The sequence below is a fragment of the Elaeis guineensis genome, chromosome 1 (genome assembly GCF_000442705.2).
Source record: "Elaeis guineensis isolate ETL-2024a chromosome 1, EG11, whole genome shotgun sequence".
NCBI classification, from domain to species: Eukaryota; Viridiplantae; Streptophyta; class Magnoliopsida; order Arecales; family Arecaceae; genus Elaeis; species Elaeis guineensis.
In genome coordinates this window covers 73,124,861-73,196,949 of record NC_025993.2, presented here as the reverse complement: position 1 = coordinate 73,196,949, position 72,089 = coordinate 73,124,861, and positions in this window count along the sequence as shown.

Here is a 72,089-nt window from a genome sequence, read left to right as displayed (position 1 = left end):
GTGGCGAGTGGGACACATGGCAAGCATGGGTCGGCTTAGAAAAATCCGCGATCATTATAGCGTCGGATCCCAGGGGCTATTTAAACCCGCCTTTCCGTCTTTAGAGGCCTCATTCTGCCTGAAAGTCCTGTCGGTGTCTGTCTTCTCTTCGAGAGCTCTGACCCTCCTTGGCATCTACCTTGGCCCTAAGCGTCCTTCGAGTCATCCCTGTCCTCGCGCCTTCTGCATCCTTCGGAGCGACTTAGGTTAGTCCCGGAACTTTCGTTCCCTTTCTTGCCATTTGGGTGCCCCTTTTCCTCCATTTTTCTCCTGCCGTATTCCTTTGGTTTGGTTCCCCGCAAACTTTTCGTCTCTTGTTTCGTTTGATTTCTCTGGAGTTTTTAGGATTCTTATTTGAAATATCTTCTGGCACCTCCACCTCTAGTGGTTCCGGGAGTTCGTCCGCCTCAGCCCCCCAGAACCCCCACACTGTACACGAACCCACATCTGGGGCTGGGCCTCGCCCGATTTTTGCGCCGGATGCCATTCCCTGTTCTCTAACTCCAGATGAACTCCTACTGATAAGGGTTCAGTATGGAGTTCCTCCGGAGTACGATCTGGAGCTTCCTGATCCCGCCAACCGGGCTAGCACCCCCCCACCTGGCCGCTTCTGCCTGTATCAGGAGGCCTTCCGCGTCGGACTCCGGCTTCCGCTTCCGTCCTTCGTCGTCGTCCTTTTCTATTTTTTAGACATTCTTTAGCTTCAGTTGCGCCGAACTCCTTTAGATTTTTGATAGGGTTCCTCTCCCTTTGTTATGTAGTCGAAGTTCAGCCATCTCTTTCTTTGTTTAGGTATTTCTACACCTTCAAACGTCACCCCTCGATAAAGGACTGGTGGTATTTCTCCCCCCAGTTTGGCAAGAAGGGGTTGCTGAAAGGTGCTCCCTCTTCAATCCATAACTGGAAGGGGAAGTACCTCTTTATCCACTGCCCGACCTTGAGGCTGGGATTGCCCCCCTAGGGCTCCCTGAGAGATTCTGTCCATTGAGCTCCTAGTCTGGGGGAGGACGACCTTCAAGCCGCCCGGAAGCTTCTTGATTATTCGGCTCCTTCCCTTCTTAACCTTCTGAAGGAGCAGTTTTGTTCAACATCGGCTTGAGTCCCCAGGATCCTGCGAGTATCCCATCTTTTCTTTCCTCTTCTTTTCTCCTGCTCTTCTTCTTCTTCTCTTTTTTTTTTTTTTGGCATGTCGCTTCTTCCTTTTTCACCCCATCACTGATCTTCTTTTTCTCTCTCTCTCTTTTTTTTTTTTTAGGAATGGACGCCGAAGCAGCACGGATGCTCGTCAGGGGTCTTAAGGCCCACAAAAGAAAAGGCACCGCGGCCTCCGGATCAGCAAAGAAGGCCAGAACAGAGGAGACGAGCTCGACCGCGTCTGTCCAGGCAGCCCCCGCGGTCGACGTTCCTTCAGACGCCGAGCCCCCAGCTCCTCGGGCCTCTTCAAGGAGCTCTCCCGCTGAGGTTCCCGCCTCAGGGGACCGCGTCGAGGTGGTGCCTGGGGCCGAGAGGGGGAGGAGAAGGAAGTCGGTGGCCCACAGGGTGAGTAGCTGCCGGGCCGCCATCGAAGAATCCCACAGTTTTGAAGAAGAGCCGGGGGAGAATCCCTTCAATGACAGGGACTTGATAAAGCGGTTGATTGACGGCTGCATCCTGCCCGAGGTCGTCGAGAGGATTGATCGCGTCGATCCCGAACAGCGGGTTTGGGACTCCTTAGGATCCTTTCTCGAGGTAAACAGATTCACCTTCTCCCTTCCCCCCGCTCCTTCATTCTGACCTCCTGGCCACCCTTGCAGATCGGGCACCAGCTCCTTGCCAATATCGAGGTGACGAACTGGGTGAGGAGGGATGCTATCCAGGCGGAGGAGAGTCACCAGGCCGAAGTTGCTCGCCTCAAAGAAAAGGCTGCCGAGGTAGTCACCCTCCAAGAGGCCCTGGAGAGAGAAAAGCAGGCCCTAGAGAAAGAAAAGCAGACCTCGGAGGAGACGGTGAGGAAGGCGGAGGCCGAGGTCACAAATTTGGCGGAGCAAATCTCGATCCTGGTCTCGGAGGCCGGGTTCTCACGGTGGAGGAGTTCAAGGCCTCTGCGGAGATGAGGGACCTAAACGTCAAGTTCGGCCAAGAAGCATTCATCAAAGGATTCGAGCTCTGCCAGGAGAAGGTGGTCAGAAAATTTCTCGAGCTCGACCTCAACTTCTTGGGTGAGGAGTCTGAAGACGAGGCCGGTCCTTCTCCCACTGCTACTGCCGCCGCAGCGCCCCTTCCAGGGACTCGAGCTCCTTAACTCCCATTTCAGAGGTCTGAGACCTCTGACCTTGTATTTTTTTTTACTACAATTTTTTTTTCCTTCTTGTCTTTAAGAAACATTCGATCAATAAAGTTGAATTTTCCCTTATGAAGGGCTCTTCCACTCTTCCTTCCTCCTCCTTTTTGTTTTTCTTTCTGCAATGGGATGCGCCTTGACGCTTTTGTCTCCCGATGGCAGTGTCCTGTCGAAGTGCTTCTCCTGTCACAGGGGATTCTGCTAAAGTTCACGATCCAACGTCTGAAGAAGGAAGTTCTTCATTTAACAAAAAGGTCGAAGAAGATGGATGGCGAGCTTCGCAGGTTGAGGGAGAGCCACTCTGAAGCCACCGCGGAGGCCACCCGCTTTCGAAACCTCCACGTGAAGAGGATCATGGAGTACAGCCAGAGGAAGGCGAACTTCGAGAAGGAGCTCGAGGAACACAAGAAGCGCGCCAGCGACCGATCTTGGGCTCAAGCTGCCAAAATCAGTTCTCTTAGAGTGGAGCTGTCGGCTGCGCAGGAGAGGATTAGCCAGTTGGAAGGAAACTCATCCCAGCTTTTGACTCGGACCGACAGCGATCGAGAATGGTCGAAGAAGGTCTCCGACCTTCAGCAACAGCTCCAGGATGCCGAGGCGAGCTATGACGCGTACCGAACCGGCTGGCGTAAGCAGGTGGACAAATACAAGGGGAGGCTCAGGATGGCAACCGACGAGGTTGCCCGCCTTCAAAGGTAGCTAGCTGGAGGAGCTCAGTTTGCTCCCGTTCAGGGTCCCGACGAACTCCAATCCCTGAGAAGAACCGTAGAAGAGCTATCTGTCGCCCTTGGAGAAGGAAAGGCCGAGCTGCAGTAATTGAAGATCCAGCTGATGTACGAGCAGCGGGCAGTCAAGGACGCAGAGGCGGAGTCCGAGGTCCTGAGAAAGAGGCGTCGAGAGGCGGAGAACGAAAGCCAGTGACTTCATCGGAGATATATGGAGATGCTAATGAGAGAGAAGGAATTGGAAGGAGAAGTTGAAAGCTTAAGGCACTCCCTGATGAGGGTCGAAGCCGAAAGTCCGAGGTCGGGAGAAGCCGGGCCCTCTTAGGGCTCCTTTTGTCTTTCGTCCTCCTATGTGTCTTTTTTTGCCGCTTGTTTGTTTGTTGGCGTTGTTGCTTTTCTTTTTCTTTTTGATGCCGATGTCGTCTGGAGGTTCTTGGGCGTCGCCGCATCGGCTTGCTTTTCTTGTCATCTTTCTTCTTCAGCCTCAAGGGCTCTGTAATGCATATTTTGCCAATGAAATGAAAAGGTTTTTATTACCTCTTTTACTCATGTGTTGAATTGTCATTTGTCGAGCTTCCTTCAGCTTTTGCATTGTCCGATATCGATGCCGTTTGGAAGTACCCAATCGCCGTCGCATTAACCCGTCCTTCTGTTTATGGCCGCTGATTTGTCCGGGACCACTCGAGTTTGACACCTCTTTTTAGAGTTCAAGCTGGGAGGTCCGAGCTTATCGTCGCCCTGAGGAAGCCGCCTTATCTCTGGCTCATGTTGAGAGCTTTCTTGAAGGTCGAAAATTTTGATAAGAACCCCAATCCTTGCTGAGTCGAGGTTCCTTGCATCTTTGATGTAATTTATTTTTCATTCATCACTGATGCAGTCCGTCGCTTTTTTTTAACTCTCCTCCCCTTTTTCTTTTTCTTTTTTTGAGTGAGGGTTTTTCCTCTGCTCTTGGTTGGGTTGCAGGAGCGCGAAGGGGTCACTGGGAAGGTTCCCTTCTTCCTATCTGGTCTTATATGACCAGATCTTGACTGGCGGGGTTCTTCCCTATTTCTGACATAATCGATTTTAGCTCAGGTCAGGACGAGATCCTCCTCTTGTCGCTAACAGGACTATGGGGGTGCATATGGGCGCTGCGGGACCTCTCCCCCCACCTGGTTCGAGTGTAATCGGGCCTTCGACTTTGCTCATGTCAGGGCGAGGTTCTCCTCCTGTCCCTAACATGGCTGTGGGGGTGCATATGGGCGCTGTTTGGCCTCTCCCCCCATCTGGTCTAAGGGTAACCGGACCTTCGACTTTGCTCATGTTAGGGTGAGGTTCTCCTCCTGTCCCTAACATGGCTGTGGGGGCACATGTGGGCGTTGCGGGGCCTCTCCCCCCATCCGATCTAAGGGTAACCGGGCCTTCGACTTTGCTCATGTTAGGGCGAGGTTCTCCTCCTATCCCTAACATGGCTGTGGGGGTGCATATGGGCACTGTTTGGCCTCTCCCCCCATCCGATCTAAGGGTAACCGGGCCTTCGACTTTGCTCATGTTAGGGCGAGGTTCTCCTCCTGTCCCTAACATGGCTGTGGGGGTGCATATGGGTGCTGTTTGGCCTCTCCCCCCATCCGGTCTAAGGGTAACCGGGCCTTCAACTTTGCCCACATTAGGGTTTGTTTTTGTTGTCCGAAGGGGTCGTCCCCTGTCGATACAAGTCCGTGCCAAAAAGAAAAAATGTGCAGATTTGAAAGGAATCTTGATTTAAAGTAGAGTCGTTCATTATTCATTTACAAGTTCTCAAACCCTAGTGCCATGGAAGGTCTGCTTCCTATCGAGGTCCTCCAGAGATGGAGTTGATGGTCCCGATTGGAGGCCGATCTCCAGGCTACTCTTCCCTCCTTGACGGCTCAGGCTGCGGCAGGGCCCTTGGCCGATCTTCTCTACCCTCAGGCCAGCACCGAATGAACCTATCAAGTCGATCTCGTCGGATGAGCTCATCGATCTCATCTCGGAGCTGGATGCATTCCTCCGTGTCGTGGCCGTGATCATGATGGTAGAGGCAGAACTTGTTAGGATTGCGCTTCCCGGGGTGCGTGCGCATCCTCTCTGGCCTAGGGAGCTGCTCTCTAACCTCCATCAGCACCTGAGTTTTTGATGCGTTGAGAGGGGCATAGTTGCAGAATCTTCCTGGGGGAGAGCTCCGTCGAGCCCGGCGATCCGGGCTTCCCTGCCTGTGTGCTCGAGGAGGAGTCTGGATGCGCTTGTGCCCAGGAGGAGTTCGAGAACGTGGCCGAGCTTCCCTCGGCCCTTTTTCGACTGCGGGCTTACTCGAGTCTCCCGCCTGCCGCTCTCTCGCGGTCTCCTCGTCCTTCATTTTGAAGGCTTCTTCCGCTCGGGCGTCTCCTTCGGCCCGAGCCAACAGGTCAGCAAAATCCTTGGGGTACTTCTTTTTCAGGGAGAATAAAAGGTCATTCTTCTGAAGGCCGCCCTGAATGCTACCGATTGGTCCAAGTTCCGGACCTCCAATGCGGCGACGTTGAAACGGTTGATGTAGGCCCGAATAGACTCCCCCTCCCTCTGCTTGATGTTGATGAGGGACTCCGAACCCTTCCGGGGATGCCGGCTGCTAACAAAATGAGCCACAAACTAGTGGCTCATCTGATCAAAGGAAAAGATGGTACCCAGCTTTAGCGTCGAGTACCTGTTTCTCGTCGCTTCCTTCAAGGTGGATGGGAAGGCTCGGCATAGAATGGCATCGGGCGCGCCATGAAGCAACATCATTGTCCGAAAGGCCTCCAGGTGGTCCACTGGGTCCGAAGTCCCGTCGTAGCTTTCAAATTGAAGGAGTTTGAAGTTCGACAGGATCGGTTCCTGCATGATCATTTGAGAAAAGGGAGGGTCAGTACAAATATCCTCACCATAAGCGGGGGGAGCGTGGCGGAGCTCTTCGATCCGCCTGTTCATCTCCTGGAGCCTCTGGTTTAGGAAATCCTCTCGACTGCGGGTCTCGAAGGTCTTCTGGCAGAATGAAGGTAGAGATCTTCTAGGGGTGGAATCGTGGTCTGATTGAGGGCTCTCCACCCTTGGATTCATCTTTCTGAAAAAGATGAGGCGGCTGGCCCAAGTGGCCCATCCCACCATCGGATTTTGGGGTTCTGGTGACGCTCTTTCCAGTCGCACTGATGCCTGCGGCTGCTGCTGCTGTTGCATGGCCTGCACAGCTTCAGTGAGGCCTCTGACCTGCTGCACCAGCAGGTCGAATTGCTCTGCGCCAACTGTCGTTGCCGGAGGAGGAGGAGGAGGAGGAGGCTGGAAAATCGAAGGTGAGGTCGGAGCCTGAGATCTGGCCACAGAGGCCGTGGATCGCCACGTGGATGCTTTGCGGGGAGGCATCGGGCAAAGACCTAGTGGGGGAAGGAGGAGTGGATGTCGAAAAAGATGACCGGAGGCGGTTCCATCGAGCGCTCCTTTAAGAACAAGGATACTGCAAAGACACAGGCCCCTTCCTCTAGCGTCAATCCTGTTGGTGCAAAAATCCGCCCGCATCGGAGAAGCTGGAGTCGAGGGAGTCGCGGCCGCCGCCGAGACCTACAAAAGAAGTCTAAACCAGAGTTGGGGTTGCTCCGGCAAGACCCTCCGACGCTCAAGTCAGTTCTCTGCCTCAACAAGAATGGAGCGCTCAAACAGAAATTTTAGCAGAGTTTTGGGATGAAAATTAGAGCTTAGAGAATAACGTATCTGGGGTCTCCCTTTTATAGGCGGAGGGGGCAACAGACTGATAGTGATGTTTGTAACCGTCTGGCAGTGGGCTACCCAAAGTCAGGAGGAGTTTGTTGCGAAGAGTAGTGGAGTGGAATCGTGGCCATCGTTGGGACATGCCACGTGGAGTCTGTTGTGGGGAGTGGAGTGGCATCGGTTGTCGCGACTTGCCAGAGGTGGAGGAACCGCACGGTATCTGTCGCAGGAAGTGGAGCAGGATCATGGCCGTTACTGCGGTCTGTCAGGGAGTGATGGAGCCACGCGGAATCCATCGCAGGAAGTGGAGCAGAGTCGTGGCCGTTACTGCGGCCTGCCAGAGAGTGATGGAGCCATGCGGAATCTGTTGCAGGAAGTGGAGCAGAGTCATGGCCGTTACTGCGGCCTGCCAGGGGGTCCAGGTCTCAGTTGGAGCCCGATCTCTGTAGAAGCTCGGACGGGGATCATTTGTTGAGGAGGCTCGGCCAAGGCCTGTCTGCAACAGAAATTCGAAAGGAATTCGTCCATAATGGAAGCTTGAGCGAAGGCTTACGGTGGAAATTCGGCATGGACCGCTCGTGGTAGAAATTTGAAGTAGATCGTTTGCAGCGAAAACTCGGAGTGGGTCGCTTGCGATAGGAGCTCGGAGTTCGGCTCCCATGGGAGTCCGGACGAAATCTTCCTGTGATCGAAGTCAGGGATGAAGTCCGGCTTCCATAGGAGTCCGGGCGAAGTCTACCTACAATTGAAGTCGGGGGCGAAGTCTGGCTCCCGTAGGAGTTCGGACGAAGTTCTCCTGTAGTCGAAGTAGGGAACGAAGTCCGTCTCTCGTAGGAGTCCGGGCGAAGTCTACCTGTAATTAAAGTCAGGGGCAAAGTCCGGCTCCTGTAAGAGTCCGGACGAAGTTTACCATGCAATTGAAGTCGGGGACGAAGTCCGGCTCTCGTAGGAGTCCGGATGAAGTCTTCCAGTAGTTGAAGTCGGGGATGATGTCCGGCTCCCGTAGGAGTCCGGACGGAGTCTTCTTGCAATCAAAGTCGGGGGCGAAGTCTGGCTCCCGTAGGAGTCCAGACGGAGTCTTCTTGTGGTCGAAGTCAGGGATGAAGTTCGGCTCCCGTAGGAGTCCGGATGGAGTCTACCTACGATCAAAGTCGGGGATGAAGTCCAGCTCCCGTAGGAGTCTGGACGGAGTCTACCTACGATCAAAGTTGGGGGCGAAGTCCGGCTCCCGTAGGAGTCCGGACGGAGTCTTCCTGCGATCAAAATTGGGGGCGAAGTCTGGCTCCCGTAAGAGTCTGGACGGAGTCTACCTGCGATCAAAGTCGGGGATGAAGTCTGGCTCCCGTAGGAGTCCGGACGGAGTCTACCTGCGATCAAAGTCGGGGGCGAAGTCTGGCTCCCGTAGGAGTCCGGACGGAGTCTTCTTGCGGTCGAAGTCGGGGACGAAGTCCGGCTCCCGTAGGAGTCCAGACGGAGTCTTCCAGTAGTTGAAGTCGGGGATGAAGTCCGGCTCCCGTAGGAGTTCGGACGAAGTCTACCTGCGGTCAGAGTCGGGGACGAGGTCCGGTTCCCGTGGAAATCTGGATGAAGTCTTCCAGCAGTTGAAGTCGGGGATGAAGTCCGGCTCCCGTACGAGTTCGGATGGAGTCTTCCAGCAGTTGAAGTCGGGGATGAAGTCCGGCTCCCGTAGGAGTCTGGACGAAGTCTACCTGCGGCTGGAGTCGAGGACGGGTCTGGCTCCCGTGGGAATCCGGACGAAGTCTTCCAACAGTTGAAGTCGGGGATGAAGTCTGGCTCCCGTAGGAGTCCGGACAAAGTCTAGCAGGTGGTCGACCACCGCTGAACTTGGGTGGAGTCCGCCCGTCGTGGTGAGTTTGGTCGACGTTGGTGGGGGTTTATCCATCGGTAGAACTTGAGAATGTTGCGGAGGCTCGACCGCCAGAGAGGTTCGACGAGGTGTCGTCGGAGGTCGGACGTCAGTAGAATCCCTGGAGGGTCGCTCCTATCACAAACTTCGGCTGGGGGGTATTTTATACCCAACATAGGGTATTAAGTTCGGATTTGGAGATGGGTAGTACATTATCCGACCCAAACCCTATCCATTGCCGTCTCTAACACCGTCGGCCGTAGCCATCCATATCCTAAGAAAAAAAATGATATGCTGGCGTCATTTTTTTTTTCTTTATGGGATTTAAATTAGCTCACTCCTAAAGCTCCTAGGTATTGAGACTATAAGCTTAGTCTAGATTTCTTTTCTCTGGTTGCACTAGTTCAAACCCATAAATCCCATGAAATTTTGATTTTTTTTTTGTTACATCAAGAGGTGAAAGACCTAACAAAATAATAAAAAGAAATAAAAAGTAAAAACCCAGCAACCAACTAATAACAATAGAATTGCACTCCTGCTTAATCAGTCAAAATAAAAGTTCTTATTTTAAAGAAAAGAGAAGAGATAAAAGAAAAATCAGCATTTTGGAGCAGCCTAGCCAAGCTATCAACCAGCTGATTAGCTTCTCTGAAGACAAGAAAAGTCCAAGAGAAATTCGGAGACCTCATGTAGATATTTATGTTAGTAAGAAGGGGGTGAACTTGCTCCAGGTTAGATTGCAATGGGCTATTATACTAAAGATCAAATATCTATTTGATGATGACCGCCAAATCACCTTCCAACCAGAATGCTCAAAATCTGAATTGGTGATTTGCTGCTATAAGATCTGTTGCAGTGAAAATCCATCTTGGATTAGATTGGCTAGAGTTGGATGGCAATCGTAAATCGATGGCAATAAGACGACTACGGCAGGACCTGCAAGATAAATCTCCGATTAGAGTTGGCTTCGTTGGGAATCCTTCAATGCTCAAGTAAGTTCTTTCGAATAGATAGAAAGGAGTGAGTATTTTGGAAGAAAAGTTTTTCTATAACTTGGAGATCTCCTGTGGGCCTTTATTTATAGGCAGAGGTTAAAGAGCCCTGAGAAGAAAAAAAGTTAGATGGTTCGCCTTGACTTATCAAACGAGATACGCTTGTTATCTTCTTTCTTATCTGACAAGATATGTTGATTATTTTCTTCCTTATCTGCTCATCATCAGTTGTTCCCAATGGCTACAGAATTTGAAGATCTGCGTGCGGATTGAAGATCAATCTTTCTCTTTATGCCAGATAAGATCAGCTTAAGTGCTTCAGGTCAACTAGCATCAAGGTTGGATCGGGCCTAGCTTCCTTGTGTGTCAGCTTTATCAACAAAAGAATTTTCTATCTATAACATAAGCTTTCCGACTCTCGAGTCAGAACTAAAATTAGATCGGATGAAGAGAGTACATGTAGTAGCCAATGCTATTCCTAATTTAGTCATCGATGTGTAGAGATCATAGGATCACTTTAAGTTAGCCATATTTGGATAACCCTTCTTAGGTCGGATTATGTAGGACGAGGTGTTCAGACACTTTAGGTGGTCTCTTGAAGGTGGTGTATTGTTTGGCTCACCCTCAGGGTGGCTCTGTGTAACAATTTCTTTGAGGATTTTGGCTTGATTGGCATTGCTGATGTTTTGAGCCTCCAGAGATTCTTTTGCCATTGCCTTTTGGACTTCCAATTTGAGTATTTGAGCATGAGGGCTTCAAGGATCTCTTGGGTTAGCCCTTGCTACTCAGCTGTTGAGATCCTCTTGTTGGTTATTCTCATCCAAAAATGAAGATCCTTAGAGGAACTCGCTGTAGCTATATTCATCTTGAGATGAAGCGTCCTTCTAGTGGCTATATTCATCTGAAGATAAAACATCGATCTTCGAGGTAGTCATTATAGCTATATTCATCGAGGTGATGAAGTATCATTCTCGTAGCTATATTTGTCAAGATGACAAAGCACCTTCAAGATAGTCATCGTGGCTACATTCATCGAAGTGATGAAGTGCCCTTCTTATAGCTATATTTATCAAGGTGACGAAGTATCTTTGTGTTAGAATTTGAGGTTTGGGGCATACATGTGTGTTTCAAAACTTTATTTTCTAAACACCGCAGTGAAATATAAGATTAAAATACTTTTAATCTGAATCATGCATGCATAAAAATATAAAACCACAAGCATCTAGTTTATGTGCCAAAATTGATATATGCTGAAATTCAGATTGCGATCAATTCACATATCTGTTTCGCAATCTTTTTCTTTGAATTTGGATCTGGAAGAGAAAAAATATTTTTCTAGCCGTACAAGTATTCGACCTCTATGGGTATCCACTTGAGATCAACTTGAAACAACCTTCTAGAAATTAAATTTTCTTCTCCAAGAAAATTCAGCCTATTGAATCTGAACGAAGCCTAAATCGTGATCAACACTTGATCTTCTTTTTCTCTTCTTCTCTAGATTTTCTCCTTTGTTATGTGCTGTTACCAACAGGTGAAAACCAGTAAACAAGAGGGCCCACAACAGTCCTTCGTGTGAAGAAGAGGGGATGCCCAAGGTGGGGCATGTGGGATGCCCAAGGTTGGGTAGAGGAGAAGAGAGGGAGAGGAAGAGAGGACGTGGGGAGATCTCTTAGGTGTAAGGGGCTATTGGTTTGGATACTCTAGGGATCTTAGGGGAGATCCCTTTAAATAGGCATGAGGATTGAATCATATTCAATCTCATAATACAAGTCCTACTTGCATTAGATTTCCTAATAACTTAAGTTATTTAACTTACATTAGGAATCCTATTAGGTGCCAACTCTTGGAGCCCTTGTACCCATTATTTTACATACTTTTTTACACCCAAGAGATGCCCTATATCAGATTAATAAGCCCTCTAATTATAGGACATGCCCAATTTGATCAAATCAAGGTGGCGCCAAAGAATAACTATCAAGAAAATTAATAGGAAACTTACACCCTAATTTAATTGATCCATAACCTTAAACACCCAATAATTAGAGTCTCATAAATCTTATTCATATAGATTATTAGCAGATAATTAAGTTTAAATTATCTTATCAATTAAAAAATCTCAACTGAAAGAGAAATTGGGTCGAACCATGTGCTAGCAAGATTACCATGAATCCAATCGAATTTCTCTAAACCCAATTGACACTTCATAAGCTCAATTGCTAATTTCAGACCTAATTTCTTTATTGTGTAACCTCATAGGTTCAATTTTATCTGATAGTGAGATATACAATGATTTCTATCAAAGTATTATTGAAACTCTTTTCAATGGGTCGGAATAATTCTACTCTAACTCATAAAAGATTGTCGATTCAGAACAACCCTAGTGAGCTCTCACAATCTACCAGTGACACCTAGTAGTATGTAGTGGCAACTTAGTAGAACTGAAATGAACCTCTAGGTGTAGTTAATGTGTGATTGTAGGAACCAGATCTAGGGTTTCAGGGTTAGATCTTGAAACTTTTTCAAGATCATACAGCGGAAGACTAAAATAAATCAAAATTATTTTTTAAAATCAGAGAATCCCTAGATCTAAGATCTTATTACATGATTATTACATAGCATTAAATCAAAAATTAAAATATATAAATATAGCATGAACTACATGTTGATCATATCAACATGTTTCTATATTACATCTAATATATGTATTAAACAATAGATCATATCTATTACCTTGCAAGTTAGACGTTCTAACCTCACTGATCCGGGCTTAAAGATGATGTTGCAAGCTGCACATGCGTCCGGCCTCTAGGAGTCGTCCACACGAGCCCACAAATCTCGATCAGAAGTCCTGCTTCAGAAAATCAGCACAGTATGTTAGTACTACGCTGATCCTTCTTTGATGGTTGATCAGGTGCCTCCTTCTTCTTAATTTGGACTCTTCCAAAGATGAAAAGTAAAAGGAGGAGTTTTAGATCTGAGACGCTCTCAGAAAACTCAAGATGGAGGGAGGAAAGATATGAAAATAAACAACCCTAGAAGAAGACCCTCTTCTTCTTCTCGTTTCTCTCTATAGACATCCTAACTTGTGTCTATTATATCTCCACGACCCAAAGGTTTTTCTCTCTGATTTTTGGATGGCCCAAAGGTCTCTCAAATATCTATCTTCTTTGAAAATTTCTTAAAGAAACTCATCTTATATAGAGAGATATGATAGAGTCCTTGTCTAGGTCAAATACCTAGTCAAGGCTTATCCAAACATGGCAAGTTAAGGGGTGCCCAACTCTTGAGCACCTCCTCCATATTTTTATGCATGGATCACCAGCAAAGGGTACAAAATGTGTACCCTAAAAGCTACAAAAATTTTTAAAAAAAAATTATATAAATTTGGTGCAAAATTGAAAGAGTTTTGGATTTCTAAAACTCTATCTCATAGAATTCGAAATCCAAACTTATTCCTTTTTGATTTGATCCAAACCACCTTCCATATAAGAAACAAGAGAGGAGACCTTTTGTGAACGTGGAAGAGACCTGGGAGAGGACTTTTGTCATACAAAATAAGAGGAGATTGGCGTTGAATGAGAGAGAGGGCGTGGGGAAGGCTTATGTGGTGCAAGGTGGAATCCTAGTCTTACTAGGATTCTATCTTATGACTTGTTTTAATTTGGTTTTCCAAACCAAATCAAACCAAAATTAGATCAACCCAATTAAAATAGGTCTTAACCCAATTAAGAACCTAGTTTAATCAGATTAAATTAGATTTAAATTAGATTTAATTTTCTAATCAAATTAGAAATTAGATTGACCCAAGTCTTAGTTGAACTAGGACTAGTTTTTTCTTGCACTTGGCTTATCCAATAAACCAATTGGACTTGATCCAATCAAGTTCAAACCAAATCTAATTAAATTATATTTAATTAGACTTAATCTCAATCCATTGGCTTAATCAAATTAAGCCAATTAGCAATCGAATTGCTAATCGATCCTCCTGCAACACTTGCACTGGGTTAAATGTCAATCGTATTGATCATTTAACCCTAGAATGATTCTTAATCGTTGATCAACCATCCGATCGGATCATGAACTCTAATGTGTGTGACCTCATAGGTCCAAACCTAAACTGGTAGCACAGGAATAAATTTTTGTACCAATCAAAGTGACCATCTAGCAATGATACCTGACGATCGGATAGGTCGAATGTGTAGAACAACATCCTTAGAACCCATGCGGATATAGTTTTCATATAATTCATCCCCTTGACCAAAATGATCATAGGACACCCCAGAGTTCAACTGTCAACTCTGATCAGGTTGTCCACATTGTATTTCAAAATATCAAATCCATCTGATGGATTATCCTGGCCAAGGTTTTGCTAAATTGAAATACAGCGACTCATTCTTCTCCAACTCTTGGAGTGGTCAATCCCATCTCAATCACACTCTGACTTCACAAGTACTTGACTGTGCCCAGAAGCCTTCCATCCCTGAATTAAAAATTCAGTTAGTCCAGTACCAAAGCACAGTGAGTTGCTTGCAAGTCACTGAGACGATCTCAGGTCTAAGGGACACTTATACCTATATCCCATCAGAGACATTCTCGACAGCAGAATACTCTGGAGTTGGTCATGTTTAATGATGATATACCCTTACATCTTATCTGTATGCCATACCAGTGTCTCCACACTCCTTGGTTAAGAGGACAACAAACCCATATGGCCTACAGCGACCTATACTCGATAGAAGCTGTCGTCCTTATTAACAGCTTATCATTTGGTCGTGAACAGTTTTAAGGACTAATCGATAAATTCTCTCTTTATCGAACTTAAATAGTCCTAAGGACTTCATCATAACAATGGAGTTTATTAGAAAATGAAAGCTTATGATGAAGATGCCAAATATATTTTATTTATTAACAAATCAATTACAATACTTGGTTGCTCAACCGTCAACAGCTTGACGATTGACTTTTGGGACATATTTCCCAACATGATTCAGTCCCTCTATTATAAGTTCCGACTGGATGGCAGTCATGGATAAATCGTCAAACCTCAACATCAGTCATATAATAGATTCGATTGGCTCAAATCCAATTGTGACTTCTATGAATTTTTTTTTCCATCAATCACACTACTATGGTCATAGATTCTTGGATTTAGCTTCTCAAATCTTATAGGACTACTCCTTTCTATCAAGATTGATAGATCTCACTTGATATGCACCATGCTCCTATAGTGGACTAACTGTCGCCAATATCCACTACAAAGGTTCATTGAGATCCATATTTATGTGTCAGTCAAACTCCAGTAGCCTCACTGCGGGCAGTAGTATAATTTCAGATCAAAGGATCATTCACACAACTTCAGCATCGAGATGATCACTGACGATCGAGTAGAAATTTAAGTAATCTCTCGTATGGTCACACTCAGTACTAGTTGTTCTCTAACAACTATCCACACTCATTGTCCAGTATCTTTACACTGTAGATCAGAGACTCATCTATCTTGAAGGAAGTGATCTGTGCGTCAGTCTATCCGGATCAATCACTATTCTCATGATGATCCTATGATCGGGAGTATTTAGGAATTAAATACATATCTCTAATTCTCAACACCTTGAGAATATGTATCGAAACTAATTTCATGGACGATTCAAGGACACATCACACTTGAATGAAAAATAAATTTATCCTTTTATTGATCAAATTAATGTATTAAGTATAAAATTATGTCCTAGAGTTATTACAATGTGTCAGCCATATTGGCTTCTAGAACATACATCTAACAATCTTCCACTTGGACTAATGCTAATTGACCACAAATCTAAGTCCCATCTTCTCAAGATGGACTTTCATTTTTGGTTGGCTTAATTGCTTAGTCAGTGGGTCTGCCACATCGTCTGCAGAGTCTATTCTTCGCACCTCAATAAGTTTCTTTTCAAGGTAGTCGCGTATAATGTGATACCGCCGCTCGATGTGCTTCGATTTCTGATGAGATCTCGGCTCCTTAGCAAGTACTATGGCTCTATTGTTGTCACAGTATAGTGGTATAGCATCCGATATCATAACCCCAAGTTCCATGATGAACTTCTTGAACTAGAAGCCTTCTTTTGCAGCATCTGAAGCAACGACATACTCAGCCTTCATAGTCGAATCCGCTAGGATGGATTGCTTGGAACTCTTCTAGCTGACCGCACCACTATTGCAAACGAACACATATCCTGATGTAGATTTTTTATCATCAGGATCAGATATGAAGTCTGAGTCAGTGTACCCCTCGACTTGCAACTCAAAATCTCCTCCAAAGATCAAGAATAAATCCTTAGTCCTTCTTAAGTACTTAAGGATATTCTTCATAGCATCTAGTACTCTTCGTCTGGATTCGACTGATATCTGCTCGTGACACTCATAGTAAGGACAATATCAGATCGAGTATATAGCATGACGATCATGAGGCTCTCTATTATTGAGGTATAAGGAATCTTACTCATGCACTGTACTTCCTCAGATATAGTCAGACACATCGTCTTGGAGAGACTAATACCATACCTAAGAGGTAAAAATCCTCTTTTGAAGTTTTTTATGCTGAACCTCTTCAGCATTTTCTTTATATATAGCTTTTGTGACAGACCTAACATCCATTTAGGTCTATCCTTATAGACCTTTATTCTGAGAATATAAGATGCTTCTCTTAGGTCTTTCATGGAGAGTTTCTTGGACAACCATCTTTTGACCGTGATCAACATGGGAATATCATTCCTTATAAGGAGAATATCATCCATGTACAATACGAAGAATATTATCGCGCTCCCACTGACCCTTTTATATACACATAGTTCCTCTTTATTTTTGATGAAATCAAATAATTTGATTGCTTCATCAAAATGATGGTTCCAACTCTGAGAGGCTTGCTTTAATCCATATATGGACCTTTGCAACTTGTAGACTCTGTGATCACCATCACCAGATGTGAAACTCATAGGCTGCTCCATATAGATATCTTTCTCAAGATATCCATTCAGGAAGGTAGTTTTCATATCCATCTGTCAGATTTCATAATTATAGTAAGCTGTAACAGCAAGCAGAGTGTGGATGGATTTCAGCATGGCTGCTGACGAGAAAGTTTTCTGATAGTCAATGCCCTCACACTGACCATAACCTTTAGCCATAAGCCTAGCTTTATAGGTCTCTACCTTACGGCACCTATCTTCCTTTTGTAGATCTATTTATACCCAATGGGTATAATATCCTCAAGTGGATCTACTAAGGTCCAGTCTTAGTTCGAGTGCATCGAGTCAATTTCTGACTTCATCGTATCTAACCATTTTTCAGAATCGATGTCAGACATCACCTCGTTAAAGGTATTAGGATCATCACCATGACCTCTAACTCCCATAAGAAATATTTCTTTTACTTCCTCCTTGAGCATACCCATGTACCATTCAGGAGGTCGGAAGATCCTGCTAGATCTACGAGGTGGTTGAGGAACATCTACTACTGGCTCATGGATAATGGATTCCTGAGGATCTATAGCTCTTGGCTCTTTAGAGACCTTCTCTTCGAGCTCAACTAACCTCCCACTGCCACCATCTTGGATAAATTATTTTTCTAAAAATATGATATTTTGACTCACAATCACATTGTGGTCTTGTGGAAAGTAGTAGTATCCTATAGATTCTTTAGAATACCCTATAAAGCGAGCTATAATAGATCTATTCTCTAATTTATCTGCCATCTATCTCTTGACATAGGTCGGACATCCCTAAGTCTTAAGGTAACCTAGACTCGATTTTTTACCGAACCATATCTCATACGGTGTGATAAGAACGGACTTTGATGGAACCTATTCAACAGATGAATTGCAGTTAACAAGGCATGTCTCCAAAGATATAAGGGTAGATCAGTGAAGCTCATCATGGACCTAACCATATCCAATAGGGTCTTGTTTCTTTTTCTGGATATCCCGTTGAGCTGAGATGTTTCAAAAGACATCCATTGAGAGATTATGCCGTTATCCTTAAGATATCTCAAAAATTTTTGATTAAGATATTCACCTCCTCGGTCAGATCGAAGATCCTTAATGGACTTGCTTGTTTTTTTTCTACTCCATGTCTGAATTCCTTGAACTTTTCAAATGTCTCAGACTTGTGTTTCATCAGATACACATATCCGTACCTAGACAGATCATTGATAAAGATAATGAAGTAAGTATAACCACCTCTAGCCTGCACATCAAATGGCCCACACACGTCAGTGTGTACCAGGATAAGTAACTCAGTGACCCTTTCTCCATGTCTTACAAAGAATAACTTGGCTATTTTTTTTTGAAAGCAAGATTTACAAGCTGGATATGACTTTGAGTTAAGAGAGTCAAGGATCCCATCCTCTCCAGTCTATTTATCCTGTCGTCTCCAATATGGCCTAGTTTATGGTGCCACAAGTACTTCTGATCAATTTCATCTTTGGGTCTCTTTTGATCTATGGCACTCACTATTTGTTCGTTTAGATTCACATTCGTATCAACATGCAAGTGATAAAGACTATTAATTAAAAGATGTCGTGCAACCAATTTATTTCATAAATAAATAGAATAAAAGTCTTTATTGAAACTAATTTCAAAACCTTCCTGTGCTAGTACAGACACAGAAATCAAATTTCGACTAGCTATTGGAACATAATAATAGTCTTTTAAATCTAATCTAACACTAGACGATAATCGAAGAGGATAAGTACCAACGACCTCTGTAGTAATTTTTGCTGCATTACTGACTCAAAGAATCATGTCACCTTCCCTCAATCTCTAACTTTCTATCAGACCTTGCATTGAGATACATATATGAGCACTCAAACCAGAGTCTAATACCCAACTAGAAGTAGAAGAAACCATAAGGTTAGATTTAATTACGAATATACTTTCGGAAGGTCTATCATTCTTTTTGGTCTTTAGGCTCTCCAGGTATTTTGGACAATTCCTCCTCTAGTGGCCTTCAGCATGACAATGAAAATATTTTTTCTTTGCTTCGACCTTACTGGGAACTTTCTTCTTTGGCCTATTCTCTTTTTTCTGCTTCTTAGCAGATTTTGCCTTCTTCTTTCCAGTAGACTTTCTTTTAGAAGAAGTCTGCTCCATAGCGAGAACAATGCCCCTTGAACTCTTCAAGATTCCCTCCGTAGTGATCAATATGTTGACCAGTTTGGGTATAGTGCAATCGAGCTTGTTCATATGAAAATTTATAATAAATTGACTATATAAACTTGTAAGGGATTGAAGGATCAGATCCATCTAAAATTTCTTTTGTATTTCTAGTCTGAGCTTCCCAAGCTCCTCAATATCCTTAATCACTATCATATAGTGCTCATGGACTGACTACCCTTCGCGCATCTTCAGATTGAAGAGTCTTTTGGATACCTCAAAGCATGCTGTGTGGCTCTACTTACCATACAACTCTTGCAGGTAAGTGATCATAGCCCGACAGTAGGCATATGCTCATACTGGCTTTGCAACTCATTTGACATAGATGCCAGCATATAACACTTAACCTGACTGTCTTCATCCGTTCACTTCTCAAAAGCAATCCTTTGCTCAGCAATAGGACAGTTTGGTAATATTATGGGTTCCTAATCGAGTACATAACCTAGTGTTTCGGAGGTCAGGACAATCCTGAGGTTTCTGAGTCAATCTTTGTAATTGATACCGGTCAAACGATTGATTTTCAGGATGCGGGCTAGAGGATTTGAGGTTGACATTTTTAACTATAAGAGTAGAGATCTAAGTTAGACTTTTGTACTTAATAATTATATTTACTTCTAGGGACTTTAAGATGCAAACAATGACTCTCACTAATTTATCGGATCCTTCCACTCTTTGAAAAAGAAACGAAAATCCTAACGTGACAAAAGATTCCGATGGATGCTGCGGTCCCACCGATGTCATGCACCTCACCTAACAGTTATTGATAATATGCACACCGATGCATAGGTAATTTTTTGTCCAGATCTTCTCTAAGCATGTTGCAGCGACTTGGTCTCTAAGTCATGTGGACTCACCTAACAGTTATTGCCCACACTTTTTAGTTAAGCCTGACCTATCATTTACAAGCAGATGCAAGGCCGTCATTGGATCCCTCATCTAACAGTTATTGGGCTCAACTCCATCCTTATCTTGGAGCAACTTTTTGCTAATAGAGTGATTGCGTGTTTCTAATGCAACTAAAGCACTGTGATCAGCCAAGAATAATCAATATCGGTAGCACGCATGCACATCTACAACAGTGGAAGATCTATGGACTTAATATTTATGGGAAGATTTAGATTTAGGTCTCATCTAATCAGTCATCATATGACCGATCTAATTGGCATGGGCTAAACCAGACTTTTAAGCAAACCAATTTAAGAACTAATTTTTCAAATTGACCAGATAAGTGGAGATCAGTAGGGGTCCCCCTATTGCTTTTCTTAGACACTAATAAATTGATTAGGTAAGCGAACGGAACCAATTAAATAACCATGTCTCATTAACTTACCTTAGACACCAATAAGTCAATTGGTCCAAATAGGTTGACTCTAGCGAATCGGGCTCAAACCATCGAGCCAAATTAGGTCTTAGGTTAATCGATTCTACATATGGGACTCAAATAATTTGATCAACAATAATTGTATGATCGTTTAACTTAATTGATCTGATCCTAATCAATACTTGACTCGGTTTGATCAATTATTTAATCGAATTAGACCCATATGACTCAAATCAAAAACCTTAGATGCAATCCTATTACATGACCTAATTAATGATTTTCTCATAACCAAAATGCTCATGCATAAATATAAATTTTAGATTCTAAAGTCAAATTTTAGATCTAAATTTTTTGCATGAAAGTAAATTTTAAATCATAAAAATAATTTTCAGATTTAACATACAAACATATATCACATATATGCATGTAAAATTCAGATCTAAATAAAATTCAGATTTACTACATGATATCATATATCTCATATACTAATCATGGATTATATCAAAAGTAAATTTATGATCTAAATATACAATCACATATCACATATATAAATCAAAATTTAGATTATATAAAATTTCAGATTTTATTCATGCATCTATGTATCATATAAATATGAACTAGAACTCTTTCTAGATCAAAATTCAGATCTATGCATGCTTTTACATATCAAATATATATTCTAAAATTAGATCTAAAATTAAATTTTAGATTCTAAAATTTATCTATATATCTCATGTATCAAGAATGTTGGGTATAAAATAACCCCAGTCGAAGTTCGTGAGAGATCAACTCTCTCAGGACTCTTCCGGCTTCCGACCTTGTGTGATGTTCCTGAACTTCTCCGACTGTCTGAACTCCTCCAGCAGTCGACCTTCCACAGTGTCCTCCAGATTCCTCCAACGGATGAACTCCTATCATGCTATTCGGACTTCTCTAATAATGAGCTCCTTCATTCGTCTGTCGGACTGCTCCAAATGCTCTCTAGGCTTCACTATCAGTCGATTTTCTACAGTGATCGACTATTCTCTGAATCTCTTTCAGACTTTCTCCTGTCATGATTGACTTTACTCCGAGCTTCTTTCAGACTTCATCAAATATCCGGACTTCCCCTGCAGTCAGACTTCTATAGTAACCAGACTCCATCCAAGTTTCTACAGTGGTCGATCGCCTTTCGAGTTTCAACTGAGCTTCTACAATAAGCGATCTCCATCCGAGCTTCTACAGTAAGCGGCCTCCTTCCAGATTTCTGCAAGAACCAGACTCCGTTCGAACTTCTACAGCAGATGGATTCCAGATGGACTTCTCTAGCAATCAGACTCCAGTCAGATTCCTTCAACAGAAAGTTTCTGTCCGGACTTCTACAGCAGATGACTTCCGTCTGTAGCATCAACACCTAAGGCACCCAACAACAGTTAACCCGTCAGTAACCTCGAAAACATCCGAGCTTCTCTTAGATTGCTGAGACAGGGAGCTATTCCGCTCTACCAGACATCCCAACCGAGCTTCAGCCGTCCGACCCGAACTCCTCGGCAAGTCGCGACAACGGACACCACTCTACTCTCTGTAACAAACTCCACGTGGCTCCATCACTCTCTGGTAAGTTGCGACAATGGACACCACTCCACTCTCCATAAAAAACTCCATGTGGCTCCGAACGACCCACTACCAGGCAGTTATGGACGTCACTGTCAATCGATTATGCTCTTCCGTCTATAAAAGAGACCCCCCAGAAACGTTCTCCTCTAAGCTCTAAACACTATCTCAAAACTCTGCTAAAATCTCATTTGAGTGCTCCATTTTGTTGGTGCAGAATTTCACCGATATCGGAGAAGCTGGAGTCGAGAGGATCGCGGTCACCGTCGGGACCTGCAAAGAAAGTCTAAACTGGAGGTGGGGGTGCTCCGGCAAGATCCTCCGATGCTCAAGTCAGTACTCTGCCTCAACAGAAATGGAGCACTCAAATGAGATTTTAGCAGAGTTTTGAGATAGTGTTTAGAGCTTAGAGGAGAATGTATATGGGGGATCTCTTTTATAGATGGGAGAGCGTAACCGATTGACAGCGACGTCCGTAACTGCCTGGTAGTGGGTCGTTTGGAGCCACGTGGAGTTTGTTATGGAGAGTAGAGTGGTGTCCGTTGTCGCGACTTGCCAGAGAGTGGTGGGGCCACGTGGAGTTTGTTACAGAGAGTGGAGTGGTGTCTATTGTCACGACTTGCCGGGGAGTTCGAGCCGGATGGCTGAAGCTCGGTTGGAATATCTGGTAGAGCGAAATAGCCCCCTGTCTCAACAATCTAAGAGAAGCTCAGATGTTTTCGAGGTTGTTGATGGGTTAACTATTGTTGGGTGCCTTAGGTGTTGATGCTACAGACGGAAGTCATCTGCTGTAGAAGCCCGAACGGAAATTTTCTGTTGGAGGAATCCGACTGGAGTCCGATTGCTAGAGAAGTCCGTTTGGAATCCATCCACTGTAGAAGTTTAGAAGGAGTCCGGTTCTTGCAGAAGTCCGGAAGGAGGCCGCTTACTGTAGAAGCTCGGATGGAGACCACTTATTGTAGAAGCTCGACTGAAACTCGAAAAGCGGTCGACCATTGTAGAAACTTGGATGGAGTCTAGTTACTGTAGAAGTCCGACTGCTGGGGAAGCCCAGACATTTGACGAAGTTCGGAAGAAGCCCAGAGAGGAAGTTCGTGAGAGATCAACCCTCTCAAGACTCTTCCGGCTTCCGACCTTGTGCGATGTTCCTAAACTTCTCCGGCCGTCCGAACTCCTCCAACAGTCGACCTTCCACAGTGTCCTCTAGATTCCTCCAACAGACGAACTCCTATCGTGCCATCCGGACTTCTCCAATAATGAGCTCCTTCATTCGTCTGTCGGACTACTCCAAATACTCTCTAGGCTTCACTATCAGTCGATTTTCTACAGTGATCGACTATTCTCTGAATCTTTTTTAGACTTCCTCCTGTCACGATCGACTTTACTCCATCCAAGTCTGGGCTTCTTTCGGACTTTGTCAAATGTCTGGGCTTCTTTCGGACTTCGTCAAATATCCGGGCTTCCCCAGCAACCGGACTTCTATAGTAACCAGACTCCATCCAAGTTTCTATAGTGGTCGATCGTCTTCCGAGTTTCAGTCGAGCTTCTATAATAAGTAGTCTCCATTTGAGCTTCTATAGTAAGCGGCCTCCTTTCGGACTTCTGCAAGAACCAGACTCCGTCCGAACTTCTACAGTGGATGGATTCCAGACGAACTTCTCTAGCAAACAGACTCCAGTCAGATTTCTCCAACAGAAAATTTCCGTTCGGGCTTCTACAGCAGATGACTTTCATCTGCAGCATCAACGCCTAAGGCACCCAACAACAGTTAACCTATTAGCAACCTCAAAAATATTCAAGCTTCTCTTAGATTGCTGAGACAGGGAGCTATTTCGCTCTACCAGACGTTCCAACCGAGCTTCAGTCATCCGGCCCGAACTCTCCGGCAAGTCGCGACAACGGACACCACTCCACTCTCTGTAACAAACTCCACGTGGCCCCACCACTCTCTGGCAAGTCGCGACAACGGACACCACTCCACTCTCTACAACAAACTCCACGTGGCTCCGAATGGCCCACTACCAGACAGTTACGGACGTCACTGTCAATCGGTTACGCTCTTCCATCTATAAAAGAGCCCCCCCAGATACGTTCTCCTCTAAGCTCTAAACACTATCTCAAAACTCTGCTAAAATTTTATTTGAGTGCTCCATTTCTGTTGAGGCAGAGTACTGACTTGAGCGTCGGAGGGTCTTGCTGGAGCACCCCCACCTCCGGTTTAGACTTTCTTTGCAGGTCCCGACGGCGACCGCGATCCTCTCAACTCTAGCTTCTCCGGTATCGGCAAAATTCTGCACCAACAAAGAAAAAATTAGATTTTGAAAATTTTTTCAAAATATGTATAACAATTTCAGCAATATGAAACCCATGGCTTTGATATCACTATTGGAATTCGAGGTTTGGGGCATGCATGTGTGTTTTAAAATTTTATTTTTTAAACACTATAGCGGAATATAAGATTAAAATACTTTTAATCTAAATTATACATGCATAAAAGTATAAAATAATAAGGATCTAGTTTATGTGGTGAAATTGATATAGTTTATGTGTTGAAATTGATATATACTGAAATTCAAATTGTGATCAATTCACATATTTATTTCGCAATCTTTTTCTTCAAATCTGGATCTGGAAGAGAAGAGATTTTTTCTAACTGCACAAGTGTCTGACCTCTATGGGTATCCACTTGGGATCAGCTTGGAACAGCTCTCTAGAAATTAAATTTTCTTCTCTAAAAAAAATTAGCCTGCTAAATCTGAATGAAGTCTGGATCGCGAACAATACTTAATCTCTTTCCTTGATCTTCTTCTTCTCTTCTACTTTAGACTTTCTCTTTTGTTATATGTTGCCACTAGCAGGTGGAAACTAGCAAACAAGAGGGCCCACAACAGCCCTTGGTGTGAAGATAAGGGGACGCCCAAGGTGGGGCGTGTGGGATGCCCAAGGGAGGAGAAGAGAGAGAGAGGAAGGGAGGGCATAGGGAGATCTCTTAGCCATGAGGGGCTACTGGTTTAGATGCTCTAGGGATCTTAGAAGAGATCTCTTTAAATAGGCATAAGGATGGAATCCTATTCAATCTCATAATACAAGTCCTACTTGCATTGGGTTTTCTAATAACTTAAGTTATTTAACTTACATTAGGAATCCTATTAGGTGCCAACTTTTGGAGCCCTTGTATCCATTATTTCACACCCTCTTTTGCACCCAAGGGATGCCCCATATCAGATTAATAAGCCTTCTAATCATAGGACATATCTAATTTGATCAAATCAAGATGGCGCTCAAGAATAACTATCAAAAAAATTAATAAGGAACTTGCATCCTAATTTAATTGATCTATAACCTTAGACACCCAATAATTGAAGTCTCATGAATCTTATTCATGTAGGTTATTAGTAGGTAATTAAGTTTAAATTATCTTATCAAATGTAAAATCTCAATTAAAAGAGAAATTAGATCCAACCATGTGCTAGCAAGGTTACCATGAACCCAATCGGATTTTTCTAAATTCGATTGACACTTCATAAACTCAATTGCTAATTTCAGACCTAATCCCTTTGTTGTGTGATCCCATAAGTTTAATTCTATCTGATAGTGAGATATTCAATGATTTTTATCAAAGTATCATTGAAACTCTTTTCAATGGGTCAGAACAATTTTACTCTAACTCATCAAAGATTGTCGATCTAGAATAATCTTAGTGAGCTCTCACAATTCATCAGTGACACCTAACAGCATATATTGGCAATCCAATAGAACTGAAATGAATCTCTAGATATAGTTAACGTATGATTCAGTCCTTCTATCGTGAGTTCCGACTAGATAGCAGGTCATGAATAAATCGTCAAACCTCAACATCAGTCATATGATAGATTCGATTGGCTCAAGTTCAGTTGTGACTTCTATGAAAACTCTTTTCTATCAATCATACTACTGTGGTCACAGATTTTCTGACTTAGCTTCTCAAATCTCATAGAACTCCTCCTTTTTACCAAGGTGGATAGATCTCATCTTGATGTGCACCCTGCCCCTATAGTGGACCAACTATCACCAACATCGACTACAAGGGCTCATTAGAGATTCATGTTTATGTGTCAGTCAAATTTCAGCAGTCTCACTGTGGGTGTAGTATAATCTTTTACAGAAAAATATCTTTTTCCTGTGTAGGATCTTCCAGATTTCATCAAATTTGGGGTGGAATAAATTTTAAATTTTATCCTATGCTATTTTAGATCTGATGTCTATTAGATCTAATTTTATTATCTAATATTTTAATTTCAAAATTAAATTTAAAAGTATAAAAAATATAGACATACCTCAAGGGTAATCTAATTACCTTGTAGATGATCACAGCACTGCCTGAGGTTCTGATGTAGCCATGCAAGAACCTGGCCTCTACCAGTATCCACTTAGGTAGGATCTGGAACGTCTTCTCCTCATGATTCTATGCTCCAAAAATTAGATCAATATCTGATTTGGAAGTACTTCAGAACTCCTTCTGAAGTTGGAGCAGCAGCCTGTCAAAGATATCCTGCAGCCTTCTGTTCCAGGCGTCACCATGCCTTGCACCTATGCCAGATGAACGTCCAACTTCTTGAACGTGAAGAGGGGAGAAAGGAGAGCAGGGAGGATGTGGAGAAGAGAGGAGGGGGTGGCAGCTAATAGGTTTTTTGCATAAAATAAGTTCTACCTCGAAACCCTAGGTGCAGTAGGGTTTATATAATTTCTGTATGTTGCGCAGTGCCACATCATTCGACCAATCAAAAAATTCCAATAAATTCTGAAAAAATTTTGATTGATGGAGTGATATCATCTGATCATATCAAATAAGAACCCCACCTTATCTCCAAAAGGTGGCACCAACATTGGATAAGCACAAATAGAGTGGCGCCAAAGAGTCCAAGTTTATCTAGACTCTTTGGTTCTTATCCATTTGGGGCGCCCACTTAAATCCAATTGGGCTCATGCCATAATCTGATTATGGAACCCAATTTGATTAGGTTTAGGCATGTGGACACTCCACAAAAATCTTCCAATAAGTCCTCTTCAGTTTAAGACCCATGTGTCAACTTTTGACAGATGTCCTAAAATGAAATTGACAGATGCTAGAAATTAGCAGGTGTTGTCTTAAATTCATCTCATGAATTAAGACAAGCCTTTTCTGAGCTGGACAAGCTTCATTTAAACTAAGAGAAACCTTTTCAAGGTTCTCTGGATGAGCCAGATCATATTTGGCTCAGTAGAGACAGAAAAGATTACACGAGGAGAAAGTTAGGCTCAATCGAGTGCTAGCATGATTTTCTTGAACCTAATTGGATCTTATCCAAATCAATTGGGCTAGCCAATTGATGACATCCAGACCCTAACCCTTGTTTGTGTGACCCAGTTAGGTTCAATTCTGTATAGTAATGAGACATGTCGTGATCTCATCATCGACATCATCGAAACTCCTTTCGATGGACCAGAACTCTTCTGATTCAGACAATTAGAATGATCGATCATCAAAATCATTCTAATTGCTCCCAAAATCCACCAGTGACACCTAGCAGTATATGGTGGCAACCCATCAGAACTGAAGACGTTCGTGCAGCTACCTGTGTGATTGAGTTCCTCTATCATGAGTCCCGACTGAATTAGGGTTAAGGTGAACTCGTCAAACCCAACATCAGTCATATGAATCAATCGATCGATCCGAGTCCGATGTGAAACCCCAATGGAAAACTTTTTTCCATTATTTTACTCTACCATGGCCATGGACTTAAGGACTCGATCTTTCGATCATCATAAGACTACTCCTCACATCTATCGAGGTTGATAAATCCCATCTTGGTGCGATCTAGTTCCTACAATGGATATGCTACAGCCAATATACATCTCAGGGTTCTGAATGGCTAGGAGATCGAGTTATGATGTAGTCAAACTATAACACACTCAAGGTGAACCATCGATGCACCTCAGGTCAAAGAACTAGACACACAACTGCAGCATCGAGCTAGTCATCGATGAGAAGGTAGACTTCCTTATGACTGCTGGAGGTGGTCACGCTCAGTACTCTCATTCTCAACGAATATCTGTACTCTCACTTCGGTGTCTTCACACCGTAGACTCAAGACTCATCTACCCTAAGGAAGCGATCGTACACCAACCTTCCGGATCGATCACCATGCTCGTGATGATCCTATGGTCAGGAGTAGTTTATGAGTTAGTTATGTAAATTCATGCCTTAAATTTTAAACTCTTGAAAATATGAATTAACATTCCCACTAACTCAAAGGATGTATCACAGACACAATGTACATAATGTGATAGAAGAATAATCCTTTTATTCATTTATAGTCAAAATTATAATTTTGCCTTTAGATCTGTATAAGAATGTGTCAGTCGATCTGGCATCTAGGGCACACTCTAACATAATCTTAGATCAAAAGATCTTTCATACAACTACAGCATCGAGATGAACACTGACGATCAAGTAAAAATTCAAGTGATCTCTCGTCGTTCAGTGTCTCTACATTGTACATCAGAGACTCATCTATCTCGAAAAAAATGATCTGTGTGCCAGTCTATTTGGATCAATCACCATCCTCATGATGATCCTATGATCGGGTGTATTTAAGAATTAAATATATATCTCTAATTCTCAACACCTTGAAAATATGTATCGAAACTAATTTCATAGATGATTCAAGGATGCATCACATTTGAATGAAAAATAAATTTACTCTTTTATTGATCAAATTAATGTATTAAGTATAAAATTATATCCTAGAGTTATTACAATGTGTCAGCCATATTAGCTTCTAAGATATACATCTAACACTTTGAGGTAGTCATCGTGGCTATATTTATATAGAGATGAAGCACCTTTCTCATGGCTATATCCATCGAGATGATAAAGTACTTTCGAGATAGTCATCGTAGCTATATTCATCAAGATAATAAAGTACCCTTCTCATGACTATATTCATCGAGATGACAAAGTACCTTTAAGAAACTTTTGGCTACATTTATATTCATAAATAAAGCACCCTTCTCGTGGCTAGATTTATCCGAAGATGAAGCACCTTCAAGGAACTCTTGGCTATATTCGTGTTCATAAATGAAGAATCCTTCTTGTGGCTATATTCGTTTGAAGATGAAGCACCTTCGAGGAACTTCCCATGGGTTGGCTGAGGTCTTCTTCATCCTAGGTGGTTACAGTTTGGGGGCTCTGCTTGACGTCTTTTGGCCATTATCATCATGGCATCCACTCGACTTACCTGTGGGCAATGAGTGTTATTGGGTCATTGAGTCGCAAATCTACATAAAGAATGAGAGAACTCACTGGATTGGCTTTGGTCGGGCCTTCCAAATCTTGAGTCAAGTCGAGCTTTAGTAAAAAAAATAACAGATGATTAGAGTCATGTTATCTTATTTTAGTTAGTTTCCCTCTCGTTATCTTTCATTGGTTGGTGTCTTAAGTCAATTTTCTCATTTTGGCTTTTGAGAGCTTGGCTTCGGGAGGTCGATCTTTAGGAGTTTAGCTTTCAGGAGCTCCTTTTTGGGGAGTCGATCTTTGAAGGTCAACTTTTAGGAGGACAGCTTCAAGAGCTTGGCTTTTAGGAGGTCAGCCTTTTCAGATCGATCCTGGACTTCATCTTGGTATCAGGCTTCACTTTAATCTTGATCTTTCTTCTTGGCTCAGCCTTGATCTTGACTTTTAGCTTGATAGCTTGACCTCGATTTTGATCTTTACCTTGATTCAAACTGGATCTTTGCCTCAGTTTGGCCTCGATATTTGCTTCAATCAGTCTTGGGCTTGATAGCTCAACTTCAATTTTGATCTTTGCCTCAGCTTGATCTTGATCTTTCTTCACCTTAGGCTCGATATTGATCTTTGCCTTGGCTCGGTCTTGTTTTTTTTGCCTCGACTCAATTTTGATCTTCACCTCTGCTCGATCTTGATCTTCACCTCTGCTCGACCTTGATCTTCACCTCGGTTCGGACTTGATCTTCACTTGGCCTTGATCTCGGCTTGGTTTGATCTTCACCTTGGCTCGATCATGATCTTTGCCTCGATTTTATCTTGTTGTTTGCCTCGGCTCGACCTTGATTTTTGTCTTGGCTGGGTTTGATTTTCACCTCAACTCGACCTTGATTTTCACCTTAGCTTGGTCTTGATCTTTGCTTCGGCTTGGCCTTGATTTTCACCTTAGTTCAGACTTGATCTTTACCTCGGTTCGGACTTGATCTTTACCTCGACTCAACCTTGATCTTTGCCTCGACTTGGTTTGATCTTCACTTCGGCTTGACCTTGATCTTCATCTCGGCTTAACTTTGATCTTTACCTTAGCTTGGTTTGATCTCCACCTCAGTTCAAACTTGATCTTCACCTCGGCTTGGTCTTGATCTTTACCTCAGCTTGGTTTGATCTTCACCTTGGCTTGGTCTTGATCTTCATCTTGACTCAATCTTGATCTTTGCCTCAATTTTATCTTATTATTTGTCTCGACTCGATTTGATCTTCAACTTGGTTCGGCCTTGATCTTTGCCTTGGATTAGTTTGATCTTCACCTCGGTTCAGTCTTAATCTTTATCTTGGCTTGCTTTGATCTTCACCTCGATTCGAACTTGATCTTCACCTCAACTTGGCCTTTATCTTTTTTGTCTTGGCTCGAACTTGAGTTTTTTTACTTCGGCTTAGACTTGATATTTTTTGCCTCAGCTCGGACTTAAGTTTTTTGCCTCAGCTCAAGTGCTCAAAGACTTATGGTCTTGCAAGAAGAAAAGAAAGTGGAATGATGGATGAGGGTTTGAGAGTCTTTTACCATAAAAGTTTTGCATTGTAGGAGTTTCTTCCTCTTAGAGCTTATTTTCCTGGAATGTCTTTGATTCTGTTCCGATAGATGAGGAAGTATGGATTCGTCACAATTTAAGAGATGAAGTTTGAGGCATTTCTATAATCTTCTTCCTTGTGTGAAGTTTAATCTATCATGATCTCTTTCCTTATTTGGATCTTGTCAGTTTAAATTTTTGACATATGGATGAAGAAGCATGAATTTGTCATCATTCAAAAATTGAGAGGATTTCTGTAACCTCTTATTTGGATGTTGGATCTTCCTTCTTATTTGGATATTGTTATCTCCTTCCTTCTTTGGATCCTTTTAAGAATTTAAATTTTAAAATATGGATGAGAAAGTGTGGATCCATCATGATTTGAAAATTACGGAGATTCCTGTAACCTCCTCCTTTATCTAGATGTTGCGATCTCCTTCTTCATTTGGATCCTGTCAAGAATTCAAATTTTAAAATAAGGAAGCATAGATGATTTGAAAATCAAGGGATTCTCGTGGTCTCCTTTATTCAGACGTTGTGATCTCCTTTCTCATTTTGAACCTCCCAGTTTTGAGCCCAACTAGGATATCTTGAAGGTTGTTAATCGATCTACTTGACTCATGATCATAAAAAATGGAGCACAGATCTTCCAAGGAGGTTTGTAGATCTTATTCTAGATCTAGTCGGCATCTAGCCAATCTAGAGATGGTCGATCTAGATCTACTGATCAATGTTTAGCCGATCTGAAGGTGGTCGGCCTGGATTTGGTCGATATCTGGCCGATCTGATCTTTAGGAACTTGATGGCATTGGAGTAGCACAACGAAGTTCTTTTAATAGGATTCTCACTTCTTCCCATAAATGAGCCTAGACCCTTCCTCTAATGCCAATCTACTATGGCAGAAATCTATCTTAGGTCGGATTGGCTAGAGTTGGACGGTGACTGCAGATCGATGATGGCAGGATGGCTATGGCAGGACCTACAAGATAAGTTCCAAACCAAAGTTGACTCTAACAGAAACCCTTTGACACTCAAGTCAGATCTCTGAAATAGATGGAAAGGAGTGAGAACTTTGGGAGAGAAGTTTTTTCATACCTTTGGGGCCTCCTATGGGTGTCACGCCTCCGACTCGAGATTGTGAGCTGGAGGTTATGGCAATCGTCGCATATTCATAGGAAACTCTTTCCACAAGCATGCAAGGTATCTTATCATGTTATCATAATACAACAGTAGAATAATTAATTAATAATTTAAATTGAAAATATAATAATCTAAATTTTAACTTTAATATCTCAATAAATTCAATAATGTTCAATAGGCCTTACATCAAATTCAATAAGACTTTCAATCTAACATAAAAGTATAAAAGTTCTGCTTCTAATCACTCTTCCATTCATATCTTGTATTATCTTAATTTCTTAATATCTGTAAAAATAATAAAATAAGAGATAATGAGTTAGACAGCTCAGTAAGCAATGATCACTTTAAATAGATTTCATCAGGCACTAAAGTAAATAATTATTTATAAAAAATAAGCATATAGAGTTTATTAATTTGAAATCAATTTCAATTATGCAAGACAATTCATGCTAAATTTATTTCTTTTTTAAAAATTTGAGTTTCTTTTGAAATTTTAATTTTTTCTATTCTTAAGTTTTTTTCATCAATAATGAGTTATGATCATATTTTTTCTGTGGCAGGGTCATAACACCGCATATCATCTTGCGGTGAGCTATGATCATCTGGCAGTAAAGTCCTTCAAAACTGCTGGTCTCGCTGGCAATATAAATTCTCAAGATAAATTAATTACCAACGTATATGTCCCCATTAACGGAATCTTTTATATAGTTACGTTATCAATTCATATCATTCTTATATCAAAATTATTCATAAATCATATCTCTTATTCTAGTTCGATAAGAAAACACATAATTATGTGGTATCGAAATCACTCAATATAATGCATAACGAAATCAATATATTCAATCATGCTTCATCATAACATATCAAAATAAGATATTTTTTATAACAAAATATCATTCATCTAATTCATGCATCATTTCATAAATTATATTAGAAAAATATATTATAATTTATCGATAAATCTAGAAAAAGTAAAGCATTACTTGTCTCATACGTATTTCAATAAATCTATATAATTTTAAATTTTTTTTTTCAAAATCTTTTGTTCATAAATTATATCGCGATATTCCATGATCAAACATCCACAACTCTATACAGGATCATTTTCAATAATTAAAAAAGATATGAATTATTAAGAAAGATAGAATTGATGGATACCTGCATCCTATAGTCCAGATTAGTTCGTCATCTAATTTCATCTGGTCAAAATCCAATTAGGACATAGTGTTGGGAATTGTGTCTCAAAGCCAATCGTCAGTCTTTTGATGGTTGTGCTAATCATTGTAATTATATATGAATTATTAAATTAATAAATATTATTTAATTTTTTCATCATTGTGTACATTTCATTTTGAACTCCTATTATGTGATGAAGTCCTTAAGACTATTTGATTCGATATAGAAGGATATATCGTTTAGTCCTTAAACCTTAAGTTCATGACCAAATGATATACTATTATTAGGACGATAGCTATATCAAGTATAGATTGTTGTGTGCCATATATGTTAGTTGTCCTCTTAACCAAGGAGTATGGAGATACTGGCATGGCATGCAAGTGAGACGTAGGAGTACATCTCACTGAACATGATCAATTACTGAGCACTCTACTATCAAGAGTAGCTCGCGAAGGATATGGATATAAGTGTCCCTCCGACCTGAGATCACCACGGTGACTTGCAAGCAACTCACTATGCTTTGGTGCCAGACTATCTGAATTTTTAATTCAGTGATGAAAGATTTTTGGGTATAATCAAGTACTTGCGAAGTCGGTGTGTGAGTCAAGATAGAATTGATCCCTCTGAATAAATAGGAGTTAATATATCAGTGTGTTTCAATTTAGTAAAATTTTGATCGGGATAATCCATGTGATGGATTCTAAAAATTGAAATACAATATGGATGACCATATCAAGATTGACAGTTAAATTCTAGATCACCTTGAGTATTTGGATCAAAGGGATGAATTATATGGTAATCATATGCCAATAGGTTCTTGAATGATGCTTTGCAATCTTTCGATCTATCCAGACGTCGGGTATCATTGCTAGATGGTTACTTTGATTAGTATAGAAAGATTGTTCTCATACTATCAGCTTAAGTTTGAACCTATGAGATCACACTTAAAAAAAATTTTGACTGATCATATGGCTGATCAATGATTAAAAATCATTCTAGGATAAAACAGTCAATTCGATTGATGATTAACCCTGTGCAAAAATTATAATAAATCAATTCATTAATTATTGATAAATTATGAGAGAATTGATTAGTAATTAGATTGTTAATTAACTCAATTTGATTGAGCATTGAGGTTTGGATCGAATCTAATTGAATTGGATTCAATTTGGTTTGATCCGATTAGGTTATGAGATGACCTAATCGCTAAGGGTGTTCAATTCCTGATATGATTAGGACTTGAGCTCGTTTAATTTTTAATTTGATTAAGATTTGATCAAAGCTATTTACTACCTAATTAGATTAATTTTAATGATCCAATTAGATTTAATCTAATTTGGTTAGATGAAGAATCTAATTGGATGAGAAAAATAATTTAAATTCGAATCCCTTGCACCTCCTTTATCTGCGCCCTCTTATTCTTCACATAAAAAATATTTTATGTGATTTTTTCTCATATCCAGAAGCCTTTTTTACATCCTCATTTGAGTTCTTTTGAATTAGAAATTGGTTGGTTTAAATTTGACTTCAAATTGATTTGAATTTGAATGAAAACCTAGAGTCTAAATTGAGTTGGACTCTCCTCTTTACGCCACCACATTTCTCCACATATAAAGTATTTTTGTGTGAGATTTTTTTGCACCATTCTGATATTGGTCGACCCCTCTCTGAGTTTATAAGATAAGGATAAAGTTTGGTTTAAACTTTAATTCAAATTTAATTTGAATTGGTGATAAGGATCAACCAACACTTGAATTTGAACCGAAACTACCTTATTCTTATCCTTATCTTCCATGGGATGCCAACCTTAAAAGGGGATCAGTTTTGTGCAAGATTAGATGTGATTTTTCATATAAGAAATTTGAGAGAGGGGATGTAAAAAAGTTGAGAGTGGGTTGGGCTTTTGTGCGTGAGAAACAGAGGAAGTGTTCTTCCTCTCGGGCGTGAGCTGTGGGTTCTAAGGTTTCATCTCTAGATTTTGTGAGAAAAAAATATAAGAGTGAGTCTTGTCCAATCTTTCGCACCACCACTTCCTCATAAAGCTTCATCTTCTGATCCGAAGAAGTCCGAAAGATCCAAAGAAAGGAGCTTGGTTAGCCATCCAGAGCCTTCGACGTGAGTTAGCACTCCCACGAAGGAAGATCTGATCAGAGCTTCGAGTGGATGATCTGTAGAGATCGAACAATTTGTGCGACTGCTCGATATCAATGAGAGCTTTGTACTATACTTACTAGCAGTGGAGATCATCGATCCATGAAAAGGTGATGAGTTCTGAACTCTATCGACATAATCTAAAAGTTAGATCAGATTCAGGGTATCAATGTGATCAATGCAGTTTTTTTATTTTTATCAGATTTTATATATAAATTTTTCATGTCATAGATCCTTAATGGTAGTTTAGATCTGATCTAAAGTATGTTTAGAAGATTAAAATATTTAATTTTTTATTATTTTATTATAAAAATTTAAAAATACATGCTTTAAACTACTCATTTTTTCTTCACATAGATGGTCTAGAGTTTAACTACTGGATCAAATCAGATTCAAAGTGATAGGACTGAAAATCTTTCATTGAGTGCATGAATCCAGCAGAGAGATAAATTCAGAGGAGAGAAAAATTATGAAGATAAATTTGGACTAATCAGACGATACGGTTCAACAAATCTGATCGATCAGATCAAGATAATTTAATCAAATCATACTGAAATTACCATATGGATAATTCAATAGAATCATGGGTGATAAAATCTAAAGGTATCTGGTCTGACCAAGGTGGGGCCGGTATACTGTCCGACGATCACAGATCAAAATCCTTCACTAGGATCATTTAAATTCTTCATCAATCTTTTCAAAGATGTAGGAAGTCCTAGGAGAAAAATAATGTAGAGAGAAACAAATTTTTAAAGAGAAAAAATTTTAGAGAGAGAAAGTGGAGAGAGAAATTAGAGAGAGAAAGAGAAGAAAGAGAGAGAACAGAGGAGAGAGAGTCTTTTTATTTTTTTTTTCTTTCTTCCTCTTTTTTTCTTTTCTTCTTTTTTTTTTCTTTTCTTTTCTTTTTTCTCTTTCTTCCTTCTTACTTCGTTTAAATCGAACAGGGGACCATGGTCCCTCCTTTCATTCTTTGGACCGAAAGTCATATCCGATATGGTGGTGGCCGATGGCTGTCAGAGCTGTGATGGCGCAGTCCAAGAAACCCAGATTAGCGATCGACGGTGACCATCGATGTCGGAAAATCAAAAGAAAGAGGGGTAGAAACAATCCGAAACGGGGGACGATTTTTCTCAAAAGAAATATGATGATTGTCGGTTGAAAATTTGGATTTAAAGGCTGAGAAAGATAGCCAGAGGTGTGGCCCATGGCGGCGAGGTCATAGATCTCCGATCCGATGAACAACGGTGACGGACAACGTCGGAATCAAATCAAACACGAAAGGAAAAATTGGGCATGTTTGAAATCTGATTTTCTTTCCAAAATCAACAAATAAACCAGCTTCAATCCATCTTAATAATCAAAGGAACTTGATGAAGGCTTCCTTAAGAGGTTTTTACCTGATTCTTGGCAATGCTCAGCCCATGATTTTGTCGAACATGATGATGATAACCAGAAGCAAAAGAGACGGATAGAGAGAGGAAGATGGCGAGAGAGAGAGGGATCTCGATGTCTTCTTGGCAGTGGATGCTCATGGAAGGGAGGGAATGAGGGTCTCCTCTTATAGAGGAGCCCTAGAGTTTGGCTCAAACTCATCTTCATCGGAGAAGAGGACTCCCATTGGGAGTTTTCTTCCTGATGTTTCTTCTCTTTTTTTTTATGCTTTAAAATCTGTGCACAGTTGGGTTGCTCTTTGAAGTTGGGCTGGATTAGTTCTGATTTGGGATATCATAGTGGGCCTTTATTTATAGACAAAGGCTTGTTAGATTTATGCCCTAGAAGTCAATTATTGGCTGACACATTATATATTTTCAGGACTTGAACTTGTAATCTTTTTATTATCAATAAAAGATTTTTTTATTCAAATCATGTATATGTGTCCATGATTTGTCCTAAAAATTAACAAAGATGATTTTTGTATATTTTTAAAGAGTTAAAAATTTGAGACATACATTAATTAGTGGTTAATTTCTAAATGCTCCCGATCAATGGATCATCACGGAGGACAGTGATCAATCTATTTGAGATCGGTGCACGATTCACCTCCCTCATGGGCAGATGAGTCTTGAGTCTGCGGTGGAGAGACACTGGGATGAAGGTGTGGGTAGTTGTTAGAGAACAACTTACACTGAGTGTGACCAATACGAGAACCATATAGATATCTACTGACTCGTTAGTGATCTTCTCGATGCTGCAGTGGTGTGAGTGGTCTTTTGACTTGCTGTATCATTGGCTATTTGCAGCGAGGCTATTGGGTTTGACTGTACATTCTCTTGGTCCCTAGCCATTCGAATCCTTACTGTGTATGTTAGCTTCAGTAGGTTCAGATTCATTATTTGGAATAGGATGCACCTACATGGAATCTATCGATCTTGATAGAAAAGGAGAAGTCCTATGCGATTTGCGAGACTGAGTTCAGAAAGTCTTTGTCCAAAGCAAGTGTGAATACTGAAAAAGAATTTTCACGGGATTCACAAATGAACTCAAGTCGAGCCAATCTAGCATATGACTAACGATGGGGTCTGACGAGTTCTCCATAACCTCCGTCAAGTCAGAACTCACGATAGAAGGACATACGATAACTGCACCTAGTGGTTCATACTTTTATTCTACTAGATTGTCATTACATACTGCTAGATGTCACTGGTGGATTGTGAGACTCATCGGACGTCATCTTGATAATCGATGGCCCTCGAAGGATAGAATTGAAAATATTTCAATCCATCAAAAAGAGTTTCAATGATGTTATGATGGAGATCATAATATAGCTCACTACCAGATAGAATAGAACCTATGGAGTCACACATTAAAAAATTTAATCTCGAATTTATCAATTGGGCTTATAAAGTTTTAATTGGGTTAGGGTTTGTTGAAATCCTTTTAGGTTTATGAGAACCATGCTAGCACACGATTAAACCTAATTCTTCTCGGGACTTTGATTTGATCAAGTCATAGCCTTGAATCTAATCTAAATCTATTTGAATTTAATTGGGCTCTTAATTATGAGCCTAGAGGATTTGATTAAGTCAATTAGTTGGCATAATTATCCTAACATTATTTCTTCTTTATCTCCTAATTATCTCTAAGTGCACATGTGGAATAGATGGAAGATTGGGTGGCACCTCCCTTCTCTTTTGAAAAATATTGGGCGCCAAATCCTAGAGGGGCCCACTCCCTCTTATGTGTCATGGCATGGAGGAAAGAGAGTGGGGGCCATGGCCCATCTCTTTTGGCTAGAGATCCCTTTGTGGGGCGCCAAGAGTTGGCGCCCCAACTACCTGACAAGTATTTCATGGATGCCTCTTGTACATACTTAAGGGACTGATTATATACTATTTATATCTAATTTTAATTGACATAAATCAGATTAAAAAGGTAAAAGATTCTTATGAGATAAGGATCTACCTTTTTAAGATAATTGAGTTCTTAATATATGTCAGGATAGTATCTATATAAAGGGAGGTCTCTAGGGTTTCTTGTTAATAGAATTTTTAATCAACAAAAATTCCTCTCTCCCTCTCCATGCCTCCTCTCCTCCCTCTCTTCCTTTCCACACCCAAAAGTTGGGTGCCCCTCTTCCATACGCCAAGAAAAAGTGTTGGTGACTTAGAGATTGAAGATTGAGGAGAAGAAGAAGGCTGCTAATCAAAGAGTTGATCCTGCAGTCCTGATCAAGGAGTTGATCAAAGTATTCAAGGTTGAGATTCTTCTTGGGAAGAAGAGTTTTCTACGAGGAGAAAGAAGTTCGAGATCGATCCCAGTGGATATCCATAGAGGTCGGACACGTGTGTGGCTCAAATTTTGCCAATCTAAGATCATCAGAAGTGGTGATTAATTACCCATGCCAAGGTAATGAGATCTGATCTCATATGTATTTCTAAATTTCAGATTATTGATATGTGTTTTCTCCTGGGCTTGGGTAGGTTTAGATTTGATATCTTGCATGTGGAGTTAAAGGATTTAATCCGTTTGGTTTTTCACTGTCTGTTTTCAAAGTTTTGAAATCTACACATGTTGCCTATCCGATTTTCTAACAAGGTTGAAGAGCCATAAGAAGGAAGAAGAATTAGGTGGTTAGCCTTAACTCATCGAGCGAGATATGCTTATTATTTTCTTTCTTGTCTGACGAGATATGTTTATTATTTTCTTTCTTATTCGCTCGTGATCAGTTGTTCCTGATGGTCATGGGACTTGAAGATTTGTGTGGGGGCTAAAGGTCAATCTTTCTCTTTATATCGGATAAGGTCGTTTTAAGTGCCTTGCGTTGGCTAGCATCAAGGTCAGACTGGGCCTAGCTTCTCTATGCATCAACTTTATCAAGAAAAGAATTTCCTACCCATAGCAAGACCATTCCGGGCTGCTTGTAGCTCAGCAAGTGGAATAGATGCTATTTGAGACCTACATGTTGCAAACATGACATTGCCCACATGATCTCGCATAATAAAACCCATCCTAGTATTACGATCTGTCCAAGATGCATCAAAGTTTAGTTTCAGCAAACTATAGGGTTGAGATACCCATGACACTAGTTGCAGATATTGGTTGAAGGAGTTGACCGAGCTGCCAGTATCCCAATGCTATAGAGAATTGGTTTCAGATGACTCAATGTGCGTACTAAAATATTCATCAACTAGGTGGTGGGCAAATTGATGAGTAAAATGATTTGTATTTTTTTCTTTTGAAATGAATGCCCATTTCTGGAAGTCAAAATGTCTACTCATTTAGAGATTGGTTAGAACAACCGTCAATAAGGGACAAAACAGTAATGAACGATGGAATGATTGAATGGCGTTGCCTTGATGCATTCCAATTTTCTGCTGTACGAGGGCATTGAATGATGGAATGCTAAATGTCATCTATACCGGCATGGCATAAGTCACAAATGGCATTGTGACCGGGCATAAGCCCTCTAGATAGAAGGAATTCTTTTCAGATCAGCCATCCCCAGCATAACTTCCACTAGATAATTTTTACTCTTGGTGCAACAATTAGTTCCCCCACCCAAGTTATATTAATAGCTGTTGTAAGATTATTTTATTAATTAGTATGAAATCCGAAACAATAACAAATAATCACATAGAGAAAAAAAATAGGACATTACGATTTATATGGTTCGGCATTTGGCCTATGTCCGTGGATGAAAATGGAAAGAGATTTTACTATATCAAAAAGGTGAGTACAAATGGCTTAAATAACAAAAGATAATTCCTCAGCAACAAAAGAGGTGTGATTATAATATATATATATATATATATATATATATATATATATATATATATATATATATATATATATATCAAAGTTTAAAATAGATTGGATTCGGACCATACCAAATGGATTTGTATCACACCAAATTCAAGCCACATTTAACAATACCTTGTGCCTCTTCAGAAGTATTCTGAATCAACTTATAAATATCTTTATTTCTCAGCTTTGAAGTCTGTCGTGGAGGAGATGTGTTCCAACAGATCCAGGTTCCATGTGCCATCAAATTTAACTAAATCTGAAACTTTCCCGTCTTCCAGACAGATGGTAGTATTGATGGGAATTGGGCATAACTTCTGTGAGATATTGTTAAGCCAAGTGTCATTTAATAAACTAATGTTCTGGCCGTTGCCAACTTGCCAAGAAATGCCTGTTTCACTCATCCTGTGGCCGCACAAATGGATCTCCAAATAGATGAAGAAACTCTTCTTGGTTGATAATTTTCTCATCCACTGAAATTGTGTTTGGATTCCACATGTTTAGCCCAAATTGAATTCTTGTTAAGAATGAGACTAGCAGCAGCTTTCCCTAACACACCATCTCTATGTTTTCAAATCAGTTGAAACCCAAGACCTCCTCTATTCTTCTCAGTGCAGATCTTTTCCCCATGACAAAAGATGGAGCTTTTTACATCCAACTTCATGACCCCATAAAAATGCCTTGAAGAATTTCTCAATGTGTTTTATAACAAGCATTGGAACTGGCACATTGGATAACAAATAGATGTAAGTATAATTTCAAATAGATTGGATCAAAACTATTCTTCCCGTCTATGACATATGTTTCCATTTCCATCGGTCAAGTCTTCCATGTATTCTATCAGATAGCAGATCAAAATCATGCCACTTTAGCTTGTCCCCTGATAATAGAAATCCAAGATAGTTCCAATTGTCTGCCTTAACAGAAACATTAAGTATTTGCAGAATTTGATGCTTTATGACAGGATCACTGCATGAACTAAACTGAATGTGAGACTTTTGCATGTTCACTCTTTGACCAGATTGGTCACAATAAGCCATGATAGTGTTCTTGAGAATAATTTCATTCTTCCTAGTTTCTTTTGCAACCAATAGAAGATCATCAACATTAGATGTGAAATAGAAAAACCTTGGGCTTTTGGCTGATAAAGTTTCAGAGCACCAGAGGTTGTTAGAGGTTGCAAATTCCTTGACAATATATCCGAGCATAAAAATAGAAAAAAATGGAGATAAAAAGGGCAACCTTACCACAGACAAATCGAAGAAGTTAACCATGGTGAAGGAGATCCATTGATCAAAACAAAGATGGATGGGTGTTGAATGAATAACATAATCCGATTAATAAAGTTTGAATAAAAGCCATCGTATTTGAGAACAATATATATCCATAAAATTCAATCATTGGCTTTTTCCATGTCTATTTTGAGAACCATTAAAGCTTTTCCTTTCGAGGCTCTCTTCATAGAGTGAAATATTTCCTAGGCAACCATAATATTATCAGAAATATTCTTATGAAACAAATGCACCCTGTTCCATGGAGACTAAATTTGGCATTAGTATCTTCAAACAATTAACTAGAATTTTAGTAATAATTTTATATAAAGTACCACACCGACTAATTGGGGGATAGTCCTTCACCTCCTTCAGGAATTCCTTTTTTAGAATTAGAATGATAAAGGTTGATTTCCAACCCTTGAGAATTTTAGAGGTAGGGAAAACTTCCTTCACGGTAGTAATAATGACCTTTTTGATGATAGACCAGAAACATTTAGAAAATAATGGCTGGAATCCATTTGGCCCTAGAGCTCTATCACAAGGCAGTTGTCTCAAAAATTTTTCTATTTCCAAATCACTAATTTCTTGTGTGAGGTAAAACTTCTGCTGATTAGTAACATGTGTGTCACAAATAGGTCGATCCATAGAAACATCAAAATTTTGAATCTTCCAGCTATACTGAAAATAATTGACAATGGTAACATTAACTTCTATTTCATCTGTCGTTGGAAATTAATTAAGGGCTAACAAAGTCTACCATTCTGATCAGAAACTTGGACTCTAATGGAGCGACAAGTCTTACCACTGTAAGTCCTATTTTGGCTTTTATTTTTTAAGTTGAAAAATCCTTTGGTAGGCTTTGAATGAAGAAATAGATGAATCTCTGCATTGGGCTAGATTGAGTGTGCCTCAATCTTCAGACATTCAGATTTTAGGGTTAACAAATATGATTAAGAAGAAAGACCTAATGTCTTGATGTATCTCCTTTGGCCATGAATAATCATACTAGAAGTATTTTTTGATCTAGTTGACATTGACTGCAAGTACCTCTACCCTAGTAATTTTACCTTGCATACCATACACTCTAATTAAAAAATTATATTTCTCACCATGTCTGAAAAACATCCTAAATACTTAAAATTGGACTCTATCCAAATTATTTGCATATATTATATTTAAATTAAATGTTAATATACGCTCCATAAGAAAGAATGAATTTTATAAAATTTTGGATCAAGTATAAAGTATTTTACTTGAACATGATCATGAGCATGATGATTGATTTGTGTGATCTTGATAATTGAAAAGAGATGTTAAATCCTATTTTAATACCACATGGATATTTGAAAGAATTTATGCCCATTATTTGCACGTGAAAACCAAATTCAAATGGATTAAATGAATATTCTCTAGCCTGACTATGATTGAGTCTAGCGAGTCAGATTTCTTTTGAGCCTAATCAGTCAAGTTGGTTATTGGCAAAGTCCTTTCGGGTTTAGTTAGCTGGGGTTGATTATTGGCACATCTTAATGGATGGTGTTTTCTATATTCAGGACTACTCTCTTTGCCTATCATATGGTCAATCATAGCTATGTGAACTAGAGCTAGTTTTCTTTTGAGCCTAGTCATTTAGGGCTGGTCACTAGCACATGTTGATCGATTACATATTCTATACTTAGAAGCTCATTTCTTTTTTTCTTGCTACATGTGGGCAAACAAATCATTCTAGTGTGAGTACAATCCAAAAAATTAGAATACAAAATATCCTATAGGGCCTATGGGCAAGCATCGCCCTAACACTAGGTTCAATCTCTACTGTGCTTGGCAACAAAGAATGCAATTCAATTTGCTACACTGTTTGCCTCCCGAAAAATGTGCTGGACAAACATTGTGATGAAATGATGAAGGGGCCTCCAGATGTTATGGAGTGGATGAGATTCTAGATGCTTTATCTCATCCTACATCTAACCAATGACTATGGCAAAATCATTCTCAATAAAACTCCTCTCTGCCCGTAACTCTTGCCTCGCATAGAGATATCCACCCAAGTGGCATGAAGCTCTACTCCTGGGATGGAAGGTTCAAAAAGATGTGAGCCCCCATGCTGCCAACAGCTTGGCATCTGAACACTAGATGATATAGCCCGCATCACCCCTCCTATTCCTAACACTACCATCAAAGTAGACCTTAACAAACCTCAAAGGAGGAAGCTCCCAAGAAATGAAAAGAATCCTTCGCATCATTGCAGGTGCAACATGAGAGTCCCAGATGTTGGAATTTCCATTTCGAGATATGCATGTATGTTTCAAAAATTTTATTTTCTAAACATCACAGTGGAATAGTAGATTAAAATACTTTTAATCTATATTATGCATGCATAAAATATAAAGCATAAGGATCTACTTCATATGCTGAAATTGTACATATATTGAAATTTAATATGTGATCGAATCACATATCCGTTTCATAATTTTTTTTTTCAAATCTTGATCTGGAAGAGAAGAGGATCTCACTTAGCCACGCAAGTGCCCAACCTCTATGGGTATCCACTTGGGATCAGTCTAGAACGATCCTCTTAAAATTGATTTTTCTTCTTCAAGAAAAATCAACCTGCGAATCTGAATGAAGCCTGGATCACGATTAACTCTTTGATCCTTTCCTTGATCTTCTTCTTCTCTTCTTCCTTTACTTTTCTTCTCTTGATTATGCTGCTACTAGGGACAAGAAACCAGCACATGAGGTGGACGCCCAAAGCCCTTATGGGCATGAAGAAGATGGACGCCCAAAGAGGAGGATGTTGGACATCCAAGGGAGAAGAGAGGGAGAGAGGAAGAGAGGGCGTGAGGCTCTCCTTCGTGGGTGGGGGGCTGCTGGTTTGATTGCCTAGGGACTTTAGGAGAGATCTCTTTAAATAGGCATAAAGTTTGAATCCCATTCAAAACCAAACGAGCTCTTAATACAAGTCCTACTTGCATTAGGTTTTCTAATAACTTAAGTTATTCAACTTCTTTTAAGAAACCTATTAGGCGCCAACTCTTGGATCCCTTGCATCCATAAAATCACATCTCCTTTTGCACCCAAAAGATGCCCCATCATGGATCCACACATTCTCTAAAGGTGGGACACACTGATTAAATCAAGTGGCGCCCTATCAAAACTATTAAGAAAATAAATTAAGGACTTGCACCTTTAATTCATTTGATCTAAAATTTTAGGCACCCAATAATTGAAGCTTAATGAATCTAATTCATTTAAGTTATTAGCAGGTAATTTAGTTTGAATTAATCTTATCAAATAAGAAATTCAAATATAAAAAGGATATTGAGTCTAACCATATGCTAGCAAGATTATCTTGAATCCAATAAGATTTCTCTAAATCTAATTGAGACTTCATAAGCCCAATTGCTTATTCCAAGTCTAATCTCTTTGTTGCGTGACCCCATAGGTTCAATTCTATCTAATAGTGAGATATAGAATAATCTATATCAAAGTATCATTGAAACTCTTTTCAATAAGTCGGAACAATTTCACTCTAACTCATCAAGAATTATCGATCCAGAATAATCCTAGTGAGCTCTCACAATCCACCAGTGATACCTAGTAGTATGTAGTGGCAATCCAGTAGAACCGAAAAGAACCTCAAGGTGTAGTTACGTGTGATTCAGTCTTTCTATCGTGAGTTTCGATTAGATAGCAAATCATGGATAAATCATCAAATCTTAACATTAATCATATGATAGATTCGATCAACTTAAGTCTATTTGTGATTCTTATAAAAATTCTTTTCCAACAATCACATTGCCGTGGCTACAGACTCTCGAATTTAGCCTCTCCAATCTCATAGGACTACTCCTCTCTATCAAGATCGATAGATCCCATCTTGATGTGCACTCTACTCTTACAGTGGGCCAACTATCACCAACATCCACTACAAGGGTTCATTAAGATCATATTTATGTGTCAGTCAAACTCCAGCAGTCTCACTATGAGTAATTGTACCATCTCAGATCAAAAGATCATTCACACAACTACAGTATTGAGACAATCAGTGAGGATCGAGTAAAAATCCAAGTGATCTCTCGTATGGTCATGCTCAGTACTAGTTATTCTCTAACAACTATCTACACTCATCGTCCAATGTCTCTACACTATAGACTAGAGACTCATCTACTCTGAAAGAAGTAATTTGTGCATTGATCTATCCAGATCGATCACTGTCCTCGTGATGATACTATGATCGAAAGTATTTAAGAATTAAATACATGTCTCTAATTTTCAATACTTTGAGAATATATATTGAAAAATTAATTCCATGGATGATTCAAGGATACATCATACTTGAATGAAAAATAAATTTATCCTTTTATTGATCAAATCAATATATTAAGTATAAAATTATGTCCCAACTTTATTACAGTGTATCAACCATATTGGCTTCTAGGACATCATCTAACAATCTTCCACTTGAATTAAAGTTAATTGGCCACTAATCTAAGTCCCATCTTCTCAAGGTGGACTTGTATTTTTGGCTGGCTCAATTGCTTTGTCAGTGGGTCTGCCACGTTGTCCGTAGAGTCTACTCTTTGCACCTCGATATATTTCTTTTTGAGGTTGTTGCATATGATATGATATTGCCGCTCGATGTGCTTTGATTTTTGATGAGACCTCGGCTCCTTAGCAAGTGCTATGGCTCCATTGTTGTCGCAGTAAAGTGATATGGTATCCAATGTCATAACCTCAAGTTTCGCGACAAACTTCTTAAACCAAAAGCCTTCCTTTGTGGCATCCAAAGCAGCATCATATTCAGCCTCTGTGGTCGAATCCGCTATGATGGGTTGCTTGAAACTCTTCCAGCTAACTGCGCTACTATTGTAAATGAACACATATCCTGATATAGACTTTCTATCATCAGGATCAGACATGAAGTCCGAATCAGTATACCCTTCAACTCACAACTCAGAACTTCCTCCAAAGATCAAGAACAAATCCTTAGTTTTTCTCAAGTACTTAAGGATGTTTTTCATAGCTATCCAGTGCTTCTCCTCTGGATTCGACTGATATTTGCTCGTGACACTTACAGCAAGGATAATATCAGATTGAGTACACAATATGGCATACATGATGCTCTTTATGACTAAGGCATAAGGAATCTTACTCATGCGCTGAACTTCCTCAGATGTGGTTGGACACATCGTCTTGAAAAGATTAATACCATGCCTAAGAAGTAAAAGTTCTCTTTTAGAGTTTTTTATGCTGAACCTCTTCAGCACCTTTTCTATATATAGCTTTTGTGACAGGCCTAGCATCCTTTTAGATCTATCCCTATAGACCTTTATTCCAAGAATATGGGATGCTTTTTCTAGGTCTTTCATGGAGAATTCCTTAGACAATCATTTTTTGATCATGGTCAGCATGGAAATATCATTCTCAATGAGGAGAATATTATCCATGCACAATACGAGAAATATTATTGCACTCTCACTGACCCTTTTGTAAACACAAGATTTCTCTTCATTTTTGATGACATCAAACGATTTGATCGCATCATCAAAATGATGATTCCAACTCCGAGAGCTTGCTTTAATCCATATATGGATCTTTGCAGCTTGCAGACTCTGTAATCACCATCACCAGATGTGAAACTCAAAGACTGCTCCATATAGATATCTTTCTCAAGATATCCATTTAAGAAAATAGTTTTCACATCCATCTGTCAGATTTCATAATCATAATAAGCTGCAACAGCAAGCAGAGTGTGGACGAATTTCAGTATGGCTACGGACGAGAAGGTTTCTTGATAGTTAATGCCTTTAAATTGGTTATAACCTTTTGCCATAAGCCTATCTTTATAGGTCTCTACCTTACCATCGGTACCTTTTTTTTTTGTAGATCTATTTATACCCAATAGATACAATACCCTTAGGTGAATCCACTAAGGTCCATACTTGGTTCAAATACATCGAGTCAATTTCTGACTTCATTGCATTTAATTATTTCTAAGAATCGATATCAGACATCATCTCGTCAAAGGTATTAGGATCATCACCATGATCTTTATCTCTTATAAGAAATATTTTCTTCACTTCCTTCGTAAGCATACCTATGTACTTTTCAGGAGATCGGGAGACCCTGCTAGATCTATGAGGTGGTAGAGGAACGTCAACTACTCGCTCATGAAAAATAGATTCCTAAGGATCTATAGCTCTTTGCTCTTCAAAGACCTTCTCTTCGAGCTCACTAACCTCCCACTGCCACCATCCTGGATAAACTGTTTTTCTAAAAATATGATGTTCTGACTCACATCACATTATGATCCTATGAAAAGTAGAAGTAGTATCCCATGAATTCTTTTGGATACCCTATGAAATAAGTTATTATAGATCTATCCTCTAGTTTATCAGCCATTTATCTCTTGACATAGGCCAGACATCTTCAAGTCTTAAGATAACCTAGATTCAACTTCTTACCGTATCATATCTAATATGGTGTGGTAGGAACAGACTTTGATGGAACTCTATTCAATAGGTGAATGAAGATTAATAAGGGATGTCCCCAAAGATATAAGGATAGATCAGTGAAGCTCATCATGGACCTGACCATATCCAATAGGGTCCTATTTCTCTTTTCAGAGACCCCATTGAGCCGAGATATTTCGAAAGAAGTCCATTGAGAGACTATACTGCTGTCCTTAAGATATCTCAAAAATTTTTGACTAAAGTATTCACCTCCTCAATCAGATCGAAGAATCTTAATAGGCTTGTCTGTTTGTTTTTCTACTTTATTTTTAAATTCTTTGAACTTTTCAAAGACTTCAGACTTGTTTTTCATAAGATACACATACCCATACCTAGACAGATCATCGATAAAGATAATGAGTAGCTATAACCACTCTTGACCTTCACATCACATGGCCCACACATATTGGTGTGCACCAGGGTAAGTAACTCAGTGGCCCTTTCCTCATGTTCTACAAAGGGTAACTTGGCCATTTTTTCTTGAAAGCAAGATTCGCAAGCTGGATATGACTCTATGTTAAGAGAGCCAAGGATCCCATCTCTTTCTAGTTTCTTTATTCTATTTTCTCCAATATGACCTAGTCTATGATGCCATAAGTACTTCTGATTAATTTCATCTCTAGGTCTCTTTTGACCTATGGCACTTATTATTTGCTCGTTTAAATTCACATTCGCATCAACATACAAGTGATATAGACTGTCAGTTAAAAGACCTGATACAATCAATTTATTTCATAAATAAATAAAATTAAAATTTTTATTAAAATTAATTACAAAATCTTCCTGTGCTAGCACCGAGATGGAAATCAAATTTCGACTAGCTATAGAAATAAAATAATAATCTTTTGAATCTAATCTAAATCCTGACGGTAATCGAAAAGGATAAGTGCCAACGGCTTCTGCAGCAACTTTTACTCTATTACCGATCCGAAAAATCATGTCACTTTTTCTTAACCTCCTATTTTTTATTAGATCCTGTATTGAGGTACATATATATGAGCACTCGAACTAGAGTCTAACACCCAATTAGAAGTAGAAGAAACTGTAAGGTTAGATTCAATTATGAGCATACCTTCTAAAAGTTTGTCACCCTTCTTGATCTTTAGGCTCTCCAGATAAAGTGGACTGTTCCTCTTTCAGTGGCCTTTAGTATCACAGTGAAAACACTTTCCCTTTGCTTTGGCTTTCTTAGGAACGTCCTTCTTTGGCTTGCTCTCTTTCTTCTGCTTCTTAGTGGATTTGGTCTTCATCTTTCCAGTAGACTTTCTCTTAGAAGAAGTCCACTCTATAGTGAGAATAGTGCCTCTTGAACTCTTCAAAGTTCCTTCCATAGTGACCAACATATTGACTAGTTCAGGTATAGTGCAATCGAGTTTGTTCATATAAAAATTTACAATAAATTGACTATATGAACTCATAAGGGATTGAAAGATCAAATTCATCTGCAATTTCTTTTTCATATCAAGCCTGAGCTTTCCAAACTCCTCAATGTCATTGATCACTGTCATATAGTGAAAGAATTATGCCCTACAAGTCAATCATATATGTGATGTGATAGGATGTTTATTGTAATTTATCTTTCAAACTCATATAATTGACATTAATATTACTAATAAAATTAATATTTTTGATTCATTATATGCTGCATCTTATTAATTTTAAGATTATAATGAACCCCATAGGTCTGGATAATAGTTTTAGGGCCGTGATGAGATCACGCCAGTGAGATCTAAATCTTTGATAGTCCCGATCAAAAATATTTCTAGTCGTTAGTACATTGAATCAAAGATCAATGATACTGAAAAGACTAGCATATCCTATGTATGCTCAGAAATGAGAGTGGTTGATCTCACAACCACTTGTGTAATGACATTAATACAAGGATATAAGTACTCATTAGAGAATGAGTTCACTGAATTGACCTATGAGAGAATAATCAGATGGAGTCTTATTTACATGTCAACTGATAAGTAAGTGATCCTTTGATCTGAGGTCATCATGGTACCTTGTGTATATGGATCCATATTTTGGTAAACTACCTAACTTGATTCTCTGATCCTTGTATGGGATGTTCTGGATATGGTGAAGTGTTCATGGAGGTTGTGAGTGATCAATAAGGGATCAGTTACTCCTAATAAGGGGAGCAAACATCCTATGTGATCTCATAGGATAGTGATTCTAGAAGTCTTTGGCCAAAGCAGGGTGATAATTAGAAAATTTTTTTTAATGTATCATCAACTGAATCATCACTTTCAAATCGAGATACATAAAGATAAGTGATTAGATTTGACATATTTCTATACCCACAGCTCATCTGAGATATTGTTTGACTGAAGGATTGAATTACACAAGAACTTACCACTGAAGGGTATTTTGATAATTTTTTATTAAAATTTTAAATCTTCTGAGTAGTCATGATATATTGATAGATATCAATCTTAACTTATAGATTTGATAAAAATTAAAAAATTTAATTTTGAAATCAATTTGAAAGTGTCCAAGTTGATTGGAACTCTTTAGGTGACCTAATCTCATCGGATTAGGGTTACGTCGAAAGTTCGGATCCACTGCTGGTTAGATTTAGAAACCAATGGGGCATATACTTTGGGATTTAGCTTTGGTCTGATTTAATTAGAGTTTAATATAAATTTTTTGGATTAATTTGATAGGCTAGCACATTGTATTAACCCAAGTTCCCAAATTGATTTGGTTCAAAGTATTTGAGCTAACCTAGACCAGTTGGCTTTGACCTAATGAGATTGGATTAATTTGGATTGGATCCTTATCCAACTTAGACCAATTTTAAGTGGAGAAAGACTCCTCGACATTCACCAAAAATCACATAAAAATATAATTTCTGCCCATCTCAAATCAGCATGAGAAATAAAGAGTCCTTCTTAAATAAGGCTCTTTATTAAACGTATTGCCTTAGAAGATAAATCAAAAATCCTATGTTTTAACACCAAAAATTAATAGAATTTTTATGGCACATAGAAAAGCAAGACTTCTTCTGCTCCAAGTATGTGAATCACTAAAAATTTACTCGATAAATTTATTTGATGCATGGGAAGTTGGAGCACCAAAAGTTGGCACCCCTTCATCTCATGTAACGTCCCCTGGTCCCCTATTTATAGGGGATGCCCCAGATGGTGTCTGACTAATATTTTTGGGTAACCTAAAGAAAAGAGATGTAAAAATTATAAGAAAAAATATAAAAATATTTTGAGAAAAAAAAGAGGGGAATTTGAGTGACAAAAGTTGCTATAAGGGTGGTAAGATTTTTAGTAAGTGTTACTGGAGTGACCTAGGATTTGATTTTTTTATATATTAGAGCCAAAAATTAAATCTTAGGTTGCATGACATCTGAAGAGTGTCTTCTTAATATCATTTTGGTGGTAAGATCAAAAGTAACTGGGTTTTGGTGCGATCGTGATGCAAGTTTGAAGCCGACAGTGTTCTTGAGAAGATAAGGCTGTGGCTGTGCACCACTTGGGAAGGACCTTGGCCAATCTCCAAATGGATTACCGTTGGAGGACTTCTACCTTGGGGTTTTGTGAAGAACACCAACATGCCACTTTCTATTTTGGTTAAAGTATAATATTCTATCTCTTTGTATGCTTGAATTTACTTTGATCGTGTTCGACAAGATGATTCTAGGATTTTGGGTTTGGCTCGATAGTTTTATTTGATAAAGCTATTGATTTGAGTATTTTAAAATATTTTAAAAATTACTTTCTACTATGTAGCTAGAATCTAATAGTGGTGTCAGAGCCACCTTTGTTTAATTCGATCAAATAAGTACAATATACTAGCTTAGAATTGTTCTTGTTCATATCCTGCCAAAAATATAGCATTATTATTGCATCGATTCTTCAAACTCAAAAAAATATTTTTAACTTTTTATGAACCATGATTCTAAATTTTAATTATTAAATTATAAATTAATGATAATTTAAAATTTTATTATCATGGTTGTATGATGATTAAATCGATGTATAGCTAATAATGGTGTTATGCATGCCTAATTAGATTAGAGTATGTTATATTATATAAATTTATTAGTCATATGTTATGACTTTGATTACACCCTTATATATTTTTTGGCATGATAATGTGATTGCTATTTTGAATTGTAGAAGTATGCAAATTTGCATAATTTGTAGTATACATTTTATGTGCTTATATAGTTAAGATGTGTCGAGACCAGTTTAAAGTCTCTCATAAAATTATATTAAGTTATAATATTGGGATTCACTTTTAAATCAAAAGTCAAATTCTTAAGGTCAATTGGTGTCGAGAAAAGTGTGAAAGATAATTTTCTAATTAGGTCCGTATGTTGGCCTGACCAACTCTGTTGGTGTTTAGAAAAGCTACGGAGAGTCTCTCACCTACTTACCTGACCAATTTGGTCTTCTTAAATTTTGGACTTAGATTGATTAATGATGTAGACACTACAAGGGCCTTCTTTCAAACTTGGTTGATAGAGTATGTCAAGATCTTAGTGAGCTTGTTGTACTATCCATAAGGTTTACTATAGAAATTGACATAATGTTGATCAAGTGCATATTGATGCTTATGGCATATTTGAATAGTATTACTTTGTTGTGCTATCCACAAGGACAGTATTGTTTAAGTATGACTATATGGGATTGAAGAGTCAACTTAACTAAAATACTATAGTTTGTTGTGCTATCCACAAAACTATATATGATCTAGAGGTCAGAATGAAAGATGTTGAGAATTGTAAAGGCACAATTGGTAAAGAGTTACCTACTTTTGAACTCATGAATACTTGTTGTGCTATCTACAAGGTGTTTATGAGGAATAGTGATCTCAACCCCACTAAGAAATATTAGTATGTTTCTCGATTTTCATATTTGAGGGCTATGAAGTTCGATAAAATAGTGGGAGACACAATTAGATAAAAGTTCTAGTCTAATTATAAATATCTTCATGAGTTGTCTGCTTATATTGTGTTCTTGTCATTGTAGATTAACTACACTTATGGCATCCTCACTGTCCCTTAGAGGTATCCTAGATGCTAACAAGTTGACCGGACCCAACTATGTCGACTAATTAAGAAACTTGAGAATTATTCTCACTCAGAAAAAAGTCTCCTACATTCTGGATACACTTGCTCTAGATTCTCTTGGGAAAGATGCTTCTGAAGAGAAAAGGGTCACATACAAGATATGAAAAGATGACAGTGTGACTATCAAATGTATCATGCTTGCCTCCATGAGTAATGAGCTCCAGAGACAGCATGAGGACATGGATGTTCTCTCTATTCTCCTTAATTTTAAAGAGTTATATGGGGAGCAAAGTCAAACTGCTCGATATGAGATATCAAAGCAGTTATTCCATGCCCGTATGACTGAAGGCTCTTTCGTACAAATGCATATCCTAAAGATGATTGATTTGATCACTCATCTGGGACAGCTGAGTTTTGCCATGGGTGGTGAACTGAGCCAGGATTTGATCCTGCAGTCTCTTTCTGACTTTTTTCTCAGTTTGTCATTAATTATCATATGAACAAACTGAATATTAGCTTGCCTGAGCTACTGAATATGTTAAAAACAGCAAAGAGCGATTTCAAAGGTGAAAAGGCTCAAGTTCTTCATGTTGATAAGATCAGTAGGAAGAAGGTGAAGAAGGATTCTAAGAAAAAATTGAATCCTAAGGCTGGCATCTCTAAAAAGAAGGTGAAGAAGATCTCCACCAAAGGTACTTGTTATCATTGTGGCAAGGAGGGCCACTAAAAGAAAAATTGCAAGGAGTGCCTTACAACCGTAAAATTAGCAAACGTTGCTAAAGGTTTATATATGATATAAATTAATTTATCATTAAGTACTTCAATGTCAGATTCTTGGGTATTGGATACCGTCTGTAGTTCATACCTTTGCAAATCGTTAGGGTCTATGAGAATAAGGAATTTGAATAAAGATGACTTCGAGTTGCTCGACGCAAGTGGAGAGTCCATTCAAGCCGAAGCCGTAGGAACCAAAGTTTTGAACTTGTCTTTGGAAAAAATTTTGAAACTAAAGACTTGTTATTACATTTCAAATATTGTTAGAAATATTATTTTTGTACCATTATTATTGGAACAAGATTTTGAAGTAATTGCAAAAAATAATGGTTGTTCTATATATTTTTTTAATGAATATTATGGAAGTGCTTTTATTGATAATAATTTTAAATTTCTTTCACTTAATGATAATGTGCTTCATATTGATAATATGAAGAAAAGAAAGAAAGAGGATGTGAATGTCACACACCTCTGGTACTACCGACTTGGCTATATAAATGAGTCAAAGATTAACAAGTTATACAAAGATAATTTCTTTGATCCTTTTGATTATGAATCATATGGAACTTGTGAATCTTATCTTATAAAAAAAATGACCAAGACTCCATTTACTGGACATCAAGATCGGATGAGTGACATTTTAGACCTTGTACATACTGATGTGTGTTGTTCAATATCGATTCAAGTCAGAGGTGGATACTCTTACTTTAGCATATTTATTGATGATATGTCTAGGTTTGGATATGTGTATTTAATAAAATATAAATTTGAAACCTTTGACAAATTAAAGAGTATCAAAAAATGGTCGAAAAATAAACTGATAAAAGTATTAAAGCTCTTCGATCGGATCGAGGAGGAGAATATTTGTCTAGTGAGTTCCTCGATTATTTGAAACAAAATAGTATACTCTCTTAATAGACACCTCCTTTTTCAGAACACATTATATCTGAAAGGAGAAGTTGAACTTTGTTAGACATGATTCAATCCACGATAGGGTTCAATAATTTACCTGTTTCAGGATTGTGCTCTTGTGTCATTACTTATTTTACTTTGAAAATATACTGAGTAAGTCTATTGTACAGATTCCATATGAGATATGGATCGGATATAGACCTAGACTCTCTCACCTTTGGGTTTGGAGTTGATCGGCCTATGTCAAAGGTTTGCATACAGATAAACTTGGTTCATGGTCCAATAGTTGTTTAAGGGTTACTAATTCTATCATGCTGAAGATCATAAGATGCTCATCAGTAGTAGGGCATTCCTTTTGGAAAGGAGTTCCTTAGAGAAAGAACTGATGCCTATCAAGTTGAACTTGAAAGTTTGACTGATAGAAAATGAACCGACATAATCTAGTAAACCTATAGAATCAGATTTGATTAGATCAAACTCGGAGCCCATTAAAGTAAACACAATGCAGTGGTCTAACTCTGAGAAGTGGTTTGGAGCCATTAAATCTAAATTAAAGTCCATGAAAATCAATAGTATATGGATACTAGATGATTCACCTGAAAAAATAAAATCCATTGGGTGTGAATGGATTTTTCAAAAGGATCAGAGTAGCACAGACGGGAAGGTGGAGACCTATAAAGCTCATTTCGCTATTATCCCAGAGTTAGAACATATATTTTGAACATATGTCTTTGTTATGAACAAAGAGGTACCCTGCATTTATAGATGTAAAATATTCTGTAGTGTTATTCCTTGTTTGTCTATGGATGAAATTCTCTTAATCGAAAATGGCATTCCAGCATTGCAAGGAATAAAGGTTTGGGTGTCATCTAATTTTTCTATGTTCAAGACCAGATATGGTATGCTCACTAATGGTAGTGAGCAGATATCAGTCTGATCTAAGTAAGAACCACTGAAAGATTGTATAGACAATCTTTAAGTATTTGAAAAATATTAAGATCCAGTGACTCAAATATGAAAATACTGACTTTAAACATATGGATGTTTCGATTTTAGTCAGATCAAGATGACAACAAGAAAGTGTTGAATCATACTATAATTGTAGGAGCAATCTGTTGGAAATATTTCAAGCAGGATACTTTAGTTTACTTAGTTAGTGATGTAGAGTACATCATAGCATATGATGCTGCCATGTAAGCTGTGTAATTGTTGAGCTTCATTAACAGGTTTGGAGTGGCACCTTCCACCGATGGTCCAGTCCTATCGTAGCACTGGAGCAATAAATCTGGCTAAAGAATCGAAGGACCAGTATACTCTGTATTACTATCACTTTTGATTTTAGATTAGGGTGACATCGATCTTTGGAAGATCAATGAAAAGGGAGAACTTGACCGACCCATTTGCTGAGGCCTCGAAACTAGAAAGTTCTACGAACTCAAGTGAAAGATAGGATATTTGATATTATTCTGATTGGCTTTAGTACAAGTGAGAGTTGTTGAAAAATATGTCCTAAAGTCTATCATCTAAGTGGTAGATGATTGAAATTAATATATGAATTATCTAATAATAATAGTTATTTGGCATGTTCATCATAAAAGTTCTATCTTTCTTAAATGAACTCCTAAATTATGATGAAGTCCTTAGAACCATAATTAATCGATAAAAAAAGATTTATCGAATGGTTCTTAAATTGTTCACGACCAAATGATAAGTTATTAATAAGGATGATAACTTATCAAGTGTAGGTCACTGTATGCTATATGCGTTGGTTGTCCTCGTAATCAAGTAGTATGGAGACACTGGTATGGCATCCAGGTGAGATGTAAGAGTATATCTGTATTGAACATGATCAATGTAATACTCTATTGTCAAGAGTAGTTAACTAAGACCAATGGGTATAAGTGTCCCTCTGACCTGAGATCACCACGGTGACTTGCAAGCAACTCACTGTGCTTTGGTGTCGGACTGTCTGTATTTTTAATATAGGTTCGAAAGATTTTTAAGTATAGTCAAGTACTTGTAAAGTCGGTGGGTGAGTCAAGATGGGATTGACTACTCCTGATTAACTTCAGGAAGAGAATGTCTCACTGTGTTTCAATTTAGCAAAACCTAGTCCTGGGTAATCCTCGTGAGGAGTCACAGGATTTGCTAAAATTTTGAGATACAATAGAGATGACTTACATGAGTGTTGATAGCATACTCGAAGTCATCTTAAGCATTATTGGTCAAAAGGATGAATTATATAGTAACCATGGGTCAGGGTTCTTAGAATGTTGCTTTGCATACATTCGACCTATCTGGACGTCGGGAATCATTGCTAGATGGTTACTTTGACTGGTACAAGAATTGATTCCTATACTACCAGCTTAGGTTTGAACCTATAGGATCACACACATAAGAGATTGTAACCTAATCTGATGGTTAATTGATGATTGAGAATCGTTCTAAGGTTAAACAATCAATGTGATTGATGTTTGACCTAATGCAAGTATTACAGGAGGATCATTAGCAATTGGATTGCAAATTGGCTCAATTTGATTGAGCAATTAGGCTGAGATTAAGTCTAATTGAATATGATTCAATTAGAATTAATTTAGATTTAATTAAATTAAGTTTAATTAGTTTATTGGATAAGCCAGTTGTAAGGAAGAACAAGTCCCTGTTTGACTAGGACTTGTATGCACCTAATTCCTAATTAAGTTAGAATTTAAATTAAATATGATTTAATCAGATTTAATTAGACTCCTATTTAGACTAGGATCACCATTAATTAGGTTATAATTAATTTAAATTGGGTTCAAAGTATTTGACCTAATCTAAATAAGAATCCCAGTTAGATTAGGATTCCATCTTCTCTTGCGCCACCTAAGAAAATCAAAGCCCACGCCCACTAATTAATTTCAGATAATTTTTTTTATGAATTTTACATCTAAGAAAAGTAATCTCACACCACTTATTTTAGAGATTTGAATTAGATTTGATCTGATTCAATATGAAAATTAATTTGGTTCATTGTGGAAAGTGGTTTAGCCTATTTCTCTTTTTGAAAGAGTCCCTCTTCACAAGGACTTTTCCCTCCCTCTCTTGTGCCAACTTCCCTCATGTTTATCCTCCTTTTTGTTGCTCCTTTTGTGATTATTTTTATGCTATTCATGAAATAAATGAGATAGGGGACGTCCAAGAGTTGGACGCCCTGACTCCTTGTTAGACTAGGTCTTATGACCTAGTCTGCCATATAAAAGGAGGCCGCGCCATATGCCATGATATAGGAGTCAAAAATTCATGAAAAATAGAGAGAATTACCAAAGGAGACTGAGGAAGACTTGAGAGGTTTGAGGCATGAAAATCCATGGAGGAGAGTCCTCTAACAAGAGATCAAAAGTTGATGTCTTGTAGAGAAGAAAGATAAGAGAGAAGATTGTCTTCTCTTATTGATTTTCTTTCATATTTTTTTCTCTCTTTATTTTTATATTTTTATGTAATAAAAATATGAGATAAAAAGAAGGAATACATGCTTGGTTTGAGGTGCCAAAATCTTTGGAGGAAATTCTTCAATCAAGAGATCAAAGATTGATGTCTTGTAAAGAGAAAGGTAAGAGGAAAGATTGTCTTCTCTTATTATTTTTCCTTTCATATTAATATCTCTTTATTTTATATTTTTTATATGATAAAAAATTTGAAAGAAAAAGTGGAATGGCATGGTGAATTCATGCTCCAAAGAGTTGGAGCATGGTGATCTTACTTTGGACATGATATGATCATGTTCTGATGGAAGAAGAAGAAGAAAAGAAGGTCATTTCTTGAGGTTTCTTTTAGAATCCTTCTTCTCCATAAATCATAAGGTTTTTCTATGAAAAAAATAAGATATCATAAGATCTAAAAACTAAAAAAATATCAAGAGAAGAAGGTCTTCTCAAGTCCTAGCATAGAGATATTTTTAGGATATCAATTGTTGATGTACTGAAGGAGAAGATCTGTCTTCTCTTAGGATCTTTTTTTATTAAATATTAATTTTAATTATAGAAAGGTCAAAAGGTTTGACTTCTCTCTTATTCTTCCTCATATTCTTTATCTCTCAGAATGTCCAAGAGATTCGAAGAATATTTTTTAGATTAACCATCTGGAGGGATCTGCAAGAACCTAGCACTTCGAGCGGATCTTCATTTGACGAACCTCTGATTTTGTTGCAGCCTTGTGTGGATCACCTGTAGAGGCCGGACATATGTGCGGCTTTAAAGGAAACAAAGAAAATCAACCATAGAGTTCTCGATCCGCATGAAGGTAAGAGATCTGATCTCTTCTTTTATCTAGATATAATCTAAGTTTTAGATCTGAAACTGTTTCAGATCTAGGATATTGATTTGATCAATATCAAATATTTTATTTTTTGATTTATAAATATAATATGACATGTTATAGGTCCTAATTGTAGAGTTTAGTAATTTGATTATATGTATTTGTAGATTAAATTATTTAATTTATATGATCCGCTGCGTTATATTTCAAAAAAGTTTTGAAATTCATGCATGAAACTCTGCACCTTTTCCAACAGTGGTATCAGAGTCAGGTTCTTTTATAACATGTTCATAATTATATTAAAATAAATCTAAAAAATAAAATAATGATCGCATGGATTGTAGGTTGTCCTGCTGTAAGGTTTACCCCTTACAGTGCAAAGGTTGTCCTGGTACATTGTGATCTAAAAAATTTAAAAGCGTTTAAATAAATCTTATCATGAATATTTTAGATTAAGTCTATTTCATTTTATGAATTTTTATGTAATGTACATAGATTAAAATTAGCCTAGAATAGGATCTTGCGAAGGTTCTATTTGTTGATCGGACCGGCTCGACCAGCAAGCCAGCTCGACCAGCATGCCAGCTCGACTGAAAAGTTGGCTGAATTATATTTCTGACTGATTTTAATTGTTAGTGTTTGTTAGTGAAATAAGCCGACCCATTTTTGAAATGAGTCGACCTATTTAGTGAAACAACACTAGATTGTATTAAATCTTTCAAAAGTTGAAAATATTTTTCAAAATGCCGAACCCCAACCCTCAGCCATGAACTTAATTAAAAGAATTAAGTGATTGTTTAGGATCTAGATTTATGATTTAAAGATCCTAAGACAATTTCATAAAACATGAGTTAAAGGGTAATGGGTTAGCTTTGATCAGATCATTAACTGGGTTAGACCTAGGGTTAGATTAAATATGTACTAAGTTAAGAAATTGATCAAACCTAATTAAAAGTTAATTAGGATTAGGTCATTTCTATAGATCACTTCAATAGTTGTAGTTGATCAAAGTCCATATATCTAACAAATGGACACTGATCGTGGCTCAGCAGCTGAGCCCGAGTCTTTAGGTAGACCAAATCAAAACTGATAAACCAGTTGGTGTCTAAGGTAAACTTGATCGATGGTTTTTAATTGGGAGCATGCTTACCTAGTCATTTCTTATGGTGTCTAAGGCAAGCATTGGCAGACCCTCCCATCGATCATACTTACTTGGCTAATGTGGTTAATCAGGTCTTGATTTGGTTGCTCATTGATTTGTGCTAACCCATGTCATATAGAAAATCAGAGAGTCTGATTTCATTCAGTGAGACTGATCTAGGTGCCCATGGACCAAATTTGATCCTAGTCCTTGTTAATGACTTGAGAAGTCAGTGGAAGGACTTGACTTGATGAAGTCAGTGGGAGCAAATTGGTCCATGTTTTTTCTATCCTTAAATCATTAATAATTTTAAATCCTCTAAAATTATTAGGTCCTTAAAATGATAAAGTTATGGAGATAACTAAGTCATAGCCTCCCATTAAGGTGTTTGATAATGAGTCCATTAACTCAATAATCATTACAGACCCAAAGACCTGGTGCTTGTTGACTAATGGAATTATCACTCATCATATGACAACTTGGATGTGTCTCTCTAATGGTGGTTAGGTTAGCTAACTAAAGTTGGACTTAATCATTTGCTGGTTAGATGCACCAAGTATGGTCATGTTAATGGTTGGACCTAACCAGATCCTTACAGTGGAGGTCAAAGCCTACTGATTAGATTTCTGAGGCAAAATTAAATTACTAAAAGTTGTTTAAAGAAATAATTGGTTAATGAACCTACCTGTAGATGCACATGGGTTGGCCGACCAAAGTCGGGCTTGTGTGTAGTCTATGTAGATTCTAGTACCTACTAGAAAATTAAAGTAATTTTTCGAATTGGAGGTAGAGGCTATTAATTTGAATAAAATTGTGGAAGAACCTTGAGACTAAAGTCCAAATCTCTAGGCTTAAAATAATTCATATACATTAGGTCATTATTCTCTTTTCTCAAAATAAGGCTAAACCTTAATTGCTCCAATCACTGTTAGACAGTGATGACTTATGGAACCCAACTTCATTAAGTAGTATCGAAAGTTGAATTTGGTTTAGCAGTATGAATGGGTTCGTATTGGGGCTTCTTAGTCTAGTCAAAACAACTAGTCCAAAATTGATCCAAATCAGGCAAAAGCACAGGGTCATAAGAAGAAGAATTGTCTTGCTTTCCTGGACCATAATAGGCTGAACAAGAGAAAGGAGCAAGGGTTGCTTATCAAGGATGTTATATGATAACATCTTAAAGTTTCTTTATGTAATTTCTCTACCTAGGTATTAGATACCGATGGTTTTATGCAATTTATTGCTAGGACTACAAGTAAGTGGAATATTTAAAAATGATGAGAAATTCTTGAATGTTAGGGATGGAAGTCTTATTCCAATCCTAACTTTAGAAATTGTAGAGCTTATTTTCAAATATTATCATTTAAAGTAATTGTTACTATTGTCTATTGTTTATAATTTTTGTTGGCCTTTTGGCTAAAGATGATCATCATTCATAAAGAAAGATTATTGTGGTATTATTATGAATAATGTTACAATAATACATGGAAAATAAAGAAATGATATTTACACAGTCTGTTAAGTGTAATATATCCATCCAAGTTAGATAATATCATAAATGTCTATCTTTGGCATTATAGGCTTAGTCATCTTGATAAGAATAGGATAAATAGGATAAACAGATTAGCTTGAGAGGAAAACCTCGACATCAATGATTATGAATCATTGATAGCCTGTGAATCTTATCTTCTTGGAAAGATGACAAAGTCATCTTTTAATGAAAAAGATGAAGGAGCTGATAAAGTTCTAAGTCTCATACATAGTGATGAATGTAGACCTGTGAACTTAAGTGCCAGAGGAAGATATTAATATTTCATTATAGATGACCTATCTGGGCATGGGTGCGTCTGGCCAAATCATTTAAAATATTCAAATGATTCAAACGATGAAAAAGATGACATATCTAGGAGAGAATTGGATTCTCTCTTAGTGGATTCTTTTTCAGAACACATTGTATCTGAAAGGAGAAGTTGAACTTTGTTAGACATGATTCAATCTACGATAGGATTCATTAATCTGTCTGTTTCAGGATTGTGCTCTTGTGTGATTACTTATTTTACTCTGAAAATATACTGAGTGAAGGAACCAGATCTAGGGTTTCAGGGTTAGATCTTGAAACTTTTTCAAGATCATACAGCGGAAGACTAAAATAAATCAAAATTTATTTTCTAAAATCAGAGAATCCCTAGATCTAAGATCGTATTACATGATTATTACATAGCATTAAATCAAAAATTAAAATATATATATATACAGCATGAACTACATGTTGATCATATCAACATGTTTCTATACTACATCTAATATATGTATTAAACAATAGATCAGATCTATTACCTTGCAAGTTAGATGCTCTAACCTCACTGATCCAGGCTTAAGGATGATGTTGCAAGCCGCACATACATCCGACCTCTAGGAGTCATCCACACGAGCCCACGAATCTCGATCAGAAGTCCTGCTTCAGGAAATCAGCACAGTATGCTAGTACTACGCTGATCCTTCTTTGATGGTTGATCAGGTGCCTCCATCTTCTTGATTTGGACTCTTCCAAAGATGGAAAGTAAAAGGAGGAGTTTCAGATCTGAGACGCTCTCAGAAAACTCAAGATGGAGGGAGGAAAGATATGAAAACAAAAAACTTAGAAGAAGACCCTCTTCTTCTTCACGTTTTTCTCTCTAGACACCTTAACTTGTATCTTTTATATCTCCACAACCCAAAGATCTTTCTCTTTTATTTTTGGATGGCTCAAAGGTCTCTCAAATCTCTATCTTTTCCTAAAATTTTATGAAGAAACTCATTTTATACAGAGAGATATGATAGAGTCCTTATCTAGGTCAAATACCTAGTCAAGGCTTATCCAAACATGGCAAGTTAAGGGGTGCCCAACTCTTGAGCACCTCCTCCATATTTTCATGCATGGATCACTAGAAAAGGGTGCACAATATGTATCCTAAAATTCACAAAAATTCTAAAAAAAATTTGGATAAATTTGGTGCAAAATTGAAAGAGTTTTGGATTTCTAAAACTCTATCTCATAGAATTCGAAATCCAAACTTATTCCTTTTTGATTTGATCCAAACCACCTTTCATGTAAGAAAGAAGAGAGGAAACCTTTTGTGAATGTGGGAGAGACCTGGGAGAGGGCTTTTGTCACCCAAAATAAGTGGAGATTGGCGTTGAATAAGAGAGAGGGCGTGGGGAAGGCTTATGTGGCGCAAGGTGGAATCCTAGTCTTACTAGGATTCTATCTTATGACTTGTTTTAATTTGGTTTTCCAAACCAAATCAAACCAAAATTAGATCAACCTAATTAAAATAAATCTTAACTCAATTAAAAACCTAATTTAATTAGATTAAATTAGATTTAAATCTGATTTAATTTTTTAATCAAATTAGAAATTAGATTGACCCAAGTCCTAGTTGAACTAGGACTAGTTTTTTTTTGTACTTGGCTTATCCAATAAACCAATTGGACTTGATCCAATCAAGCCCAAACTAAATCTAATTAAATCATATTTAATTAGACTTAATCTCAGCCCATTGTCTTAATCAAATTAAACCAATCAGCAATCGAATTGCTAATAGATCCTCCTGCAACACTTGCACTGGGTTAAATGTCAATTGTATTGATCATTTAACCCTGGAACGATTCTTAATCGTTGATCAACCATCTGATCGGATCATGAACTCTAATGTGTGTGACCTCATAGGTCCGAACCTAAGCCGGTAGCATAGGAATAAATTCTTATACCAATCGAAGTGACCATCTAGCAATGGTACCCGACGACCGGATAGGTCGAATGTGTAGAACAACATCCTTAGAACCCATGCGGATATAGTTTTCATATAATTCATCCCCTGGACCAAAATGATCATAGGATACCCCAGAGTTCAACTGTCAACTCTGATCAGGTTGTCCACATTGTATTTCAAAATATCAAATCCATCTGATGGATTACCCTAGCCAAGGTTTTGCTAAATTGAAATACAGTGACTCATTCTTCTCCAACTCTTGGAGTGGTCAATCCCATCTCGATCACACTCTGACTTCACAAGTACTTGACTGTGCCCAGAAGCCTTTCATCTCTGAATTAGAAATTCAGTTAGTCCAGTACCAAAGCACAGTGAGTTGCTTGCAAGTCACTGAGGCGATCTCAGGTCTAAGGGACACTTATACCTATATCCCATCATAGACATTCTCGACAGCAGAATACTCTGAAGTTGGTCACGTTCAATGATGATGTACCCTTACATCTCACCTGTATGCCATACCAGTGTCTCCACACTCCTTGGTTAAGAGGACAACCAACCCATATGGCCTACAGCGACCTATGCTCGATAGAAGCTGTTGTCCTTATTAACAGCCTATCATTTGGTCGTGAACAGTTTTAAGGACTAATCGATAAATCCTCTCTTTATCGAATCTAAATAGTCCTAAGGACTTCATCATAACAACGGAGTTCATTAGAAGATGAAAGTTTATGATGAAAATGCCAAATATATTTTATTTATTAACAAATCAATTACAATACTTGGTTGCTCAACCGTCAACAGCTTGACGATTGGCTTTTTGGGACACATTTCCCAACAACTCTCACTTGTCCTAAAACCACTCGGCACAGTATCTAATACCCATCTTCGACTTGTGGTTGTCGAACTCCTTTATCGCTAGGGCTTTAGTGAAGGGATCGGCTAGGTTCTCCTTTCCGTCGATCTTCTGAAGGTCGACGTCACCTCGATCTACGATCTCTCGGACCAGGTGAAAGCGGTGCAAGATGTGCTTCGTCCGCTGATGTGCTTTGGATTCCTTCACCTGAGCTATGGCACCAGTACTGTCGCAGTAGAGCAAGACTGGACCATCGAGGGAGGGTGCTACTCTGAGCTCGTTGATAAATTTTCTCAGCCACACAGCTTCCTTTGCGGCATCCGATGCTGCGATGTACTCTGCTTCACAAACAGAGTCTGCCACAGTATGCTGCTTGAAACTCTTCCAGCAGATGGCTCCACCATTCAGAGTAAAGATATAACCCAACACGCTCCTACTGTCATCATGGTCAGATTGGAAGCTAGAGTCTGTGAACCCCACAAGTTTCAGATCTGACTCGCCATAAACCAACCATTGGTCCTTAGTATTTCTCAAATACTTAAGGATGGCTTTAACCACTTTCTAGTGATTTTCTCCAGGATCAGATTGGTATCTACTCACTACTCCTAGTGAGTATGCCACATCTGATCTTGTACATGTCATGGCGTACATGATAGATCCCACGGCTGAAGCATATGGGACTCTACTCATATGCTCTCTCTCTTCAGGAGTTGTCGGACAATCCTTCTTAGAGAGAGAAATTCCATGGCCTATCGGTAGATAGCCCTTCTTGGAATTCTCCATGCTGAACCTCTTCAGCACAGTGTCTATGTACATGGACTGGGATAACCTAAGCATCCTTTTAGATCTATCCCTATAGATCTTTATCCCTAGGATGTAGGATGCTTCACCTAAATCCTTCATGGAGAACTGTGATGACAACCAAACTTTTATTTCCTGTAGTGCGGGGATGTCATTTTCGATTAAGAGAATGTCATCCACGTACAAGATATGGAATACCACAACTGGACCATTTGCCCATTTATAGATGCAGGGCTCTTCTCCATTCTTAATGAAGCCATACGTTTTGATCACCTTATCAAAATGCATGTTCCAACTCCGAGAAGCTTGCTTCAATCCATAAATGAATCTCTGAAGCTTGCACACCTTGAACTCATCTGTGGATGTAAACCCCTCAGGTTGTATCATATACACCTCTTCGGTCAGCTCTCCATTCAGGAAAGCTGTCTTTACATCCATCTGCCAGATCTCATAATCTAGATGGGCAGCTATTGCAAGCATTATCCGAATAGATTTGAGCATTGCCATAGGAGAAAATGTCTCGTCATAATCAATACCATAATGTTGACGATACCCCTTGGCTACCAGACGGGCTTTATAGGTCTCTACCTTTCTGTCTACGCCCCTCTTTCTTTTGAAGATCCATTTACACCCAATGGGTTTAACCCCTTCAGGTGGGTCAACCAATGTCCATACATCGTTGACCTTCATGGACTCCATTTCGGATTTCATGGCTTCAAGCCATTTTTCGAAATCAGATCTCTGCATTGCATCCATATAGGTGATCGGATCCTCATTATTCTCATCAAGTTCGATGGGATCACCGTCCCGGACCAAGAAACCGTAGTATCTGTCCGGTTGACGCGGTACTCTACCAGATCGCCTTAATGGTGCAGGTACATTGGGCTCTGGATATGATCTAATCATATCAGACTCAGGTTCAGCTATTGGTGTCGGTCCTTCTACCTGTTGAATTTCATCAAGTTCAATCTTAGAGGCAACGGTTCCTTCACCAAGGAACTCCTTTTCTAAAAAAATTGCCTTAAGGCTGACGAACACCCTTTGTTCATCAGCATGGTAGAAAAAATATTATTTTGTCTCTTTGGGGTACCCTATGAATGAGCATTTGTCAGACCTAGGTCCAAGTTTGTCTGTGACTAATCGTTTGACATAGGCCGGGCACCCCCAGACCCTAAGGTGTGAAAGTGCTGGCTTACATCCCGTCCATATCTCATATGAAGTCTTAATTACAGACTTACTTGGAACCCTATTTAACAGATAACAGGCCGATTCGAGTGCATATCGCCAGAAGGATATCGACAAGCTAGCAAAATCCATCATGGATCGGACCATGTCTAACAGAGTCTGATTCCTCCTTTCAGACACACCATTATGCTGTGGTGTTCCTGGAGGAGTCCATTGGGAGAGAATCCCATTCTCTCCTAGATATGTGAGAAACTCACTAGAAAGGTATTCTCCTCCTCGATCAGATCGAAGAGTTTTAATACTCTTTCTAGTTTATTTTTCTACTTCACTTCAGAATCGTTTGAACATTTCAAATGAATCCGTCTTATGTTTCATCAGATAGACATATCCATATCTGGATAGGTCATCCGTGAAAGTTATGAAGTAGAAATATCTACCTCTAGCACTTGTGCTCATGGACCCGCATACATCAGTATGTATTAGGCCCAAGAGCTCAGTAGCTCTCTCACCTTTTTCAGTAAAAGGTGACTTGGTCATTTTACCAAGAAGACAGAACTCACAGGTTGGAAGTGATTAACAATCACTGACTTCGAGGATTTCCTCTTGAGTCAACCTATTTATTCTGTTCTTGTTTATATGACCTAGCCTCCAATGCCATAAGTAGATATCTCACACACTATCTAATCTAGGATGCTTGCCAGTAGAATAGACTCTTATCAGGCTTGATCTTTTTGGTCTGGCTCTGCACTGATGTCCCAGTCTGAACTTGCACCTTCTTCACTTTCTTCTTCTTGTTCTTCTTCCCTTTCTTAAATGGTCGAGAACCAGAAGACGAACCTCCCACTATGTTCACCGACTCCTTGAGGAATTGGTGATCCTTCTCAAAGTTCTGAAGCAACCCCAGTAACCCATGGTAGTTTACTTCAGGCTTTGTCATTCTATAATGAGTGAAGAATGGGAGATAAGACTTGGGCAGCGAGTTCAGTATTGCATCTTTCCCAAGCTGCTCATGCAAGGGAAAGCCGAGCTTGCTCAATCATTCCATCAGCTTGATCATGTACAATACATGATCAGTGACAGAGTGTTGCTCCTAAATTGATTTTGATGATTACAAAGCAGATTGAAGGGATACAAATATTTTTAAATTGAAAAAGTCTTTATGCTCTTCAGGGGCAAAATCATAATTTTACTAAAATCTTGATTTGATAGTATCATTTGGTAGAACAAATGATTTGTAATCTATTGGTAAAAATTTCATTATTTTTGGACTTATATTTTTGAAGTTATGAAGGTTTGAAGTGCATGAGTCGACTCATGAGTCAACTCATGGCACAATGAGCTGATTGGCACGCAAAAATTTCCTTTGGCACGCTGGATTTTTGGCTTGGCACGACCTGTGAGTCGACTCATGAGTCGACCCACAAGGCATGAGTCGACTCATGAGTCGACCTCTGCTGATTTGGGCCAAAAAATCCAGAAATCAAAGTTTCTGGCTAATGCAACAGAAGTCGACTCATGAGTCGACTCCTGAAGCATGAGTCGACTCATGAGTCGACCCCTGCGACGGAAAATATCCGCAACGGCTAGTTTTTTGCCCATTTTAATTGCCTTTTATGCTTCCTAAAAATGCTCTAACGGCTCTTTTTCTGCTTAATATGTTTTCTCTTATTTCTTAATGCTATAAAATGTTTCAAAAGGTGAAAATATAGGATACAATTGAGAGGATCCAAAATACACGAGGTGATCAACGAGATACTCGAGAGAAAAAGAAAAGAGGATCCAAAATCTACACGAGAGAGAGACAGAAGATCCACAATATACACTAGAGATTGTGAAAGAGATTCAAGAGCATTCAAAGAGAGGATTTTTCACGCCTATTGTTTCAACCTTGATCTAGAGATCTTTCAAATCTTTCAAGAAGTCTTCAATCAAAGATCATCCTCTTCTCAAGCATTCATTCAAGCGTTCATCCAACTTGAGAAAATCCAAAAAGGGGATTCTTCATTTGAGTAAAGTATTTTTATTGTTATATTCGCTCATTTAAGGAGCTGTTATTGTATTAATTTATGCTCTAAGCTATTTTACTCTTTGTGAGTATTTGTTCTTATTTTTGGAGGATTTCCAAAATAAGGGAAGGTTGATCCGAACCTGAAATCGGAGTGTTTTGGGTTAGCTTGTACCCGAAAAACAAGTGGACTAGCTTGGGATAGCTAGTGTCGGAGTTTCCGACATTTTGTATTCGGGTTGAATACAAGTATAGTGGATTGAAATTCTCAAGTAGGAGCTTGGGGAGTGGATGTAGGTGCAAGGTTGGCACCGAACCACTATAAATCCTTGTGTTTGTGGTGTGCTTTATTGTTTATATTTATTTCTTTATTATATCCTTGCATTCTTGCTTTAGGTTATTAATCTTGAATTAAAGTCTTTGTTCTCATTCATCATAAGTAATTAATTAAGCCTAAAATTTTTAGAAACCCAATTCACCCCCCCTTGGGTTGCATAGCTGGGCAACACAGAGGCACCATCCCGCATTTTGGCGTTGAAGATGGCACAACTAGTTTTGTGCCTCTCCACGTCATCGGGTGTGCCAAAGGCATCCTCCAACACTTGAAGCATATCCTTTGACTGAGTCGTCTCGAATCTATGACTGAACTCGTCACTCATGGCAGCCAGCATAATACAGCGCACCGTGGTTCGGTCACTGAGCCACTTCTGGTAAGTGTCTCTGACTGTTCCATGTGCATTGACAGCTGGCTCCTCAGGTGCAGGATCCATTATCACATATAGGATCCGTTCATGCTCCAGGACTATCTTCAACTTTCGGTACCAGCTACCGAAGTTGGGTCCCACCAACTTATCATTGTCCAACAATGATCGGAGTGATAGGAAAGTGGCCATATTTGCACAAAGGAGAACCATAACCTAATTAGTAATTAATTCATTAAACCTAAAGTTTTGGACTTTAATCAAAAGGTTTCTCCTACTATTTTATTCGAATTGGTAGCCTCTACCTCCAATTCGAGGAATTACCCTAATTCCTTAGCGGGTACTAGAATCCACTTAGACTGCACACAAGCCCAACTTTGGTTGGCCAACCCATGTACATCTAAGGGTAGGTTTGTTGGGAAATGTGTCCCAAAAAGCTAATCGTCAAGCTGTTGACGGTTGAGCAACCAAGTATTGTAATTGATTTGTTAATAAATAAAATATATTTGGCATCTTCATCATAAGCTTTCATTTTCTAATGAACTCCGTTGTTATGATGAAGTTCTTAGGACTATTTAGGTTCGATAAAGAGAGGATTTATCGATTAGTCCTTAAAACTGTTCACGATCAAATGATAGGCTGTTAATAAGGATGACAGCTTCTATCGAGCATAGGTCACTGTAGGCCATATGGGTTGGTTGTCCTCTTAATCAAGGAGTGTGGAGACACTGGTATGACATACAGGTGAGATGTAAGGGTACATCATCATTGAACGTGACCAACTCCAGAGTATTCTACTATCGAGAATATCTCTGATGGGATATAGGTATAAGTGTCCCTTAGACCTGAGATCGCCTCAGTGACTTGCAAGCAACTCACTGTGCTTTGGTACTGGACTAACTGAATTTCTAATTCAGAGACGGAAGGTTTTTGGGCACAGTCAAGTACTTGCGAAGTCAGAGTGTGATCAAGATGGGATTGACCACTCCAAGAGTTGGAGAAGAATGAGTCGCTGTATTTCAATTTAGCAAAACCTTGGCCAGGGTAATCCATCAGATGGATTTGATATTTTGAAATACAATGTGGACAACCTGATCAGAGTTGACAGTTGAGCTCTGGGGTGTCCTATGATCATTTTGGTCAAGGAAATGAATTATATGAAAACTATATCCGCATGGGTTCTAAGGATGTTGTTCTACACATTCGACCTATCCGGTCGTCGGGTACCATTGCTAGATGGTCACTTCGATTGGTATAGGAATTTATTCCTATGCTACCAGCTTAGGTTTGGACCTATGAGGTCACACACATTAGAGTTCATGATCCGATCAGATGGTTGATCAACGATTAAGAATCGTTCTAAGGTTAAATGATCAATACGATTGACATTTAACCCAGTGCAAGTGTTGCAGGAGGATCGATTAGCAATTCGATTGCTAATTGGCTTAATTTGATTAAGCTAATGGACTGAAATTAAGTCTAATTAAATATAATTTAATTAAATTTATTTTGGGCTTGATTGGATCAAGTCCAATTGGTTTATTGGATAAGCCAAGTGCAATGAAAAACTAGTCCTAATTCAACTAGGACTTGGGTCAATCTAATTTCTAATTTGATTAGAAAATTAAATCAGATTTAAATCTAATTTAATCTGATTAAATTAAGTACTTAATTGGGTTAAGACCTATTTTAATTGAGTTGATCTAATTTTGATTTGATTTGGTTTGGAAAACCAAAATTAAAACAAGTCATAAGACAGAATCCTAGTAAGACTAGGATTCCACCTTGCGCCACATAAGCCTTCTCCACGCCTTCTCTCTTATTCAACGCCAATCTCCACTTATTTTGTGCGATAAAAGCCCTCTCTCAGATCTCTCCCACGTTCACAAAAGGTCTCCTCTCTTCTTTCTTACATGGAAGGTAGTTTGGATCAAATCTAAAAGGAATAAGTTTGGATTTCGAATTCTATGAGATAGAGTTTTAGAAATCCAAAACTCTTTCAATTTTGCACCGAATTTATCCAAATTTTTTTTAGAATTTTTGTGGCTACATTGTGCACCCTTTTCTATTGATCCATACATAAAAATATGAAGGAGGTGCTCAAGAGTTGGGCGTCCCTTAACTTGCCATGTTTGGATAAGCCTTGACTAGGTGTTTGACCTAGACAAGGACTCTATCATATCTCTCTGTATAAGATGAGTTTTTTTGTGAAATTTTAAGAAAAATTAGATATTTGAGAGAGCTTTGCGTCATCCAAAAATCAGAGAGAAATACCTTTGGGTCATGGAGATATAAAAGATGCAAGTTTGGGTGTCTAGAGAGAAAAATGTGAAGAAGAAGAGAGTCTTCTTCTTGGGTTTTTGTTTTCACATCTTTCCTCCCTCCATCTTGAGTTTTCTAAGAGTGTCTCAGATCTGAAACTCCTCCTTCTACTTTCCATCTTTGGAAGAGTCCAAATCAAGAAGAAGGAGGCATCTGATCAACCATCAAAGAAGGATCAGCGCAGTACTAGCATACTGTGCTGATTTCCTGAAGCAGGACTTCTGATCGAGATTCGTGGGCTCGTGT